The sequence below is a fragment of the Mauremys mutica genome, chromosome 23 (assembly GCF_020497125.1).
Source record: "Mauremys mutica isolate MM-2020 ecotype Southern chromosome 23, ASM2049712v1, whole genome shotgun sequence".
NCBI lineage: Eukaryota > Metazoa > Chordata > Testudines > Geoemydidae > Mauremys > Mauremys mutica.
Genome location: NC_059094.1, coordinates 4,462,236 through 4,532,128, shown reverse-complemented (window position 1 = coordinate 4,532,128; position 69,893 = coordinate 4,462,236). Strand labels below are relative to the sequence as shown.

The window sequence follows — 69,893 nt, the reverse complement described above, 5'->3', positions numbered from 1 at the left end:
AGAATGAGTTAACCGAAGACAGCTCATTCTTTTCTGGCCCCGGTCAAGGACACATTGCTCACAGCTAAGACTAATGAGAGCTGAAAAACCGCCCAAAAAAGCTAATGAGAGCTGAAAAACCCTGCCAGGCACTAATGGAATGTGTTAGCTGTCTCTTCTCACAGGTATGGAAGAGCTGCCCAAAGATCCTAGCAGCCCTACCACTTCTTGCAACCAGGAGACTGACTGCCTGGACCCATGATTTTTACTGCAAAAAGATCCCTTCACATCAGGAGAATTCTGCTACTGATGATTGGCCTATTTTTTTTTAGCTCCATTGTGCTTCTAAACAGCAGGAAAAAAGGACAAGGTGACGTGCTGGCTAACCTCTCCCTTGTCCGCTGCAGCCCCCATTGTGTTATTGGATTTTTTTTTTGAAAGAAGCAAGACCACTACAAAATAATGTCCTGGTAATTTCCCCCGTAGAAGCTGAACCACGACGGTGGTGGAAAAGAAGAAAAAACACTCACATCATTGACGTTGCCAAAGCCCAGAAATTCCTGACTAAAAGGACATTGAGAACTGACCCTGGTGAAGAAACAAAGAATTGTACACTGGCAGGAAGAAATTTGGGACTCCTGCTAAGAAATGTGGTATTAATTGGATTTTGGGGTTTATTTTACAGGCTGCGCCCTGTGTTCTGGAGAAATTTTTTTTTAGCATGTATTGCCCTCCCTAATTGGATTGTAATTGATATTACCCCCCCCCCCATTACTAACCCCAGCTTCCTAGAGTTTAATTGTTTTTTGTTCTTAAAGTTTGAGAAAACTCAGCCAAAAGGTTTGTTGAGTATTCTCAAAGGGGGGAGTTGTAGGTTACTAGGCATAAATTTAGGTAATTTGGAAGAATGGCTTTGAATTTGTGTGACCCAAAGTACCTTTATGTAAAGTGCTTTTGTTAGCCTTACCTGATTTTTGTAAATTTTGTGTTATGTGCTGATTATTGGCAGTTGTAGATTGCTTGATACTAGATGTAGCCTATATTAAAATAGATAGGTTGAAAGCAGATGTTGTAATTAAAGTTATCCTTGAGAATGTGGCCCCCACGGTGGGAAAGTACAGATAACTGTTCACAGAAGAATATCAGATGGGTGGGGGCTAGTTAAAAAGTACACCCTCCTAGCTAAATTGATGGTAGGATAAGCTAGTGTCCATGGACGGAACGTTTCTGCGAGGAAAAAAGGATCGGGCTCAGGCGGGCAGGCAATAGACAGAGAACTTGGAAAGGAAAAAAGGATCGGGCCCAGACGGGTAGGCAATAAATAAAGAGATTACAAAACTGGTTGGAAATTTGTGAGGGTGTAGTGGAACGAACAGGTAATTGAGCACAAGCTTGGGAATTTTAAATATTCAGGGGGATACTTGGAATGGTGATTTAAGTTGAGAAAGGTGGCTGTTGGAGTACAAGCGAGTAATTTAAGGCAAAGTGAAAAGTTAATTCTGTGGTTGCTAGAGGGAACAGCAGTTGAATTTTGTAAAGATGTTAAGAGAAATGTTTTTGGTGTTTTTAAAATGTTTGAAAATACATTTAGGCAAAGAAATTAGTTTGTAATTGTTTGGCTATGAATAATTTTGTTGTATTAGCTGAAGAATGTGTATAGTGCTATGTAATTGAGATTGTATTAGGTCCTAAGGGCATATAGTGTTGATGTTTTTCTTTAGTGTTTAAAAGTAGAAGTTAATGTAAGAAATTTTAAGCTGTGAATAGCTTTGAATTCACAAGCAAGCCAGAAGCAACTGTATTGATGTAAATGATTTAATTGATGAAGTGATTCCCCTGTTTTGTCTGAAATTAATAGGGTATTTGTATATTTTAAGTAATGATTGATTGCCTAGTAGGGGTAGATTTGTTTTGTTTTTTAGATATTAAAGAAAATTGATGTTAGCTGCATAGCATTTATGTACCATGCATTTACTGATAGATGTTAATTTATGTTTGTTTTGTTTTGATGTATGTTATGCTTTGTTTTGTTTAATTGGTTACTGTTATTATTTTTTTTTGCCTTTTTTGTGTGTTTTGGAATAGAGGGGAAGATGTGGATGTGGGGTTGCATTTTCCCTATGCTGCTTTGGTGGAAAGTTACAGTAGCGTGGTCACAAGAACAGAGGGATGAGATAAAGTTATGAGAAAGTAGGGAACAGCCAGAGCGAGGCAAATGCCAGGTGGCCTAACTGGGATCAGATAAGTTACATGGGAAATGGGAAATCAGTAAGCAAGGTGGATTCCGGAGAAGTGGGTCCGGCCTTGGCTGCGTCCTCGGGCGCGACAGTAGGCAGATGTTACCTTGTTTTTAGAACAGGAGGCAGCAGCCCTTACTTTTACCCTGGTGGGCCTCCCTGGTCTGGTGGTGCATAATTACCATGCCGTAGCACACCTTGTCTGTACTGTGGCGAAGGCTTTGAATTTAACCTCTACTGTTCTTGCCTTGTTAACTCAAGAGATGGGAGAAGTTCGCCGAGGAGTTTTGCAGAATTGCTTAACCATTGATTATTTATTGCTGCGAGATGGTCATCCTTGTTCTGATTTTGTGGGTATGTGCTGCTTTAATATTACAGATGCGAGTGTGGCTATTGAAGCTGATTTGGATCGTTTGCGCCACCTAGCGGAGGGCATCCGCCAGCAACAGGGAGATTTCTGGCTGTGGTCATGGATGTCGTCGCTACGTGGCTGGGCTGCACACTTATTGCAAGGTTTAATGCTAGGGATGCTGTGTATTTTTGCTGCTTGCCTTTTGTATTTTTGTTATTTGTGTGGCCGCCGTTGCTGTTGTGTGGCACGCACCTTGGCGGGACCCTCCTGGCCCCTTGGGCCACTTGCGTTATCGGAGGAGGGATGTATAGATGAGAGTAGGGCACTGCGGAAGATATTGTTACGGTTTAGTTAGGCAGCTGGTGTTTTTATTTGCCTTTTAGCTTTGGTTTGTGTAGATTGTAGTATTGATATTATGAGTTGGGAAGTTTTGCTAATGCCTTTACCTTTTTTCCTCCTTTTGATTTTGAATAGAGGGGGGAGATGTGGGAACGGTATGTGAGAAGCCTTTGTGTTCAGGCTTCTAGGACGTGCTAATTAGGCTGTGAGCTGTGCCTGAGATGCTGGCCTTGGGCTGGTTGTCATCTGCCAGTAGGCAGTAAACAGGATAATAAATCAGAAAGTTGTACAGGATGACAATTACCCTATGAAGTTACAGCTGTGCCTGTGTGTATCTTATTAACCAATTAGCAATTGCTTGATTGCCTGCCATAATTGTATATAAGAGCATGCTGGAGAGAAATAAATGATTTTGCTACCAATCACATTGATTGTTGGGCTCTGTCCGTGCCCGCCTGAGAGGCACCGAGACGCAACAGGCAGGGGTCTCTGTGTGCTGCCCATGCCCCAAGCGCTGATTCCACAGCTCCCATTGGCTGGGAACTGCAGCCAATGGGAGCTATGGGGGCGGTGCCTGCAGACAGGAGCAGTGCGCGGAGCTCCCTGACCCCCCCAGGGGCTGCAGGGACTCAAAGACTCATAGACTTTAAGGTCAGAAGGGACCATTATGATCATCTAGTCTGACCTCCTGCACAATGCAGGCCACAGAATCTCACCCACCCACTCCTGTATCAAACCTGTGTCTGAGCCATTGAAGTCGTCAAATCGTGGTTTAAAGACTTCATGGTGCAGAGAATCTTCCAGCAAGTGACCCGTGCCCCACGCTGCAGAGGAAGGCGAAAATCCTCCAGGGCCTCTGCCAATCTGCCCTGGAGGAAAATTCCTTCCAGACCCCACATATGGCGATCAGTTAAACCCTGAGCATGTGGGCAAGACTCACCAGCCAGCACCCAGGAAAGAATTCTCTGTAGTAACTCAGATCCCACCCCATCTAACATCCCATCATAGACCATTGGGTACACTTACCTGCTAATAATCAAAGATCAATTGCCAAATTAATTGCCAAAGTTAGGCTATCCCATCATACCATCCCCTCCATAAACTTATCAAGCTTAGTCTTGAAGCCAGATATTTTTTTTCCCCACTACTCCCCTTGGAAGGCTGGTCCAGAACTTCACTCCTCTAATGGTTAGAAACCTTCGTCTAATTTCAAGTCTAAACTTCCTAGCATCCAGTTTATATCCATTTGTTCTTGTGTCCACATTGGTACTAAGCTTAAATAATTCATCTCCCTCCCCGATATTTATCCCTCTGATATATTTATAGAGAGCAATCATATCTCCCCTCAGCCTTCTTTTGGTTAGGCCAAACAAGCCAAGCTCTTTCAGTCTCCTTTCATATGACAGGTTTTCCGTTCCTCGGATCATCCTAGTAGCCCTTCTCTGTATCTGTTCCAGTTTGAATTCATCCTTCTTAAACATGGGAGTCCAGAACTGCACACAATATTCCAGATGAGGTCTCACAGTTCCTTGTATAATGGTACTAACACCTCCTTATCTTTACCGGAAATACCTCACCTGATGCATCCTAAAACCGCATTCACTTTTTTAACAGCCATAACACATTGGCGGCTCATAGTCATCCTGTGATCAATCAATATTCCAAGGTCCTTCTCCTCCTCTGTTACTTCCAACTGATGCATCCCCAATTTATAACCAAAATTATTGTTATTAATGACCTTGCACTTTTCACTATTAGGGCATGGCTACACTTACAGATGTGCAGTGCTGGGAGTTAAAGCTGTCTTTGTACAGCTGTGTAGGGAAAGCGCTGGTGTGTGGCCACACTCACAGCTACCAGCGCTGGTGTGTGGCCACATTTGCAGCATTTGCAGCGCTGTTGTGAGTGGTGCATTATGGGCAGCTATCCCAGCGTTCAAGTGGCAGCAACGTGCTTTTCAAAAGAGGGGGGTGGGGTGGAATGTGACAGAGAGCGGGGGAGAGAGAGAGAGTGGATTTTTGGAGCCGACACTGTGTGTCAGCTCCCTGCCTTGCAAAATCTGAACATTTCCTCGACCCCTCATTCACTCTTAACTGCAAATAGCCTGCAGACCAGATAAGCAGCTGCTCCAACGGACTCCCTTTCTCCCCCTTCCCCCCCCTGTTTCTCTCCTCAAGCAAACAGCATTCATCCCCCTGCCTGCCTCATTCACAGCAAGGTAGTGGGTTATCTCAATTGATTGTTCACAGTCAGTTACAGATTGATCACAGCAAACAGGAGCTGTGTTTGTTTTTTAGATAAGCAGCTCCCGGAGCCCCGAGTTCACAACAAAACAAAGAGAGGCATCATAACAAAACAAAAAGAGTAATTTAGTTAAAAGCATTCTGGGATATCTCCTAATACCCTGGAGGCCAATAACAGTGCTGGTGTGTGGCCACACTTGACGAGCAGCGCTGCATCACCAGCGCTGCACTCGTTATACCCCAAGCAGACCAGGTGTACAGCCAGCGCTGCAGCCAGGGAGTTGCAGCGCTGGATGTGCCTTGCAGGTGTGGACAGTTACTAAGTTGCAGCGCTGTAAAGCCTCCACCAGCACTGCAACTCTCCAGTGTAGCCAAGCCCTTAATTTTCATCCTATTACTATTACTCCAGTTTACAAGGTCATCCAGATCTTCCTGTATGATATCCTGGTCCTTCTCTGTGTTAGCAATACCTCCCAGCTTTGTGTCATCTGCAAACTTTATTAGCACATTCCCACTTTTTGTGCCAAGGTCAGTAATAAAAAGATTAAATAAGATTGGTCCCAAAACCGATCCCTCAGGAACTCCACTAGTAACCTCCTTCCAGCCTGACAGTTCACCTTTCAGTATGACCCGTTGTAGTCTCCCCTTTAACCAGTTCCTTATCCATCTTTCAATTTTCATATTGATCCCCATCTTTTCCAATTTAACTAATAATTCCCCATGTGGAACCGTATCAAATGCCTTACTGAAATCGAGGTAAATTAGATCCACTGTGTTTCCTTTGTATAAAAAATCTGTTACCTTCTCAAAGAAGGAGATCAGGTTGGTTTGGCACGATCTACCTTTTGTAAAACCATGTTGTATTTTGTCCCAATTACCATTGACCTCAATGTCCTTAACTACTTTCTCCTTCAAAATTTTTTTCCAAGACCTTGCATACTACAGATGTCAAACTAACAGGCCTATAGTTACTCGGATCACCTTTTTCCCTTTCTTAAAAATAGGAACTATGTTAGCAATTCTCCAGTCATACGGTACAACCCCCGAGTTTACTGATTCATTAAAAAATCTTGCTAATGGGCCTGCAATTTCATGTGCCAGTTCCTTTAATATTCTTGGATGAAGATTATCTGGGCCCCCCGATTTTGTCCCATTAAGTTGTTTGAGTTTGGCTTCTACCTCGGATGTGGTAATATCTACCGCCATATCCTCATTCCCATTTGTCATCCTACCATTATCCCTAGCTCCTCATTAGCCTAATTAAAGATTGAGGCAAAGTATTTGTTTAGATATTGGGCCATGCCTAGATTATCCTTAACCTCCACTCCAGCCTCAGTGTTTAGCGGTCCCACTTCTTCTTTCTTTGTTTTCTTCTTATTTATATGGCTATAGAACCTTTTACTATTGGTTTTAATTCCCTTTGCAAGGTCCAACTCTACATGGCTTTTGGCCTTTCTCACTTTATCCCTACGTGTTCTGACCTCAATGAGGCAGCTTTCCTTTCTGATCTCTCCCATCTTCCACTCCTTGTAGGCTTTCTGCTTTTTCTTAATCACCTCTCTGAGATGCTTGCTCATCCAGCTTGGTCTACAATTCCTATGAATTTTTTCTCCTTTCTTGGGATGCAGGCTTCTGATAGTTTCTGCAACTTTGACTTGAAGTAATTCCAGGCCTCCTCCACCTTTAGATCCACAAGTTCTCCAGTCCAATCCGCTTCCCTAACTAATTTCCTTAATTCTTTAAAGTTAGCCCTTTTGAAATAAAAAAGCCTAGTCACAGATCTATTTTTGTTTATCCTTCCATCTAGTTTAAACTGAATTAGCTCATGATCGCTCGAACCAAGGTTGTCCCCTACAACCATTTCTTCTATGAGGTCCTCACTACTCACCAAAACCAAATCTAAAATGGCATCTCCTCTTGTTGGTTCTTCAACTACTTGGTGAAGGAATCCATCAGCTATCACATCCAGGAAAATCTGAGCCCTATTATTATTACGCCCATGATCACACAATTCCCATTAGTATTTACTTTGTTAAAAACATTAAAGAGGTCTCTATCCATATCCAGATCAGATCCCAGCGCTCTGTAGCACACCCCAAGTACTGTCTCAGGGGAGGCTCTAGCAGCTTTCTTCCCCAACGTGATTTTTGCCCAGACAGACTCTGTCTTATCCATTTCATCCCTTCTTATTTCTTTACAGTTTACCTCATCATTGATATACAATGCTACTCCACCACCTTTGCCTTTATTTCTGTCTTTCCTAAACAGCACATAGCCTTCAACACCTGTACTCCAGTCATGACTACTATTCCACCATGTTTCTGTTATCCCCAGGGCTGGCTCTAGGTTTTTTGCCGCCCCAAGCAAAAATTTTGTTGGCTGCCCCCAACCCCAGCCCTGGGCTCTCCCCCACCCACCCGCACCCCCTGCTGCCCCAGCCCTGGGCTCTCTTTTCGCCACCCCTGCACCCCCTGCCGCCCCAGCCCTGGGCTCTCCCCCCACACCAGTGCCCTCCTCGACCCGTACCCCCTGCTGCCTCAGCCCTTGGCTCTCTCTTCCCCCCCCACCCGCACTCCCTGCCACCCCAGCCCTGGGCTCTCCCCCCCCCAACCAGTGCCCTTCTCCCCTGCACCCCCTGCTGCCCCAGCCCTGGGCTCTCCCACCCCCACCAGTGCCCTCCCCTACCCGCACCCCCTGCTGCCCCAGCCCTGGGCTCCGCCCCCCCAAGTGACCTCCTTGTTCACCACAGCAATCCCCGTTTACACTTACAGTGTGGATCAAACTGTCTCTCCTATTTTTATTTCACTTTAGTATAAATCTTGCCCCCCCATCCCCTGCAACCCCGTCTTTAGTGCTCCAAATGCACATGGAAGGCCTAGGGACTAACCCTCAAACCTTGAAAGGGATGGGGATCTAGTAAAGAGGGTTCGGGCAGAGGAGCAGCTGTGGGGGTGCTTGGGGGCTCTACCCTGGCAGAGAAGCAGGGTGTGATGTGCTCGCGGGGGAGGGTGGAGGAGGAGAGGGGGTATCAGGAGGGTTGCAGGAGAAGAGGTGCGGGGGAAGGGGGAGGTGCGGGAGCAGAGGGCGGGGGGAGGGTACAAGGGGAGAGGTGCAGGGGAAGGGGGAGGTGCGGGAGCAGAGGGCGGGGGGAGGGTACAAGGGGAGAGGTGCAGGGGAAGGGGGAGGTGCGGGAGGAGAGGGCTGGGGGAGGGTACAAGGGGAGAGGTGCAGGGGAAGGGGGAGGTGTGGGGGGAGAGGGCTGGGGGAGGGTACGAGGGGAGAGGTGCGGGGGAAGGGGGAGGGGCCGGGGGATAGGGCTGGGGGAGGGTACGAGGGGAGAGGTGCGGGGGAAGGGGGAGGTGCGGGGGGAGAGGGCTGGGGGAGGGTACGAGGGGAGAGGTGCAGGGGAAGGGGGAGGTGCGGGAGCAGAGGGCTGGGGGAGGGTACGAGGGGAGAGGTGCAGGGGAAGGGGGAGGTGCGGGAGCAGAGGGCGGGGGGAGGGTACGAGGGGAGAGGTGCGGGGGGAGGGGGAGGGTACGAGGGGAGAGGGCGGGGGGAGGGTACGATGGGAGAGGTGCAGGGGAAGGGGGAGGTGCGGGAGCAGAGGGCGGGGGGAGGGTACGAGGGGAGAGGTGCGGGGGAAGGGAGGGTACAAGGGGAAGGGGTGCGGTGAAGGAGCGATGGGGGGAGGTACAAGTGGAGGGGCTGCGAGCGGGATGGGGGGTGCAGTGTCTGAGAGGGGCAGGTGCTGACAGCTGCTTCCCCAGCCCCGTGCAGGCAGAGCCGGGAGGACGGACACTGACCCCCAGGTGCCCGAGCCGCGGGGGTTCCCCGGCGGGGCAGTATCCCCAGCTGCCCTGCTCAGAGCCGGGCTCTGCCTCTCCCCACCCCTGGCACTGTGGGGGCCTGGGGCAAGCAGCGTGGGGCTGAGGTGGGGGAGGTGCGCAGCAGGCTGGGCCCGGAGGCAGGAGGGGGCAGCTCCCTGGCAGCTCGGGCTGCCCAGCCACTTGCCCTGTCAGTGCGCAAGCCGGGATCCGTGCCCCCTGCACAGCCCGGCAGCGCCCTGCACAGCCCGGCAGCGCCCTGCACAGCCCACTCGGGTGGGGAAACGCCGTGCCGCCCTGGGGAGACAGCAGTGGCGGCAGCAGGACCCCTCCTCCGTCCCTGCATCCCAGGTCCTGCTTCCCTCCCTCTCCGGCTCCTCACACACTCTGGGAGCCCCTCTTGCCGCCGCAGCCCGGGCTCGGCTCCAGGGGACGATGCTCTGGCTCTCCAGCGGCAGGGCTCTGGCCAGGGCCGGTTCCTGGCTTTCTCCAGCCCCAAGCAAAAAAAAAAAAGGAGGCCAGAGTGCTGCCCCTTGGAAAGTGCCGCCCCAAGCACATGCTTGGAGTGCTGGTGCCTAGAGCTGGCCCTGGTTATCCCTATAATACCTGGTTTCACTTCCTGCACCAGTAACTCTAGTTCCTCCATTTTGTTACCTAGGCTCCTTGCATTGGTATACAAACATCTTAATTTTTGCTGTTTGGCTTTGCTCACATTCTTTACTCGATTAGGCCCAGACATTCTACCGCCAGTATCACCTATGAGACTGGTATCTACACTACCCTTCCTCCTTATGTCCATTCTCCTACCCACGGCTGTATCCTTTCTTACTTCGTATTCTTCCCTCTCAATGTTAAAATCCGGTGTGGAGATTACCTGGACATCTCCCAACCATCTCCCCCCAATTCCTAGTTTAAAGCTCTCTTAACCAGTTGTGCCAGCCTCCATCCTAGAAGTCTATTTCATAGATCATAGAATCATAGATTATCAGGGTTGGAAGGGCCCTCAGGAGGTCATCTAGTCCAATCCCCTGCTCAAAGCAGGACCAATCCCTCAATTTCCCTCCCTACTCAGGCGAAGTCCATCCTAAGGGTACGTCTACACTACAAGACTATTTCGATTCATCTTAATTCGAATTTCTGGAATCGACCTAATGTAGTCGAAGTTGTGTATCCACAATAAATACAGTAATTCGACTGTGTGAGTCCACAGTAACGGGCGAAGCGTCGACTTTGGAAGCGGTGCACTGTGGGAAGCTATCCCACAGTTCCCGCACTCCCCGCCGCCCATCGGAATGCTGGGATTTCCCACCAATGCATGCTGGGGGGGAGGAAACTGTGTCGAGGGTGGTTTTGGGTAACTGTCATCATTCAACCGTCACTCCCGCCGGCGAGAAATCAGTTTGCGCACTTTTCCTGTTATAAGTGACAGCACGGATGCCACAGCACTCCACTGCGACCATGGAGCCCGCTGCGATCATCGCTGCACTTATGGTCGTTGTCAACTCCTCGCACCTTATCGAACACCTCTTCCACAGTGAGATGTTGAGAACTCGGTCGAGAAGGCAACGGCAGCGTGGTGAGGACATGAAGTCTCAGAGTGGCACAGACCTCTCAGAAAGCACGGTACGCCGCGCCGTGGAGATCATGGTGGCAATGGGTCATGTTCATGCTATGGGACGTCGATTCTGGGCCCGGGAAACAAGCACGGACTGGTGGGACCGCATAGTGCTGCAGGTCTGGGATGAATCACAGTGGCTGCGAAACTTCAGGATGCGTAAGGGCACTTTCCTTGAACTGTGTGACTTGCTGTCCCCTGCTCTGACGCGCAAGGACACCCGGATGCGAGCAGCCCTGACTGTGCAGAAGCGAGTGGCCATAGCCCTCTGGAAACTTGCAACGCCAGACAGCTACCGCTCAGTAGCGAACCACTTTGGTGTGGGCAAATCTACCGTGGGGCTTGCAGTGATGCAAGTAGCCAATGCAATCGTTGATCTCCTGCTCTCGAAGGTGGTGACCCTGGGAAACGTACAGGTTGTCATAGATGGCTTCGCCGCAATGGGATTCCCAAACTGCGGTGGGGCTATAGATGGGACTCACATTCCTATCCTGGGACCGGCCCACCAGGCCAGCCAGTATATAAACCGCAAGGGCTACTTTTCCATGGTGCTGCAAGCACTCGTGGACCATAGGGGACGGTTTACCAACATCAACGTCGGGTGGCCGGGCAAGGTTCATGACGCGCGTGTGTTCAAGAACTCTGGTCTGTTTAGACACCTGCAGGAAGGTAGTTTCTTCCCAGACTACAAAATAACTGTTGTGGATGTGCAGATGCCTACAGTGATCCTCGGGGACCCAGCCTACCCGCTAATGCCCTGGCTCATGAAGCCCTATACAGGCGCCTTGGACACTGACAAGGAACTCTTCAACTACCGGCTGAGCAAGTGCAGAATGGTGGTGGAGTGTGCTTTCGGACGTCTCAAGGGGAGATGGAGGAGCTTACTGACTCGCTCGGATCTCAGCGAAAACAATATCCCCGTTGTCATTGCAGCTTGCTGTGTGCTCCACAATCTGTGTGAGAGCAAGGGGGAGACCTTTATGGCGGGATGGGAGCTTGAGGCACATCGTCTGGCTGCTGATTACGCTCAGCCAGACACCCGTGCGATTAGAAGAGCACAGCGGGAAGCGCTGTGCATCCGGGAGGCTTTGAAAGCCAGGTTCCTCAGCAAGCAGGGTAACCTGTGACTATTAAATTTGTGTATAGAGAAGCGGAACCTGCCCCTGTTTCTTTACCCAGTTTCTGTTGACTCTCCTCTACAGTTTCATATCCCGTTCACCCCGTTTACCCCCTTCCAACACACGTGTACAAATAAAGTTAATAGAGCATTGTTCAGCAACAACCTTCTCTGGACTACTGACTTCGCGTGAAAGGGTTGACACAGGGACGGTGACTGTGCTGGGTTGGGTGTGCAGTGATGTAGAGACCGCTTCTAGACTATAGGACTGATAGGCTCCTGCTCGTACAGCGGTCTCTGTGGTGAGGACTGGTACAGGTGCATGTGCAGGAATGGGTGAGGGGTGCAGGCTTTGCGACGGAGTTTGGGTGCAGGCTCTGGGCTGAGGGTTGGGGGCGTAGGAAGGTGTGAGTGGTGTGTGATAATGGGGAGGAGGTGTAGGGGGTTGCGGGCTGGGGGCTGATGGTTTGATGCATTGTAGAGGCTCAGGGCTACGATAGAAGGGCAGGGTGAGGGCAACCTGCCTTGCCACTTGTGGATGGCATGCTCAATGACCCTGGGGCAGCAGACAGCATTTCTGCGGGTAGCCTCTCTACTGTGAGACAGGGACGCAGTGCGGCGGGGTGTGTGTGAGATGACACGCCGGGGGAGGGGTGGCAGGTGGGGGCTGGTACTTGCTCCAGGCAGGGAATTGACGGGGCTGGGGGAGACCCGCGTGGGACAGGGCACGATCCAGGCATGGCCGGTGGAGAGACCCACCTGCAAATATACCTGGCGCAGGGCACCTTCCGCCTATGAGCAGAACATGAAAATCACCCCACAGACTGACCAGGGTGACTAGAGGCTGCACTCTGTGAGTGACCAGCTGTTGATCTTGCCCCCATATCTGTACCACTATTAACGGTGAAAGTCCTATGCAATTCCCAAACCATTCTCCCCCCTTCACGGAAAGTATTCTGCAAAGAAACCTGATGGGAAAAGAAATTACCAAAAAATAAAAACTTTTAATAATGAACAGCACATTAAGGGAAGGACTTCTCAAAAGTAAGGTACTGAGAGCGTTTTGTAAGTTTAGCACTCTGCTGTGGTGCATTAACATTTTTCACGGCCCCTGGTGCCCCTTCCTCTAGTCATTTTGGGTGATGGTGGGATTGGACTTTGCGGCGGGGGGCGGCGGTCGCAGATGCAGTGAAGGGGAGCTCCGTCCTCCTTCCTGCGGTGCTGCAGAACATCGACAAGGCGCCTGGATCAGGTAGGGATACAGTTGCACCTGTGTGATGGGAAAAAGTGAGTGAATTCCATAGAGAGATATTTTTGGTCAAAAAAGAAACAAAGTCAAGTCTACTCAGTGTGTGTGAACAAGAGCAAGCACAGCACCTCTCTCATGAGCACTCACTCGGGGAAAGTTCGATTTCTCTGGGTTCGCTTTCATTGCCTGTGGTATTGCACTGCAGACCAGAGAAGCGGGGCAGGAAAGAAGAATCCATGGAGCGGCCAGGCATGGTAAGCCTAGTTTTTTTTGCAGCTTTAAGTTGCATCTACAGCACTGTCCTCCTGCTGCAGGCAAACATGAAAGCAGAATCGGTGCCCCTGTTGCAGCCCCTCGCGGCCGTTCCCTGTTAGAGATCCCTGTATTCTCCCACTCTGCAGCCTCCTACACGTGGCTGTACAGTGACGCTTCTTGTTATGCAAAGGAACAGTTAAGCACAACCATTAATAATGGTACACAAATTACTCTAATTACATGCAGGAGTCTGCGCACGACATCACACTGAGGAGAGTGTCACGGAGAGAGAGAGCGCGCATGCTGGAGGAAAGCCAACAGAACCCTGGGGCCTATGCTGCCATGTTCGTGAAGGCGCTGGTCCCCGAGTTCCAGCTGAGAGCGTTGCGTGGAAAAGTGTGCTTCCTCGGGGCACCCAATAAGCAAGCCCTGCCCAGGAACCTCATGCAGAGGCTTGGCGATTACCTCCTGGAGAGCTTCCTGGAGATGTCAGAGGAAGATGACAGTTCCATCCACCTGTACATAGACCTTGTGTTCGCCTAGTTGTTTTCCCAGTTTATTTAAAAAATAAATGTTAACATGTTTGAAGCAGTTACCGATTGATCCTTCTCCTGAATCAGGGTCCGTGGTAACGGGTGGGGAGTGTTGGTAGGGGATCTCATTGGCGGTGACGAAGAGATCCTGGATGTCGGGGAAATCTGTGTTGTAAGCGCTGTCGACTGCCTCGTCCTCTTAAACTTTCCCGTACGCGAACATCTCCGAGGAACAGTCCGTCGACAGTATCCCATCCTCTCAGTCCACGGTCACTGGTGGGGCAGTGGTGGCAGACCCACCAAGAATGGTATGCAGTGCCTCGTAGAAGCGGCATGTCTGGGGCTGGGCTCCGGAGCGTCCGTTTGCCGCTCTGAGTTTCTGGTAGCCTTCTCTCAGCTCCTTGACTTTCACGTAGCACTGCGTTGTATCCCGGCTGTATCCTCTGTCTGTCATGGCTTTGGAGACCTTCTCGAAGGTCTTTGCATTCCGTTTGCTGGAGCGCAGCTCCGAAAGCACAGACTCATCGCCCCACACAGCAATCAGATCCGAGACTTCCCGGTCAGTCCATGCTGGGGACCTCTTTGTAGTCTGAGATTGCCTGGACTCCTCTGGTGGAGAACTCTGCATCGTTGCCGGTGCTGCTGAGCTCGCCCCGATGAGCAACCAGGACATGGGATTCAAACTGTCCAGACAGGAAAAGGAATTCAAATTTTCCAGGGGCATTGACTGTGTGGCTGGTCAGAGCATCCAAGCTCGGACTGGAGTCCAGAGCGTCAGCAGAGTGTTGCACTCTGGGATAGCTCCCGGAGCTACTAAGATCGATTCGCATCCACACCTAGCCTAATTCGACATAGCCATGTCGAATTTAGCGCTACTCCCCTTGTCGAGGTGGAGTACCGAAGTCGAACTAAAGAGCCCTCTATGTCGAATTAAATGGCTTCCTGGTGTGGACGGGTGCACGCTTAATTCGATTTAACGCTGCTAAATTCGATTTAAAGTGCTAGTGTGGACCAGCCCTAAGAGAACAGTCCTCTGTCCATGAATGCCTCCCAGTGGCCATACATACCAAAGCCCTCCTTATAGCACCACTGCCTGAGCCATCTGTTGATTGTCATAATCTTGTCACACCTTTGTTGCCCTTCTCTAGGAAGAGGCAGAATCCCACTAAAGATCACCTGAGCCTCGATTTCCTTAAGCATCTTCCCCAGCCTGGCATAGTCTCCCTTGATAGGTTCCAGCGAGAGTCTAGCCGTATCATTTGTTCCCACATGAAGAACAATCAGCAGATTCCTTCCCTCTCTTGTTAGGATCTTCTTCAGTCTCAGGTCCACATCCTGTATCTTAGCACCTGGCAGACAGCACACCCTTCTGTTCTCTGGATCAGCTCTGGTTACAGGCCTGTCTATTCTTCTCAGTAAGGAGTCCCCAATCATGTAGACCTGCCTTTTCCTGGTGATGGTGCGATTCTCTGGTCTATCCTCTGTTCCCTCTGGCTGCAAGTCCTCTCGATTCCTATTCTCCCTTGCAATCCTCCACAACCCATCCTGTATCCTCCTGGGGCTCATATTTGGTGTTATCTCCATTGACTCTTCCTCTCTTCCTATAGGACAAGCTGATCTTCTCTTCTTCCTTGCCCTCTCACCTTAGCGACCACCTGCCGTGCCCCTTCTTCATTTTCCAACTCTGCAAACCTGTTCCTGAGCTCTATTTCTCCTTCACTGGCCTGTCTTTTCCTCTGCCTTGTTCTCTTAGGGCTAGTCTACACTTACCAGCCGGGTCGACGCGGTGAGTTCGACTTCTCGGAGTTCGAACTATCGCGTCTAATCAGGACGCGATAGTTCGAACTCCGGAAGCGCCGGGGTCGACTCCGGTACTCCACCACTGCAAAAGGCGGTGGCGGAGTCGACCTTGGAGCCGCGGACTTCGATTCCACGGCGTCTGGACAGGTGAGTAGTTCGAACTAGGGTACTTTGAATTCAGCTATGCTATTCACGTAGCTGAACTTGCGTACCCTAGTTCGACCCCCGCTCTTAGTGTAGACCTGCCCTTAGTCACATGCTCCCACTGTCCACTTTCCTCACCCAGCATTTTCCCCTCAGAATTCTTTGGTCCTGCTTCCATCTGCAAGTCTGAGCTTTTCCCTTCAGACTCCTCATGTCTTTGCTCCATCATCCACTCAAACCCCCTTCTAAACTCGACCAGAGTTTCCACCTGCATCTCCAATCCTCGGATCTTTTCTTCCATCAGCTCTATCAGGCAGCACTTCATGCAGATGAAACTCTTTTCAGGTACCCCCTCCAGGATCATGTACATGCCGCAGCTTCCACATTCAGTCATCCTCATTGTGTCTTCCACTGCTTGGGTCACTACCACTGCTGCCTCTGTATCTGTCATAGGCTTCCCACCTAAATCCTGTAAATCTGGGAAACACAAAGCAAACCACACCACCACCACCCACAGCAAAAGAAACCCCCAACAAGCACCAAAACACTGACAGAACACCACACACTCCCTTCAGTAGCCTGTCTGTTCCTCTGCCTGCCTCTTAGTCTTCCCCCCAAACTCCCCTTGCAAACTCCCTGTTTACAGCTCTGTTTGCTGGCTCCTGTGCCGCTGCAGCTGTCTGTGCCGCTGCCTGACTGGCTGGCTACCACAGGAGTCTGTAAATCACTTGTATTATGGGAAGCCAGTTGCACATTTAATTATGGAGCAGCTAATGATGTTCCATGATACTTTAAAACATGTCAGTACATTAGCACATTTGAGCAGAGCACTTTTGGTGCATTACATTGGCTTTGCAGGCCACAAACTCCATGCGGCTTTTCTTTGACAAGTTCCTGCAGCACTTCATAAGTAGGCTACAGGTTCATCTTGTGTCAGAACACATGTGCTCACATCTATGTATATGTGTGTGTGTCTGTGGGGGTGCTTTCATGCTCTATGGCAATGGTTCTCAACCTATTTACCATTGTGGGCAGCATACCTGTATGGCCCCGAGAATGTCACATGGGCCACAGCTGTGTGCTGATTGGGCCGCAAGCGCAGGTTGAGAACCACTGCTCTGTGGGATACTCTGCAATCTCTGTTTATGTGTCCAGTAGTAGAGAGAACTGGAGTCCCAGCAGTTTCATGGCTTCAGAGCTAAGCTAGTGACCCACTATTCTCAGGACACTCAGTCACTTCACAGTTTTATGGTTGAGAGGCTCATCTTTGACCAGCCGTGTGCTTTTGCTACATTTCTTCTCAAACAGAACTATCTCCGACCTCTCAGGAGAGAGCACTACACAGCAAGTCTGGCACATCCGTGATGGTGCCAGTTCAGTGCTTTCCACTCAACAGATGTGCTATTTGTACACGCGTGAAATCTGCTGACTTTTATGACAACATGAATTTGTACAGCTATTAGCCCTGCAGAGCCACCTCAGGTAAGAAGGAAGGATCTGGGTTCTATTGCTTCTTGTGCATCATCAGTACAGTTGTTTCCTAAATTCTAGTCACACGCTGGGGTTACACAGGTGTCACTGAGGGCATAATCTAAACGCTGGGGTTGCACAGGTGTCACTAAGAGCCTGATTTGACCAACTGAACTCTTATTCTTGGCTATGATGCATGGAGAGAAAGGGACCAAACTTGACTCTCAGATCTGAAGGGCAGTTGGCAGACCAGGCAGTTAGAGAAAATGAGTGATATCCTCACCCCATTTCCAGCCATTTTACACCACGTTATAGGCCAGAGATGCATAAAGGATCCTTAAAAGACCTATTCCAGTTGCGAGAGGATTCCCTTGCTACAGGAACTGCAGAGATAGACAGAGGTGGCCCCCACTGCAAGTCCTAGTCTAGGGGTTGTGTCAGGGACAGTTGATATGGGGCTGCAGCATGTAGCAGTGCTGAGATTTGGGATTGTGCTGGAACTGGACAATCTAGGTGGGCTACCATAACTTAGGGTGCAGAAGTGGTTTAAAGTCTCCCTAGCCATGGGCCGTAGTGTGGCCTCCACACTGAATCTCATCCAACATCATTTTAGCTCTGAACTCAGCACAGCTGATCTGGAGTAATTGCCAAATGATAGTCATGGGACTCCACAATGCCATGTTTGCAGATCCACCTTTAAACAACTATCAGTTATGTACTTTGGCTTTGTGGTGTTGCCTCTAATTTTGCTAGCAGGATACTCCCTTGGAGCCTTCTCCACCACTTCTTTAAACAAGAGCCAGTTTTTATCTATGGGCCAAATACAGGCCTGGAGTAAGCTGGTGCAACTCTGTTGATGTCCGTGGCTTTGTGCATTCTTACACCATTCTGAGTCTGGGTGTGTGTTTGCTATCTACACCTATCTGTTTTCCACCAGTGGGACAGAGGTTTGGCAAGTCTCTGGAGAAGGGTGTAGGCAAGCCTTGAAGCTGCAATAGAACTCAAGAGCAATTTGATGCTGTTAACCCAGTGTCAGATTATCCAGTTCAGTAATAACTCTGGTCCTAATCAAGCCATACGTGACTAAGGCAAAAATCCTGTGTCTCTTTTACCAGAACTGTCCACTAGATGGTAGCGTTGATCAGTAAAAGAGCAACGGGGAGTGGAAAAAGCTAAGGCAACAAGCAGGTCACCATGTGATAGTGCCATCTAGGCAGATCTTTCTGATCAATTTCCAGCAAGGAGAAGTGCCGTGACACCCCCCCTACAAATGTTAGATGGGATTTGCAGATAGTGCCCTTCTAAATGTGGATCTGATATTGCACAGTAGAGACGATCAGAGGTTTCCCTCTGTATTGTAGAGGCTGTGAAGCTGTGACCCTTCCTTGCAGGTCCTGTTCCTTTCAGTGGGGTCTCTTCATCTGCAAGGCTCCTCCTCCCTATGTTTTTTTTTCATTCTCCATGGAGAGAAAGAATCTGCTCTCTCCCGTTGCTGGTGCAGTCAAGAAGGAGGCAGGGAATGAGGCTGCCGGAGAGTGCCAGAGAGACCAAAAGTGGTAGCAGATAGGAGGTAGGAGAACATCTATAACCCGATGGGAGGGTAAGATGAGGGGGCTGGGAATAGAGCAGAGTAGTACAATACAAAGGGAGGGATAGGAGGAAAAATTGCTGTTATAGTTCTGAAGGCAGCATGGGCCAGTGACTAGTCCTCAGGAGGGTTGGGTTCTAGACGTAGGCAAATTAGAGGACTGGGCCAAAAGAAATCTGATGAAGTTCAAAAAGGACAAATGCAAAGTCTTGCACTTAGGACGGAAGAATCCCATGCACCACTACAGGCTGGGGACTGACTGGCTAAGCAGCAGTTCTGCAGAAAAGGACCTGGGGATTACAGTGGATGAGAACCTGGATATGAGTCAGCAGTGTGCCTTTGTTGCCAAGAAGGCTAACAGCATACTGGGCTACATTAGAGCATTGCCAGCAGATCGAGGGATGTGATGCAAAGGAAAGATAGGAACAATAGTAAAGGCCAATATGGCTCCATCAAGAGCGCTTTAATGATCTGCAAATAAAAAATGGAACCCTACAAAAAGTGGAGAAAAAGGATAGATTGTTAAAGATGAATAGCACAAGCAGGCAGGGACAAAATCAGAAAGGCTGAGGGATAAAATGAGTTACACCTAGCAAGGGATAGAAAAGGCAATATGAAGAGGCTTTATAAATGCATAAGGAGCAAGAGAAAGACAAAGGCAAGTGTAGGTCCACTGCTTAGTGGTCAAGGAGAGCTAATAATGGACCACATCTAGAAGGCTGAGGTGTTTAATGTCTATTTTGTGTACAACTTCACTCAAATGGTAAATGGTGAGCAGACATCTAACACAATTAATTTTAACAAAAAGGGGGGAAGGAGCACCAGCCAAAATAGGGTTAAAGAATATTTAGATAAATTAGAGAGATGAGGTGGGGGAAGGAATATCTTTTATTGGACCAATTTCTGTTGGTGAGAGAGGCAAGCTTTCAGCCACACACATCTCTTCATCAGGTCTGGGAAAGGAACTCCCAGCTTCAGAGCAAAATGCAATGTGGGACAGATTGTTTAGCAATCTCTCACCAACAGAAATTGGTCCAATAAAAGATATTACCTCACCCACCTTGTCTCTCTAATATCCTAGGACCAACACGGCTACAACTGCACTGCATGGATAACTTGGACATATTCAAGTCAATAAGGCTAGCGTATTTAAGGAACTAGCTGAAGCAATCTCAGAACCATTAGTGATTATCTTTGAGAATTCATGGAGGACGGTGAGGTCCCAAAGAACTGGAGAAGGGCAAACATAGTACCTATCATTAAAAGGGGGAACAAAGAGGACCCAGGAACTATAGACCAGTTAGCCTAACTTTGCTTTCTGGAAAGATACTGGAACAAATTATTAAACAATCAATTTGTAAGCACCTAGAGGATAACAGGCTTATTAGGAATAGCTGACATGGATTTTTCAAGAACAAATCATGCCAAATCAACCTAATTTCCTTTTTTGACAGGGTTACTGGCCTAATGGATAGGAGGGAAGCAATAGATGTGATAGATGTTGATTTTAGTAAGGCTTTTGACACTGTCCTACATGACATTCTTATAAGCAAACTAGGGAAATGTGATCTAAATGAAATTACAATAAAGTGGGTACAAAATTGGTTGAAAGACCGTACTGATAGAGTAGTTATCAATGGTTCACTGTCAGACTGGGAGGGCACATCTAATGGTTTCCCACAAGCATATGGCCTGGGTCTAGTACCATTCAATATTTTCATTAATGACTTGGATAATGGAGTGCTTATAAAAGCACATCAGTCTTCTTGATGTCGTCCATTATTAGCTTTCTTTCCCCACATATGCTTATAAAATGTGTGGGTGACACCAAGCTGGGAGGGGTTGCAGGCACTTTGCAGGACAGGATTACAATTGAAAATGCCCTTCACAAATTGGAGAAATGGTCTGAACTCAACAAGATGAAATTCAATAAAGACAAGCACAAAGTACTACACTTATGAAGGCAAAATCAAATGCACAATTACAAAATGGGAAATAACTGTCTAGGTGTTAGTAGTGCTGAAAAGGATCCAGGGGTTACAGTGGATCACAAATATGAGTCCAAAAAGTGAGGAGTTTCAAAAAGGCTGATATTCAGGGGTGTGTTAACAGGAGTGCCCTATGAAAGACACCGGAGGCAATTGTCCCACTCTACTTGACAACGCCAAGGCCTCATAGAATAATAGAATCTCAGGGTTGGAAGGGACCTCAGGAGGTCATCTAGTCCAACCCCCTGCTCAAAGCAGGACCAAACCCAACTAAATCATCCCAGCCAGGGCGTTGTCAAGCCTGACCTTAAAAACCTCTAAGGATGGAGATTTCACCACCTCCCTAGGTAACCCATTCCAGTGCTTCACCACCCTACTAGTGAAAAAGTTTTTCCTAATGTCCAAACTAAACTTCCCCCTCTGCAACTTGAGACCATTACTCCTATTTCTGTCATCTTCTACCACTGAGAACAGTCTAGATCCATCCTCTGCTTTCAACTAGCCTTTCAGGTAGTTGAAAGCAGCTATCAAATCCCCCCTCATTCTTCTCTTCTCTTCTTCAGGCTAAACAATCTCAGTTGTAGTATTGTGCCCAGTCAGGGTGACAGACTCTAAGGAAGATGCGAACAAATTGGAAAAAGTCCATAGATAATCTACAAAAATTAGAAAGGGTTTAGAAAAGCTGACTTCTGAGGAAAGTTTTAAAAAACTGGGCAGGTTTAGTCTTGAGAAAATTTGCCTGGGATGGACAGATAAGATGTCTCCAGATATGTTAAGGGCTGTTATAAAGAGAATGGTGATCAATTGTTCTCCATTTCCACTAAAGGGAGCACAAGAAGTAATGGGCTTAATCTGAAGCGAGGGAGATTTAGGTTAGAGATTAGAAAAGACTTTCTGATGTAAGGGTAGTCAAAATCTGGAACAGGCTTCCAAGGGGGGTTGTGGAATCCCCATCACTGGACATTTTTAAGAACAGGTTGGACAAACGCCTGCCAGGGATGGTCTAGGTTTACTAGAGCCTGCCTCAGTGCAGGGGGTTGGACTAGGTGACCTCTCGAGGTCCCTTCCAGCCCCACATTTCTATGACGTACAGACAAAAAGTGTTATAGAAGAGCTAGATATTGTTGTTATGATTAGTGGCTCTGCCACCATCTCGTGTGTAACCTCCAGCAAGTAACCTCATCTCTTTGTGCTCTTGTTTCCTCAGCAGTACAGTGAGGATAATAACACTTACCTTTCAGTGAACCACTTCGAGATCTACAGCTAGAATGCGCTCTGTAAGAGTCGGCCATTGCTATTGAGTGTGATTTCCTGACCACTGACTGTGCGGCATGGTGCAGGTCATTGAGGAGGATCTGGTCCTTTCCCCAAAGTGCTTACGGTCTGTGCAACACAGCTCAGGCACATCTAACAACCACGAGACGTGCCAAGGGCAGACAACATGCTGGTCTCTTCCCTCTTTTAACAAAATATCATTTCCTTCATTGGTGGGTCACTGCTGAGGGGCTTTGCAAGGGACGTGTTATTTGAGACACTGGAAAGAAGGTTGGATGTTTTAGGGGAGGCTACAGCCCACCCCTCCCTGTTCCCTTTCAGGCAATGTGTTTCTCATGGGAAGCGGGGAGTGAGCTGGCTCTGCACCCCAAAGGTGAAGCGACTGCTCTCGGGAGGCTCTAGCACAGTTGTGCAAGGGGAGGAAGAAGGCTTTGTGTGCCCCTCCCTATCTGGATGACTGTGTGAGATCCACCACAGTCTGACCCAACCAGGGTAGCATGGTCCAATTAGTGTTTGTATGAGATTTCATTTCCTATGAACATAGAGTTCCAGAGTGGATAAGCCCAGCGTCCCTCCACCCCAGGAAGCTGACTCTGACAGACAATAGCCAGTACCATCTGCTCCATGGGAAGGTGCAAGAATGCTGTAGTGAGCAATTCTGAAACAACCAACCTGTGGGGTAAGCACCTTCCTAAGCTCAGGTAATAAGTGGCTGGCTTTTGCCCTGAATTGTAAGTAGGGTGACCAGATGTCCGATTTTATAGGGACAGTCCCAATTTTTGGGTCTTTTTCTTATATAGGCTCCTATTACCACCCACCCCGTCCTGATTTTTCACACTTGCTGTCTCATCACCCTAATTGTAAGGTCCCTTATATTTTATCCTATCCTATTTAGGAATGCCATCATTTGGAACATTTATATTGGTCTCTTTAATGCTGTCTATTGATCATAGGCATTTCTCTGGTGCCTTGCAGTCAAGTGTCTAAGCACCGTTAAACTAGCATACGTTTTTGTGTTTTTATGTTTAACTTAAATTTTCCCTACTGTTGGGCAAAGTCCATTAACTTCTTCTCTTCTCATTGACCAATGAGAATAATTGCTCCCTGTCCTCTTTATTGTAATGAAAGGCAATCATTGTAAAAATATCTCATAGAACAGCTTAGCAGATACTATGGATGCCACCACTGATTTTTGAATGAGGCTTGGTTCACAGAGGACAAAGGGCAAGGTGAATAGCTGTGCAGGTGACATAGCATGAGGATTTCACCCTGGGCATATTAGCAGGTTCTGCCAGCAAACACCAACCATCTGTCATTATCTGTCTGTAATGTGTTGGTTGGTGTTACTATGTATTTGTATTGCAGTAGCACCCGGAGACCCAATCCAGATCAAGGCCCATTGAGCTAGTTGCCAGGTGTCTGGTTTTTGACCAGAAAATCCTGTTCAAAAGGGAATCTGGCAGCATCCGGTCAGATCTACTGACTGGACACTAAAAGTCTGGTTACTGTGGGCAGAGGGGGAAGTGGCAGCCTATTGCCCAGCCCTGATGCGGCGGCTCCCATGGAAGCATGCATGCACCGCTGTGGGCCACCCCTTTGAGAAGCACGGTTTGCAAGGCTGCAGTGGAGGACAGCGTGTGAGGGACCATGGCGAGTGGGGTAAGGGGCTCCCAGCGGGCATGGGATGTTCCCTGGGGAAGGAACGCACGCTGCCCTGCCAGCCAGCACTTCGCCCTGCTGCGCTCTCAGGCAGTGCCACTTCTGGGGCAGGGAGTTCTCAAGTGGACAGAGAAGGGGGCTGCCGGCAGACAGCTCAGAGGGAGATGGGAGGCTGCTGTGCAGGAGGGCTGCATCCTAGCTCACCAGCAGGGCTGCCTCACTGCTCCCGTGCAGCCGCAGCGCTCTTCTGACCTGCACTGCCAGGCAGCCTGCTGGAGCTGGGGTTTGCAAGTCCCTTAGGGCTGCTCGGGCTGGAGTTGAGTGGGGAGAGCAGCGAACGACAGAGGGTGAAGGGGAGAGGAGTGAGTTAGGGGCAGGGCCTTGAGGGATTTAGTTGGGTTTGGTCCTGCTTTGAGCAGGGGGTTGGACTAGATGCCTCCTGAGGTCCCTTCCAACCCTGAGATTCTATGATTCTATGATTCTATGGAAGAGGCAGGGCAGGAGGGGTCCATTTTACAGACATTAGAAAGTTCACCACCCTTTGGCCACAGGAGTAAGGACAGTCCCTGCCCCAACCAGCTTATGTTCTAAACAGACAAGACAGACAAAGGCTGGGAGAAACAGAGACTTCTTACCCCATTTAACGGATGGGGACTGAGTCACAGAGATACAAGTAATTTGCCAAAGGTTGTTGCACAAGAACTGTGGCAGAGGCAGAAAGTGAATTCAGATCTCCTGAGTCCTTGTGAGTGGCATAAACCACACACAAGAGCATCATTGCTCTGCCAAGAACAGGTGCCTCCATGTATCAGGCTCCCCAGAGGCCCCTGTCCCCAGGTGTCTTCTGATTTTTAAAAAATGTAACATTCCTTTCTGCACTGCAGAAACTAAGCATGTGCCTCAATCAGCCAGCAGCATGCACAGCAGTGAGAACCCTGGACAGCAGGTGCAATTGGCTAAGGAATGAAGGGCATAGCATGGCACTGGTAAGAGGAGCTTGGCACAGACATATACAGATCTCACTGACAGTGCAGAGTGGGTGAGTGTGACGGGTTGAATCACAGAAACCCCCTTGGGGCTGCCAACTGATGTGCCAAGACTACTTCTGCCCCTGCTTTCCCTGCCAACTTGCAACCCCTGCACCCTGTCTTGCTGAGCCAGACACGCCCATCTGCTCCAACAAAGACCCAGGACCTGAACCACGAGCCCCAAAGCTGCAGACTTAACTGAAAGCAGCTTAACAAGTGTTCCTGTCTTTAACACTCATATGCCCAACTCCCAATGGGGTCCAAACCCCAAATAAATCCGTTTTACCCTGTATAAAGCTCATGCAGGGTAAACTCATAAACTGTTCGCCCTCTATAACACTGATAGAGAGAGATGCACAGCTGTTTGCTCCCCCCAGGTATTAATACAGACTCTGGGTTAATTAATAAGTAAAAAGTGATTTTATTACATACAGAAAGTAGGATTTAAGTGGTTCCAAGAGGTAACAGACTGAACAAAGTGAATTACCAAGTAAAATAAAATAAAACATGCAAGTCTAAGGCTAATACAGTAATAAAACTGAATACAGATAAAATCTCACCCTCAGAGATGTTTCAATAAGCTTCTATCACAGACTGGACGCCTTCCTAGTCTGGGCACAATCCTCTCCCCTGGTCCAGCCCTTGTTCCAGCTCAGGTGGTAGCTCGGGGATTTCTCATGACTGCAGCCCCCTTTGTTCTGTTCCACCCCCTTATATAGCTCTGGCACAAGGCGGGAATCTTTTTTCTCTCTGGGTCCCCTCCCCCTTTCTCAATGGAAAGACACCAGGTTAAAGATGGATTCCAGTTCAGGTGACATGATCACATGTCACTGCAGGGCTTCATTGCCCACTTGCCAGCACACACGTATACAGGAAGACTTACAAGTAAAACAGAGCTAACTGCAGACAATTGTCCTGGTTAATGGGAGCCATCAAGATTCCAAACCACCATTAATGGCCCACACTTTGCACAATTACAATAGGCCCTCAGAGTTATATTTCATATTTCTAGTTTCAGATACAAGAATGATACATTCATACAAATAGGGTGAATACACTCAGTAGATTATACGTTTTGTAATGATCCCTTACAAGAGACCTTTTGCATGAAGCATATTCCAGTCATTAGCTTATTTTCATAAAATCGTATAGAGTGCAACGTCACAGTGACAAGCTGATAGAAGGAGCAGAGAAGACAGAGAAAAAATAGAAGAGGACAGTGGCATGAGCAGAGGGTGAGGGAAACTGAGGGAGAGAAAGTGAAAGTGCTCAGAGAAGAGCCGTCTGGTCATGTGGGGTCAGATCTCACTACCCATTGGTAATACCTGCCACATGCAGCACCCTGCCGGTCAGCCAGGCAGCATGCAGAGTGGCACACAGCAGCCAAGAGCAGGCAGGGAAGAGAACCGAGGGGGTTTCTCTTTCCCTACTGTGGGTGTGTTGTGTGCACATCATGAAGCTGCAGAGGGACTCAGCCCTGGCTGGGTGGGGCCCAGTTTTGGAGTAAATGAATGAGCAGCAATGCAATTAATACTGAAGACCCCAAAGAGGGAGAGTGTTTGTGAGAGGGACTCGCAGATGGACCTGCTCAGAGACCAGCCTGTGACAGAGAGGAGCAGTGATGAGCTTCCAAAATCTTAACAACCGGTTCCCTACCGGGTCTTCGGCAGCACTTCAGCGGCGGGTCCTTCACTCTCTCCGGGTCTTTGGCGGCACTTCGGCAACAGGTCCTTCAGAGCCAGTGAAGACCCGGAGCAAGTGAAGGACCCACCGCCGAAGTGCTGCCGAAGACTCAGAGCGCCGCCCGGGGAGTACAAGCCCCATGTGGTTTTTTACGTGTTTTTTTTTTAGTCATCCCTGCCAGGGCCCCGTCGAAACTGTTCGAATTGGGCCCCGCACTTCCGAAAGCCGGCCCTGCCTGTACCATCACTCCCTGCAGCTCCACTGGTGCTGTATCTGGCCGTGGCAAGCAGTACAGCTCACTGGACATGTATCCCACGATTCGTAGCGCCACCACTCGCTGCGTTGCTCAATGCTTGGTAGCAGACATTGTTCTGCTGCTTCAAACCCTGCAGGTGGGTGAAGTGGGCGAAACTGCCAACGGGACACTGAGCAGACTCCTTAGTGGGCCATCAAACAGGCTAGGCAGAACTGACACCAACTTGTCTGGGGTGTTCCCCAGTAGCATAACACAAGTTTGAAATACGGACAGTATAAAGCCAGTATTCATAACATCAATGACAAAAATGATACACATAAACAGATAGCATAATTATAATCAGCCAATCATAACCTCTCCATAGACCCCTTCCACAACAACCTTTCTACAATATTGGCTGCAAATATAGAATAGTGGTCGCAACGGTGATCTATACAGTTACAGATTATGTCAATAACGTCACAGGAGGTAACACGGCATCAGTGAGACTGATATTGGAATACAGCCTCCAGTTTTAGTGTCCTCGTTTGAAAAAGATGTTGTGAAATTGGAGCTGGGGCAGCAAAGAGCCACCAAATGTTCTGAGGGCTGGAGAAAAATGCCTTCTAGTGAGTTATTGAAAGAGCTCAACTTGTTTAACTTATCAAAAGAAGATTGAAAGGTGACTTCATTGAAGTGTTGAAGTGCTTTAATAGAGAGAAAATATTGGATATTAAAGGGCTCTTTAATCTAGCAGAGAAAGGCATAACAAGACTCAATGGCTGGAAGGTGAAAAGAGAAAAATTCATATTACAACTAAGGCACAAATATTCAACAGTGAGGATGATTCACCACAGGAACAAGCTACCAAGGAAAGTGGTGGATTCGCCATCTCCTGATGTCATTTCATGAAGACTAGATGCCTTTCTGGAATGTGTTTGCCCCAAAAGAAGCTATTGTGTCATACAGGAGGCCTGTGATATGCAGGGGGTCAGATTAGATGCTCTAATGGTCTCTTCTGGCCATAAAGTTGACTAATTTCTGAAAAACTGAGTGGAGCATTGGGAGCAGCGTCTGATGTTTTACTGTCTAGCCGGCTTGCTTCCTAGAACGAACGCTCCTTGAGTGGGGTGATCCACAGGGAGTAGCTCAAACCTCCAAAGTGCCTGGCCAGGGGCAGGACATTAGCACAGCAAGGGAGGGGTGTGGCAGTGACATCACAAAGGCCTTTTGCAGGACCTCAGGCTATTGGTCAAAGGTGGTGGGGAGGTGGTGACCTCACAGAGAGATGCTGACATCAGCCAGGCAGGACAGGGGTGAGGGGCCAGGGAAACCTCAGAGACTCCCGTGGCTTTGCTTCAGCGAGTCTCCTTCTCCAGGTCTCTCTTTGAGGACTGAGGGAGTATTCGGGTTCACGTACAGGAGCGCCAGGAGGAACCTCTTTCCAGTTTTCTCCTTCCCTGTAGTGATTTTACTAGAAAACAGACGTCCCTGTTTAGAAGGTAGGAGCCTCCTTGAGGTCTGAAACCTGTTCAGTCTGATCCATCTGGTGACAGTTGAATTCTAGGCAAGGAAAACACAAGCTTAAGGAGGCAGAATTTTATTCTGCACCTGGGATTTTGTCCCTATGAATCACTGGGGACATTAGAGTTTGTCCTTTTTGTTTCACCTTTTCCTCTGTCCATCCCTCCCTCCCTCCTTTCTCTTCGTCTCTTGCTTCGTTTGTCCTTTCTCCTGTTCCCCTCCCAACACCAGGAGAGTGGTGTGTGTGTGCGTGTGTGTGTGTGTGTGTGTGTGTGTGTTGCGGGGGAGTACCCTGCAGCTCCCACTGTGGGAGGTCCACACAAAAATGTGGGGCTGAAATTGTGCTCGGGCAATGATCCCACCAGTGACCATCCTTTGGGGCTCTCTGGGGAGAACCCTCAGCCCCCCGTCCTCAGTCTCTACCCTGATTGGCTGAGCAGGGGGTTATTGACAGGGAGGAGACTCAGGTCCTTGTTGTTCTCTTTTAAGACCAAGGAAATAAGTCATAACCAGTCATATGTTTGACAAATTTTGCTGCTTTGCTGCATTAATGGTCTCTGAGCAGTTCATGATTCTCTTTAACGTTGCAATTCTCCTAAAATACTTGCTGAATAATTACTGTGCACTGTTGTTGGTCTGGAGCTCATCCGAGAGCACTTTATTCAGGTCATTCAATGTATGAAATTCAAGATCCAATGATTAGTTTGAAAATCAGGACTCTTGGGTCCTCTTCCCAACTCTGCCACTGACTGGCAGTGTGACCTAAGACAAGTCAATTCTCCTTTCTCAGCCTTAGCTTCTCCCTCTTTCAAGTAGAGATAATAATGATCCGCTCCTACCTACCTCACGGTGGGTGGAGGATGGGAATCCATTGGAGAGTGTCACTAGGAGCAGTGCATAATATGAGGTGTCCTATCACGTTTACTCAGAGCAGATTATGACATAATAGAATAGCTGAAATAGTCTATTTTCTTTGTATTTTTTTATTTTGAAATTAAGAGCAGCAACTACTTAGCTCAGACTGAAGCATCTTATCTAATTTTTGAGATCTAAGTGTCTCCTCTTTGTGTGCGACGAGACAATTTAACACAATGTGACAAACAGGAGATGCTTTTGTTTTGCAACAAAATCTTTTTGCAAAGAACCTTCATCCCACTTGTTATGATTTCGAGAAACAAACTGGTTTAGTCTGAATGGGATTTTCTGACAGACATGGTTTCAATGAAATTTCCCCACCATCTCGATTCCTGGGCTCTATCCCTGCCTCTGAGGGTTTGTTATCTGTTAGAACAGGAGGAGGCAGGACTGGTGGCTTCTCTTTCTGGCTCTGCCACCGCCTTGCTGTGTAGGCCCTTGGGGAGGTCACTTCCCTTCTCTGTATCTCAGGCTCCTCCCCATCTGTCCAATGCAAACAGGGACAGTTCTTGAAATCTGGGCAGTCGTGAGCCTGAGTGAGATAAGGGGCGTTAAAGCCCTCTGTGAAGGAGAAAGGGGAGTTTCACAGTGTTTAGCACCAAGGAATTCTAAAGTTTGCTCAAATGTCTAGTCTGTGGAAACAAGAAATGGTCGGGGCCAAACCTTTTAACCACTGCCTTTTTTAAAGCCCATTCAGGGATGTGAGTCCCTGTCTTTTAGGTACCTGGGGTTCTTTGCCAGCAGGAGAGAAGAGGTTCCTGCCTCCATTTTTGTGGCCTTAACAAACCAGGCGTTGTGCCCCAGTTCTCGTCTGAGATCCCTGAAAAAGAACATCTTCCCATCCATGAACAAGACAGGACCTATCTTTCAAAGGGGAACAAAGAGAACCCTGGGACTTGCAGACTAGCTAGCCTCACTTCCATAGCTGGAGAGATCCTGGAATACATTCTTAAACCAGCAGTTTGTCAGCAGCACCTACAGGATAATTTGGTTCTTAGGACTAGTGAGCATGGATTTGTCAAGAACAAATCATTCCAAACCAATCCTCTTTCCTTCTTTGGCAGGGTTCCGGGCCTAGTGCAGGTGGGTAAACAGTAGATGGGATCTATCTTGGGGTTACTAAGGCTTTTGACACAGCCCCATAGGACATTCTCACAAGCAAACGAGGGAAATGCGGGCTAGATGCAATCAGTGTAATGTGGGTGCAGAGCTGGTTTGAAAGCCCAGACTCCAAGAGCCCTTCTCCATGTCTGGCTGTCCAACGGAGAAGGTGCACCTGGTGGGTCCGGCAGGGATCAGTCTGGGGTCTGGTACTATTCAATATTTTCATGAATGATTTGGAAGATGGAGTGGAGAGCATGCTGCTAAAATGTGCAAATGACACCAAGCACTTTGGAGCACAGGATTGGAATTCAAAATGCCCGTAACAAATTGGAGAATTGGTCTTCTTGAGCCACACTCCATGGCTGGGCCCCTCTCTCTAGACTGGGCTGAAGTGAAACCCCAGAGCCAAACACTCCTCCTGGGCAGTGCCCTCCGACCTGGAGTGCTCAGATGCTGCTTAGCTCTGTCAGAGCAGCTTTTGCTGGGGGATTCTCCCAGCACTTTCCAATAGCAGGAAAGTATTAAATCCCCCTTTGACTGCTGAGTACAGAGCCCTAGAGCGGGGAGCAACTTGCCCAAATTCCCCCAGGAAAAGGAAAACAACCAGCTGTGGAACCAATAGGAAACCCAGCAATGGAACCCAGGAGTCCTGACTCCCAGTCCCCTGGCCCGGTCACTCCAGCGGAGCTCACTCCCTCTCAAAGGCAGGGGGAGCGGCCATGAGGGCTGCTTGTAACTGCCAGCTGTGGGAGGGAGTGTGCAGCAGTGGTTAGCGAAGGGGCCTGGAGAGAAGGACTGCTGGGTCCCATCCCTACTTCTGACCCTTGCTGTGACCCTGAGCCAGTAGCTTCCCCTCCCCAGGCCTGTTTCTCATCAGTAGGGTTGGGGGCGCAGTCCCGACAGCCCAGGGGGGTTGGGAGGCTCCAGGAAGGTGTGTAAAGTGCTGGGATGTCAGGATCCGGAGGCGCTGTCACCCCTGCACTAGGGTGATGTTCTGCACCCCCTGCTGCTGGCCGAGTTTCTCCATCCCTTGGCAATAAGACAGACTCTTGTTTTCACAGCCAGCCGATCGCCCAGTGCCATCACCCTGCCTGCTGGCTGGGCAGGGTAACTCCTCAGGTCACCACCCCCCGTCCAGCCTGCCTTGGGCTTGGGGAGTGAGGAGAAGGGCGAGGGACGACCCTGAACATCCTCCATCCATCGCTCCATCACCAGAGCAAGTGAGTGGCATGAGGGTTCCCCGGTGGTGTCCCCTGTCTGTCCGGGGAGAGGCAGAAAGAGCGGGAGAGAATCTCTCCCAAAGGAGATTGGATTTGCAAACAGCCCCCAGGAGCCCCTCACTCTCAGACTGGGGAGGGGCTTCTCCAGAGCCGTCTCCACTGTGCTTGGAAAGGTCCCAGCAATGGGGCTCCCAGCCCTTCCCTTGTGGGAGACTGTTCCCCAGGCTGAGAGTCTCTGAGCTGGGCCAGACCCGGGGAGCTGCTGAGCATGGAAATCAATGGGAACCGAGGGGGCCCTGGCCTTGCTATGCCGAAGGACTTTGAAGGGGGGATGGTTTCCCAGGAGAAGTCCGGACTCCTGGCTTCTCTTCCTTCTCTAGCCTGGGTGGGGGGTGGGGGTGGGGGAGTGTGGCCTGGGCTGGGAGGAGGGAGCTGCTTGTCCAAAGTGACTGATGGTCTTTGTGACTGACCCCAGTGCTCGAAAAGGACGAGACTCCCCGGTTCTTGCAGCCCCAGGGATGACGAGGGGGAGCGCTGAGGGGGAGCAGGTCATGCAATGAACTCCTGCCAGTGTGTGTAGCCTGCACTCCCTGCACCCCTGTGGGGGGAGGAGGAGCTGCTCTGGCTGGGGCAGGGATGGGGAGGGACCAAACAGGCTGGTTAGTGAGAGGCTGCCTTGACCCCAGACTCACGCCTGCTCCCCGCTCGGTTCCAGGATGGCCGGGCTCCTGAGGATGTTCAGGAAGAAGGCTCTGAAGGTGGCCCCAGAGCCTGAGGGGAGCAGCTGCCATCTTCCCCAGGAGCAGAGCGGCCCCTCTGTCCCCGCTGGCGGGGAAGGAGCTCCCGGCCGGACCAGGAGGTGGAAGTTCCCAGCCTTCTGGAAGAGGAAACCTGCTCCCGGCGCAGGCGCCGAGGTGGGAGAGGCACTGGCCAGGCCAAAATGGAGCTGGTCCAGGATGCGGCTGGGCAGGCAGGACCCAGCCCTGGAGCAGAACCGGGCAGGGTGGCTCCGGGGCTTGTTATGTGGGCAGCAGCGGCCCCAGGAGCCCAGCCCCGATTTCCATCAGGAGGCATCGCCCAGCCCGGTCAGTGGGGACCTTCCAGCCTTCCCAGGGCAGGAGGTGGAGGATCCCTCTCCCAGCCCCAGCAGCTCGGCCCGCTCCCCATGGGACAGCAGCAGCGCCTGCGACTTGGACAGCAGCTCGGCCCGCTCCCGATGGGACAGCAGCAGCGCCTGCGACTCGGACAGCAGCTCGGCCGACGGACGCTTCTGCTTCGTTCAAGGTGAGGAGCCAGGCTGGGCTCAGGGAGGGGTGAGGAGGGGGCTGTGAACACCCTGGGCCCAGGCCCTCGAGCAGTGCTCTGGGGGCGGGTCCCCAGCCCAGGGGTCTGGCCTGAGCCACGTGAACCCCACTGACACTAGATGCTGCCACATTGGTCCTTGGTGCCATTGGGCGGGGGGAGGCACCTCCCAGGGAGTCCAGGACTGAGGGGGGGTCTCTTTGCTATGGGCTCCTGAAGGAGTTGGGGGCTGATGACATCACTGAGGGAGGGAGGGGGGGCCCGAGCTGCCCTATGTCCCGGAGGTGGGAAGGGGGCACATTGTCCCACCATGCCCCTGTCCTTCCCCCGAGTGGCAGCAGGAGTCACCCTGTCCCCTTCTCTCCCTGGTGCAGGGTCCGCCAGGGCCTCTGAGGACGAGAAGGAGCAGGAGGAGGAGGAGGAGGAGGAATGGGTCGACGTGGTAACAGAGGAGGCTGCTCTCAAAAACATCCGAGAGCAGCTCCAGGGCCGAGAAAAGGTACAAACATTCCCCAGCTGTGCTGGAACCGAGATTGTCCTGCTCCTTCCCAGCATCCCGACCCGCTGCAGAGGGTCTTGGCCCTCATGAGCTACCACCCCTAATGGGGACCTTTCTCCTCCATGATCTGGGACCCCCAAGCTGGGGGTGTTTGTCACACACCGGCCGGGGTCTCCTCTCCCCACAGGCACTGTCCCAGTTCCTGACCCTGCTTGTGTAGGAGTCGTGGGTGATTTGGACACTAGGCGGGTCCCCACTATCCCCCATTCAGGCCTAAGTCCTGCAGCTGGTGTGGCTGGGGCAGGGAGGTCCCTGGCTAACTGGCTCTCTCTCCCCTAACCCCACTCCTGGTGGGCACAGGACGAGGCGCAGCAGCTCGTGTTCCTGCACGCCATCCACCCCGCGTGTCTCGCTGCACAGCAGAGAGGGCAGGACACATTGGAGCCGCGCTGCTGCAAGGCAGCTGTGGTGGAGAGGATTGTGGTGAGCGAGACACGGTGCCCGGCAGCTGGAGGGTGGACAGAGACACGGGAGGGGCAGGGGTCTCCCTGGGCCGATGGTTGGGGGATGGCTGGTGGTGGAGGGGCAGCTGAGGGCAGGGATTGCTGGGGCTGCAGACTGGGGAGAAGAGACGGGAGAACGAGTGGGCAGGAATCGGAGGAGCGGGAGGCAGCTGGGGGGACACTGCTGGTTGTGTGGGGCCCTGGCTGTGTAATCTCCTCCATGGGAAGTGTCAGTGAGGCCCAAATCTCACATGCTCCTTTGTCTCCTTTGTCTCTCCCAGGAGCTCATTGAGGAGCTTCCTGATGACTCTCCACCCGGCGCCGTCCTGGCCAACTGCCTGATCGCTGTGGCCAACCTCAGGTACCGAGACCCTCTTGCCCGGTTCCCCTAACCCCGGTGCTGCTCAGGCCCATGGCTGGGAGTCACTGCCCCTCCCACTCCCAGGTCACCTCCCATGGGTGGCTCCTCTGGCAGAGGTGGCAGGAAGGATCACTCCCTCTCCTGGCTGCTCTGTTCTTTTCACTCCAGTAACATTGCAATGGCTTTGGGGAGAGGCTGACTCCCAGGATCAGATACAGGAGAGGCAGCAGGGTTCAGGGAACAGGCACCATTCCTGCCCTGCCATTGCCTGTGTGGGAAACCTTGGCCTTATCGTTCCCTGGTTCGGTGCCTCAGTTTCCGTTCTCGCCCGCCTCTGCCTATTTCCCTGCAGTTTCACGTCCGTGTCGGTGCCAATCCCACCTCCGCACTGCACAGTCTAATACCGGCTCCTCTCTCTTGCCAGCACCATGACACCTGCCTTGGAGCCGGAGCTGGAGACCCACCTCCTCCGAGCTGCCCTACATGCCGTTTTCACCCTGGACACGCGGACGGACACCACCCAAGTCCAGGTAGATCAGCTAAATCATGGATTGAGGAGCCAGCTCTCATCCTGCCACGAATCCTTGCTAATTGCCTGCAGTGGGATGAGAATGAGAGAGGCCAGGATATGTGTTTGGGGGTCTCACCAGTGCTTCCCAGAGACCCCTCTTCCCATCCTGTGGCAGGTGTAGCCTCAGTTTCCCTAAGTCTGACCCATGGCTCTCCCTTGCTTTGCAGGATCTGCATAGGGTCATGCCAGACCTCCTGGACGCCATGCTGGGGAATCTGCTGGCAAAGTCCCCAGATACCAACAAGCTCCACTACATCTTGGAGGTGAGCCCGATGAGAGGGGTGGGGGCAATTTTACCTTAACTCTTCCATCCATTTTCCAGTCTGTCCTCCTAGCTGCGCCCCCAGTGGGGTGTCCTTGCTCAGGGCAGTCAGTGCAATGCAGTGTCAGGCCCTTCCTCCTTGAAGGACAGAGGAAGGAGCTGGGACTTCAAGCCAGAGCTCTGCCTGGTTCTGTTGAGCACTAACCAGGGGGCCCCTGGCTGGCTTGGGGAGTGAGAGTCTGAACCCCTCCTGTGAGATCCAGAAGATGGTCCTCAGAGAAGAGTCACAGGCTCGTTCCTAGGGAAACAGGAGGGCCCCAGAGAATCAGCCCTTGTCTCTGACGGGCCCCGAGATTCCTGGGGGGATTGTGCTCCCGCTCAGTCCCTTCACCCAACCAAGGACTTGAGAGCCAGGGAGGGCTGAGGTCTGTCTCCTTCCTGGTGAGCTGTTCAGGAATCAGGAGTTCAGGGAGGATGGGACCAGCCCTGCCACTGAGCATTGTCCCAATCTAGAGAGACAATGACAAGTTGTGACCTGCAGGATACAAGCGTTGTCCTGGGGGAAACAATCCCCTTCTAAAGCTCTGCGATCAATGAATCAGATATTCCACCCGCATACAGTGTCTCAGCCCCCGGGGATGGGGAGGGGCTCATTAGCACAACACATGCACCCGCCCATTCATCCTGAGCTGCCTCCTTTCCCCACAGCACATTAACTACTGGATGGTGTCCAGGGTGTCGCGCGAGAGAGCCAGGGCCATTAGGAGCAGCGCGACCCTGCTCACCTCCATCATCATCCTCCCTGACTTTGACGTAAGTGGCCTCTGACCCCAGCTTCCTGACTCCAGGCGGGGGTGGGCTGGCTCCAAGGGGCTGTAGGATCTGCTGCTGCAGGGGCTGTGGGTTAGGAGTGTTCCTCTTGGGGAGGCAGAGTCAGAGCAGAGAATGAGCCTGGCTTGAGTCAAGTTCTTCTTGTCCTGGTGAAGCAGGGTGACCAGGCAGCAAGTGTGAAAAATTGGGACAGGGGGTGGGGGGTAATAGGAGCCTATATAAGAAAAAGACCCAAAAATCGGGACTGTCCCTATAAAATCGGGACATCTGGTCACCCTATGGTGAAGTGGCGACTCTCGCTTTTAAGGGAAGCCTGCTCCAGGTTCATGCCTTCCTGTCATCCTGGAGCAGCTGGGGAAGCAAATCCTCATGGAGGGCCCTGCCCGCATCCCTGTGCTCCAGGCTTGCTTGCGGGCAGAGAAAATTAAGAGTCTAGCTCTAGCTCCTGTGCTCTAGCATCTCCTGCCGAGGGGCTGAGGGGAATGAGTCCTGGCCCAGGCGGGGACTGGGAGCTGACAGGAAAATGCTGATGGAGTCCCCTCTCCCTCTTCTGTCCATTAGAACTCAGCCGAATTCCCCGAGATGGGTCACCATGTGGCACAGCTGGCTCTGTCCATCGGTGACCCAGACAAGGACATCAGCCGGCAGGCCAGGGAGGGGGTTTTCCGGCTCTACCAACTGTTGCTGCACCAGAGGGGTAAGGAACCCAGCTGGGAAATGGCCCCCGCTAGACAAGTGAGACTGGGACCCCCGCAGCCAATTTGTCTCCAAGTGACCCCGGCTGGAGGACGAGTCTCTCTCTCTCTTTCTGTGTTCTACCCCAGCCCCTGCAATTCTGTTGGGCCGGGCACACAGCGAGGACTCTGCCCACTGTGCAGCCACCAATGGGATTGGAAGGACACAAGCCCTGCAACCAGAATGACCAATGTGTGTGTGTCTCTCTCTTTCCCAGACCTGACCATCCACGAGGCCGAAGAGCTGTGGCTCCGGGACTGGCACCAGGACAGCAGGCTCCTCGGCTATAAAAACACAGCCAGGGTCGGGGAGGTAAGGCCGCTGTGCCAGGGCATGGCACAGCTCGGGCAGTGCGGGTGGCTGCCTCCTGGAGCCACTGGACCGAGTTGCCGTTCTAGTGCAGGATTTGGAGCCGGCTTCTGGGCAATTTGCTGAAGCCTCACGTCCGTTTGGTTTCAGGTCTTTGGAAAGTTATTCTCGGAGGGGCAGAGACGCTTCTTCCTGCGGACGGCAGTGCTGGCCATGCACAACCCCCGGCTGCGTGTCAGCCAGGCTGGGCTGCTCCTCACTTACTCCCTCCTGGGGCAAGCCCAGCAGCTGCTGGGGGACAAGGTGAGCAGCTGCATTAGACTCCGGAGATTGGGGCGGGGCCCAGGCCTCATTCCCATCCTCCGGCCATTGGCCGGCCTGGCAGCAAGGCGACTGGTGGGGAATGAGAGCGAGAGCAGGTGCTACTGGGAAGGGAGATGAATTCACCTCCATGAGCAGGAGGGAGCCAGCTTGTCCCCGGAGCAGCTCCAGCCCAGCTCGTTAGCAAGGCTAATGAATGACAAGTATTGCCTCATCACGGACGTATGTTCTTGGGAAGGGCAGCAGCCCTCTGCCAGCCTCTCCTGTCACCCGAGCCACCCCCAGGGCTGCCATCCTGCGGCTTCAGCATTAGTGGCTGGGATGACTTGGGGAAAGATCTCAACCTCCCCACATCCCACTTCACTGCTGCCAGAATCCCTCCCCCCCCTCCCCCGCCCGCCACTAGAGCCCCCTCCCTGCCCAACCTGGGTGGGAGTGGAGGAGAGGGGTCTGAGAACTTGAGCCGTGGATTGGAGGTGGAACAGCTGTCAGGGGCACTGGGGGGAAGGTGGCAGGAGCTCACCCTACAAGCAGGGGAGTTGGCACTGGAGGTCACTAGAAAGGACAACAAGACTCCATTCTGGGGGTCAGGAGGGGGACTCCATCCCTCAGAGGTGGGCGGGTGCTGGGTGGAAATGCTGCTGGTCCCAGGTGCCCTTAATCCCCCGATTCCGCAGGGGTGTCTGAGTCTCTGACGGGTCCTCGTTCCCTTGCAGCAGGAGGAGGTCACCTATAAGGTGACGCAACAACTGCACATCATCCACAACTTGCACCAAGTGCCTGAGGCGGTGCAGGAGCTCTGCCTCCGAGGCCACCAGCTACTCCCGCTCCCTGTAAACGAGGAGTGTAGTCAGACTGAGTGGTCTCCCGCCGAGTGGGAGAGCGAGAGACCCCCTACACGCCCCTTGGAGGGTGGAGCCTATATTGCCCCGCCCCCCTCACCGTCAGGACCGGGGCGTGGCCGGAAGTATAAAAGACCGGCCGTGCTGCACAGTGGGGGGAGAGCCTGCAAGACAGGAGGACGCTCAGCCTGTTCTCCAGAGGCCCTGAGAGGATCCCCAGGCGTGGACGAGGACTGGCCCGGAGTCCTCGCTGCGGTTTACTCCAAGGAGCTGGAAGAGGCCTGGAGGCCGCGGGTACCAAACCCTGGGGAGGCAGGAAGTAGCCCAGGGGCAGCCCCGGAGCAGCCGGCTGCAGAGCCCAGCGCGGCTCAGTCGGCGTGTTGCGGCAGGATCCCCGCCGATGCAGAGGCAGCCAATCCTGCCCCTGCCAGGACCTTGGGCTGGGACACGGTGGAGTAGGGTGGGCCGAGTGGCTGACCCCCTACACGGTGCAAGGAGGCTCTAGCCCCGCCAAGGCTAGAGCCAGCCCTGTCAAGTCTGTTTGCTCGCTGGCTGCCTGGTTCCACCCAGGCCAGAGCCCGTCCTTGAAGACTGGTTGTTTGTGGGCTGCTTGGGCTCTGCCCAGGCCGGAGCCACTCTGGTAGACTGTGCTGGGGGGCTGACCACTTGAGCGACCCCAGCCCAGCAGGGCCGGCTCTACCATTTTTACCACCAGAAGGAAAAACATAAAGGCGGCTCGGACTGCCGCCGCCCGAACTGCTGAAGCTGCCCGGACTCTGCTGCCCCAGGAATGGCCGGTTTGCCGCCCCTTAGCATGTGCCTCCCCAGCCACGTGCTGGCTCCGCTGGTGCCTGGAGCCGGCCCTGCAGCCCAGGCCGCAGCCTGGTAACGACAGTTGACTACTGTGGTGGGATGACTGCCCCATGCCCATGCAAGAGGGCGCTTGAGTAGGCCAGAGCGGCTGTGCAGGCCGGCAATCAGAGAAGGGCCTACTGAGAGCTAATCAGGGCCGAGATTAGAGCCAGCCAATCAGGGCTAGGCTAGGCCCTATATAAAGGCTGCCCAGGAGCACAGTAGGCAGTCTGTCCCAGACCTTCATGGGGGAAGGTTTGTCTCCAGAGCAGGAGTCCTTGGACAGAGCAGTGCTGGGCAGGCTCAGGGGAAGCATAGTAGGGCTCCGGCCCAAGACCTGCCAGACTGCGGGCCCTGATAGAAAGGGCCTAGAGAGTGCGAGGGGCCGGAGGGGAAGTGGCCCAGGGACAGTTGGACAAGGGGAGAGAAGGAGAGCAAGGAGGCTCCCACTAGAGGGTCCCTGGGTTGGGACCCAGAGTACTGGGCAGGCGTGGGTCCCCCCCTTCCCTCTTGTACTGCACCTGGCCACGCGGTGGCCTAGACAACTTCCAACCAGCCCTTGAGACAATGGGTTAGACTTTGGGGGCTGTGGTTGGCCACTGAGGCAGGTGCAAGGACTGTTGGTAATCCCTCCGGAAGGGGGTGAGCATGGACTAAGGGGCACTGCCAGAGAGCAGTGGCCTGAAGAAGGACACCGTCAAGTGGGGAGCAACGCGGGTCCAGACGCCAAGGGAGGACAAGAGACGGACAGGACACCGCCAGCAGAGCGCGCTTCCCATAGACTGAGCTAATTACCAGAGCGCCCAGCGGGAGGCGCCGTGGTGATGAGCTCCAACCCCGTCACATGTGGTGGAGAATGCAGGCACAGGCGGTCCGCCCTGATACTAGGGGCAAGAGCGAGGACTAGACAGATTGTGCCACATTGAGAGACTGAGACAAAATGGTGGAGAAAAGAGCCTTCTATTGGAGGGCCTGGGTGGCTCAGCTCGCCGAGCAGCAGAGGGAGTTGTTCTGGCTGCTGCGGGGGTCGGCACCCAGACCAAACGAGATCCGGCCTCAAGGGCGAGAGGCCAGGGCTGGGAACTCTGAATTGCTTCGGTGATGGGGACACTACAGGAGGGAGTGTCCCTACTGGGAGGGGGCAGAGAGGCCCCACCCAGAAAAGGCTCCCTCTGCTTGTTGGCTCTGAGGGGAGCCGGGGCACCTGAAGAGAGAGTGCCCCTACAGGACTCCCAAGGCCCGGGCCAGCCCAGAAGGAAGGGCCAGAGCCCAAACAAGCAGGAGTAGGGACATGGCAGGGGGAAGACCCAGAAAGTGCTTCCACTGCCACAAAGGGGGACATTTAAAGAGGCACTGCCCCCTGAGGCAGAAAGGGGGAGTGTCTGAGACAAGGGCTCGGTCTGAGACCCCACCCAGGGAAGGGGTGGTGAAGACCGAGGCCCCTAGAGAGAAAGGGGCTGGGCAGAGAGGCCCCACCGAAATGAGGGAACCCACATAGGAGCCAGGAGGGCCAATGTGGGAACCCAAACAGAAGTAGGAACCCCGTAGGACCAGGGCGGTCCACAATGGGAACCCAGACCCTAGAGGTGTGGAGCAGGTTGCTCAAGACTGTGGAGGGTCTGCGAGAGGAAAGGGAGGCCCTGTGGGCCCAGCTGTGAGGGAAGCTGGGGCGATAGGGACCCCCTTCCTTCCCCCCCGTGAGCATTCTTAAGGGGGAGGGGGTGGTGGGGTGGCTGCCCCACCCCCATGTGAGAGGGGGCTAGAGTAGGCCAGAACGGCTGCATAGGCCGGCAGCCAATCAAGGAAGGGCCTACTGAGAGCCAATCAGGGCCGAGATTAGAGCCAGCCAATCAGGGCTAGGCTAGGTACTATATAATGGCTGCCCAGGAGCACAGCAGTCAGTCTGCCCCAGAACTTCATGGAGGAAGGTCTGTTCTCCAGAGCAGGAGACCAGCACCTCAGACTGAGCAGTACTGCACCTGGCCATGTGGTGGCCGAGACAAATTGCAACCAGCTCTTGAGACAAGGGGCTAGACTTTGGGGGTTGTGGTTGGCCACTGAGGCAGGTGCAAGGACTGTTGCTAACCTCCCCCCCCCGCCGCCCTTCACCCTCAAAAGGGGATGAGGATGAAGGACACTATCAAGCAGGGAGCAACACGGGTCCAGCCATCAACGGAGGACAAGAGATGGACAGGACACTGCCAGCAGAGGGCGCTCCCCATGGACTGAGCTAATTTCCGGAGCGACCAGCGGGAGGTGCTGTGGTGGTGAGTCCCAACCTGGTCACAACCGCCCAGCCCTATTGTGGGCCCCTGGCTACCCTGCAGACTCTAGTCTGGACCGGAGTGGCCTCCCTCTGAGCGGGAGAGCGAGGGACCCCTACAGGGAACTAGTGGAAGGGGAAATGGAGCCCCCTGGCACTTACAGAAACTCGCTCCCCTCTCTGTGGAGCCGGGTCCTTCCCTCTGCTCCCCAAATTCCTTCATCTGAGGCTGGAGCTCTTTCCCTCACACCCACTCCCCACCCCCCTTTCCTTGGTCTACACCCCCTCCCATTCCCCCTGTGCCCAGGCAGAGCTCTCCCAGCCCCATATGATGCAGAAAGGCCCCTGTGTCAGGGCCACAGCCCCAGCCCCACTGGAGCCTGGAAAGCTCCACTTTTGAGGAGGTGGGAGTGGGACAGAGGCTCAGGGCTAGCTTCACCTCCTGCCCTTTATTGTCCCCTTGGCCCTTCTATGGGGTCTCTGGGTGTGAAAGGAATAGGAACCTCCTTACCAACTATCTTCCAGGCCCTGGGATCTGGCACAGCTTCCCAGATGGGCGCATCCTGTACCGGAGCCATGTCAGGGGGCAGTGGGGACAGGTCACCTCGTCCCAGCAAAGCAAGCAATGCTGGCTCTCAAAGAGGCTTAGATGGAAGACCCCATTCCCTCATGGAGGTAAGAGCCATTTACTCCTTGGAGCCTGTGGGTCTCTTGGGGGAGAAATGGCATCCCCAGTGCATAGCCTGGCTGGGAGCTTCCCCCTTTTCTGGCTCCCAGCTCTGGGACAGAGACTTCTCCATCATCGTACCACCCTGGTTTTGTTCCTAGGAAGGGGCTCCCCAGAGACGTCCTCGAACCTGGACTCCTGAGAGCATTTCTGGCAGGAGACTCCAGCCCCTCGGGCATGAAGAGAGCATCGGGTAGTCTCGGTCGCCAGTTCCACTTCCCACAGCAGGGAAAATGAGCCCATCAGCTCCCAGAATCCCAACTCTTTGACTTCCTTCCGCTCAGCAGTGAGGTTTCTCGAGCCCCCTCACCACACCTGTCAGCCTCTGAATGTCAGAGTCACCAGAAGGAGCAAACTCCAGTTCCAGGCAGTGGGGCCTGTGTGTATTCAGCCCCTCTGGAAACCAGGTCTGAAATGAGGAGCAAGGACCCCAGGCCAATAACAGTAGGAGTGGGCAGAGCAGGCCTGTAAGAGGGTGCTTTCCCCTGGGCTGCACAGCCTGGGACCTAGCCAAGTTGAGGATAGAACGAGCCCTAACTGAGAGGCAAAAGAGAGGCCAGGCCCTCCCCCTCGAGCGTCGCTTATTATAAATTTTCAAAAATGAATACAGTGGAGTCACATCTTACGCAGGGGTTAGGTTATAAGGTCAGCGGGTGTCAGGGTTGAATAGTTCTCCCATGGTCTCTAAGGAAGGGGACATACAAGGCCATAGAAAAGGCTACCAAGGCCAGCAAGGGCAAGGCCGCGCCAAAGTCAGGCTGAGGAACAGCCCCGAAGGGACGGAGGAGCTTGTTTCGGTTAAAGACATTTTTGGACTTTTCGTTTGGGGTGATCGCGACCCAGGAAGGAGTGGAATAAAAGACGGTCACCTGGCTGAAGGGCTGAGTTCCCAGGCAAAAAGCTGCCAGAGTGCCCTAGCGACTCTCAGCGGGGGCGCTAGCCCAGCAAGAAAGCTGTGAGACCAGCCTTGCCAGGAAGGGGCGCCTCTCGGTGAGTGAACTCTGTTACAAGCCTGTTTCCATTATGGAAACAGCCTGGTATTGGAGAGTGCTGGGGATGGCCTATGGGAGAGGATGGCTGGAGGGGTCATACAGAAGGGGCAGCAGGGTGCAGTGATGAGAGCAGGGAACAGGTTATACAGCAGCACTGCCACTGAGTGGTAACGTGATCCTGGCCAGGTCACTCTCCCATCTGGTGCCTCACTTTCTCTATCTTTGAAATGAGGATCATCCTGTCCCACATGGAGAAAGTGTTTGATCCTCTGCTCTTGATTCCCAAATCCCTGCCCTCCTTGCCCCACACAGGCCTCTGCCCATGTTAGTGCCTGGGTCACCCTGCAACTGCAAGGTCTCATGTACAGTCTCCTGCCAGCAAACTGAAACCGCCCCTAGATCCAGAATAGGAATTGCAGTTCCTGTGCGCTGCCCTGAATGGAGTCTAGACCATGGGCATGGGGAAGGCCAACGCTCACCTCCAGGTAGATCATCAACCTGCTCCTCTGTCCCAGGAGCAGGAAGGCCTCTGGTTCTTGCTCTCTTGGTAGCTGGAGCTGCTAAGTTAGGGGTGCGGTGGGCCATTGGGCCACCAGTGATCAGGGCAGAGCAGTGTTTAACCAGTTACCAATCCATGAGAGGACCTTATGATGGACCTTATGATTGTACAGTTGATTCAATTGCTTATTCTTTGGGATTCAGAACCTCTGTTCTCCCTCAGAGGTGACAGAACCCTGACTGTCAAATCTGTCTTTCAGGCTCTGTCCCAGCCTCTCACACAGATCCTGCAGCCAGCCCAGCTCATCCTGTCAAACCAAGCAACATGGGTCCCATTGAAGCTCAGGTAGAAGATCCCAGGCACCTCCTGGAGGTCAGAACCGTTCATTCGTCCTGCCACTTGGGGCTCTTGCAACAAACAGGGGATTCCTGCTACATATCCTGGTTGTAACCTCCCTGGCCACACAATAGCAGATCTTAAGGTGGCCATCCTGCAGCAAAAAAACTTCAGGACCAGACTTCAAAGAGAAACTGCTGAGCTCCAGTTCATCTGCAAATTTGACACCATCAGCTCAGGATTAAACAAAGACTGTGAATGGCTTGCCAACTACAGAACCAGTTTCTCCTCTCTTGGTTTTCACTCAACTGCTAGAACAGGGCCTCATCCTCCCTGATTGAACTAACCTCGTTATCTCTAGCTTGCTTCTTGCTTGCATATATAAACCTGCCCCTGGAAATTTCCACTACTTGCATCCGAAGAAGTGGGTATTCACCCACGAAAGCTCATGCTGCAAAACGTCTGTTAGTCTATGAGGTGCCACAGGATTCTTTGCTGCTTCTACAGAACCAGACTAACACGGCTACCCCTCTGACACTTAATATCCTGGTTGGGAGCTTTCCCTGTCCCCAGATCCCAGCCCTGGTACAGAGACCTATTTCTCACCATGAAATCCTCATTTTATTCTCAGAGGAGGTGTCCAGGATCCTAGAGACTGTTTTCCGCTGCAGGAGGTTTGAGCGGGGAGAGATCACTCACTGTCAAGACCCAGGGGTCTTCAGCCCGGGTCTGCAGGGTTCATGGGAGCAGCCACACTCCTACCCTCCACCTGGAAACCTGTTGAAAATTGCTTACTTAGGACCCATGAGGTTCAGCCCCAGTTTGAGGCTCCACTCCTGAGGTCCTATTGGAGGAGTCCCAGGAAAGCTCATTGGCCCCCTGGCCCTGCTTAAGACAGCAGCAGGAACTGGAAGCTGACTGAACGCCAGGGCTGCTCCCTGTTCTGGACCATGTGCTGCCTGGTTCTGCTGCTGCTCCCCTGGCTTGATTTCCTGGCATCTGATTTGTGGTTGTGATAGCAAGTTTCTTTTGCTGCTGATCTTCCAGTATCCTGACTCAGCTGACTCTCGACTCCTGTCATGTGAGTGTGGACTCTGGCTCTGACCAGTAGGTCTGGCTGCCCTTGACCCAGCCATGACATTGACTTTTTTGTACAATTTCTCCAATGCCCTTTTCTGCTCTCCAGCAAGATGCACCAGTCCCTTGGCTCCCAAAGTCCTAGTTGCTGCTCAAGGGCTGAGGGGTAGTGCTTGTATTGCCCCCGCCCCCACCCCAGCTGCTTTTCCGATGGGAATCTCCCTAGAGCAGAGGAGAAATCTGCTCTCCTCTTAGGATCAGTCTCAGCAGTAATTCCACCCACCCTGGCCGCAGCTCAGCTACTTTGTTCACCTAGGGTCAGGGACCACTTGGAAGCCCTTAGCGTGTGGGTGGAGGTGGGAGCAGAGGCTGAAGCTGTAGCATTTTCCACCAAAGAACACCACCGCGTCTTTCTATGGTCCGGCTAGGGCTCGCCATCCGTCTTGGAGCTGAACCCCAGATGGGAGCTGATTGTCCTTGGTGAGCCGTGTTCTTGTGTGGGATGGAGCTGAGGGCCAGAGAGGGCCAGGAGCAGATGCATCACGCCTGGCCAGGACCGGGCTAAACAGCCTGTAACACTAGGTGAGTCAAACTATGGCCACAATACAGGCACCCTGGGTATCCATGGGGACTTAATTTGGGCCCTTCACTACCAAGAGCACAACTCATTCCAACTTGAGTCATGATGGTGGTTACCCCTGCCAACCCTACTGAGGTGGGTCAGTTTTATCCCTGTTAGCTGGGGCATAGCGATAGAAAGCAACTGGCTGTGAGGTCACACACAATGTCACTGACAGAGGCAGGAAGGAAGCGTGGTACTGATCCCAGTCCAGCTCCAACCACTAGACTCCACCCACTTCCAAAGTCAGAGAACCCAGGAGCCCTGACTCTGACAGCTCGGCCTTAAATGACATGACCAACCTCCCTCCCACTCAGGAAGCCATAGAAGGGACCATCTGCTGAGCTCCCCTTTGCAATGCCGCTGTCAGAGACCATTGCTGGTGGGTGCCAAGTGACTGAGCAGGGAACTCCTTGAGAGCCTCCTAGAGACTCACAGGTGTTTGACTGTGACCCTCAGGGAGCCGTGGGAAGAGACTCTCCTGCTCTAACAAAGGGTTTCTGTTCTCCTAGACAGGCAGCCCGTGAGTCCAGTTTGCAGAATGTGGAAGAGCCCTTTGGTGATGTTTTGGAGGATTCCCCACGTAGGTGGCAGCAGCTGCAGTGCCTGGGGTCCCCATGGGCCAAGCCTCCACTCCTGACACTCCAGGCTAATCTCCCCTGCTCTCAGCGGGGCTTGGCTTTAGCTGCTGGGCCTGCGTGCCTAGACAGAGGACTCAGGTATTTCCATCAGGCTGCTCAATGGCAAATGCAGCCACCCAAAGAGGTGAAGAAGAATGGAAGCGAAAGCACAAAGCTGGACCATCCGCTGAGCTGTTGCAATCAAGTGAGCAGAGCCGGGGAGAGAAGAGGGAGAACTCGAAGGTGGCTGGCGGCAGTAGGGAGGAGAAGCAGTTTGGGAGCCAAGAGAGTAGAAATAAATAGCTCATGACAAATACTGTGGCTTTGTCTTGTGTGGTGAAGGGTTGGAAAGGGGTCTCTTTACTGTCACGCTAAACTTTACAATAGCTGGATTCAGAGTAGCAGCCGTGTTAGTCTGTATCCACAAAAAGAACAGGAATCCTTGTGGCACCTTAGAGACTAACACATTTATTTGAGCATAAGTGCATTAGGGTTCACATACGTGAGCATAAGGAGGAACCTTTTGAATTTTCTCCTTTCCTTACACTGATTTTACTAGAAAACAGACATCCTCACACCTTGTCAAACTGTCTATATAGGGCTATCTTGAGTATCACTACAAACATTTTTTCTCCTAATGAATTAGCCTCTTAGAGTTGGGGGTGTGTGTGTACAAAAGCTTATGCTCAAATAAATGTTAGTCTCTCTAAGGTGCCGCAAGTTCGCCTGTTCTTTTTACTTCTTGTCCCCTTCACTTAAGGAGTCAGCATAAGTGCCTTAGTTGGTCAACTCCTGAACTCAAGTCTCTGCTTCTTCCCAGGGGTGGCTCTAGGCACCAGCAAAGCAAGCAGCTGCTTGGGGCAGCCCATTTGCAGGGGCGGCAGCTAGCAGGGATCGAGCCTGGGAGCTGAGAACCAACAGGGGGCCCTGGGAGCTGTAGTTCCTTAGTTAGCTCCCTGCCTATAGAACCAGCCCTGGAGCAGGGAAAGAACTACATTTCCCAGCATTCCCTTAGCCACTACCAACGGGAAAGCAGGGGAGGGAGTATGGTAGCTGAAACCTCATGCTGCAGCTTGAGCTCACTGCTAGAGCGGGGTGGCACTGTGAATGGGGAACAAGTGTGCCCAAGAGGTAGAAGCCTTTGGCCCAGATATCCCCTTCAGAAGACATCCCCAGACTGGCTTAGGGATACTGGTGTGACCCCACCTTGCAGCCCCCAAAGAAGGAATTGGGGGGATTAAATGGACAGTGCCCCCCTCTATCTGAAGCCTAGCAAGGGAGGTACGTGGATCCCACTAGAATTTAAAATGAAAAGTAAGGGAGGGGAGGCTCTACTGGACCTGGGCAGCTTCAGATACAGTACCAGGCACGTAGGAGGATTTCCACTTCTGAGCCTTGGAAGCAGAAATTGACTTTTCCTTTCCAGGTTTAGCTAATAGCACCTGCCTTCCAGATTTGAACACCTCAAAAGTCAGGAGTGCTCAAGCTCAGTTTGGGCAGCTGTTACTTCATTTCTCCCAAATCAAATATACTGATCCATTGTAACTTGCTGTAGATAAAATTGAGCAAGAAATGCTTCCCAGTGGTTTTTAGGACTGGAATTGCTATTTTCAACAGCCATTGCTTTTTTTTTTTTTAGTTGTTTAAAAGGAAGACAGTGATATTCAATTGGCAAATTCCCCATAGAAACAAAGAGTGGAACAAAAGAATAATAAAGGCACCTTGACTATTCCTCATTTATGGAGGACAGTCTTATAATATGCATCCAGATATCCTCCAATCACACAAGCTGAAAATTGTTGCACTTTACTGCAGTTCTGTAACCATATGGTAACCAATCCTGTCTGTGTTCTGTGCACATCCAAAATTCCTGCTGAATGACCCACCCTGGGAGCAAGTCACCAGTGACCCAGGGCTGGGGCAGAAGGAGGGTGCAGGTGGGGGAGAGGGAGGAAGAGCCCAGGGCTGGTGTGGCAGGGGGTGCGGGTAGAGGGGGCAGAGCCCAGGGCTCGGGTGGCAGGGGGTGGGGGGGCACTGGTGGGTGGGAAGGGGGGTGCCCAGAGCTGGTGCAGCACAGGGTGTGTGTGAGCCCAGGGCTGGGGTGACAGGGGGGTGCGGAAAGGGGGAGGCCCAGAGCTGGGGCAGCAGGGGGTGCAGGTGTGTGGGGGGCAGAGCCCAGGGCTGGGGCAGCAAGGGCGTGCAGGGGGGGAGCCCAGGGCTGGGGTGAGGGCAGCCAAATTTTATTTTGCTTGGGGCGGCAAAAAACCTAGAGCCGGCCCTGCTTCTTCCAGTATGTTTCAATGGATCTCTCTCCGATTGATCCAAGTGATAATCAGGTCTATGTTCTTAGACCTGCTACAGGACAGCATTTCTGTGGAAGACGCTGCTGGCCCAGCCTGCACTCAGTGTGAGGTTCCCCCACTGAGAGCTGAAATCACTGAGAGCTGGTGAAACCTCAGGAGACCAACTGAGAGGTCACAGGGGCTGGTGGCAGCAGAAGGTGATGGCACAAGGCCATCGGCCATGGAGTGGTGGAGTGAATGGTGGCACGACAAACAGCGGCCAGAGTGAGCAGCCGGAGAGCAGCCGCCAGTGGTGAGCAGCTGGAGGAATGAGCGAGGTGCCTTCTCCCCCACAGGCTGGGAGGTCATTTCAGCTCCAGTGGTCACTTAACAAACCAAAAGACTCTCTCTGGAGCTAATCAGCTCTATCTGTAAACAGGAGAGAGGGGCAGGTCAAATAGTGCCTGTGACTTTTAGGCAGAGCCCACAGCACCAAGCAAACCCCCTGTCTCCCCCCTCCCTCTCCACCGGGATCTGCCATTCAAACCTCTTGCTTAGCCAGCGCAGTCCAGTTGAGGGTGACCAGTGCTTAATTCTAATGAAAAAGGTGCCGGGGCTCAAGGAAGTTTTTTACTTTCTTAACTAATGGGGCAAACCCGGAGGTCCTGAGGCTATGAACTGCCAAGCCTAGATGTGCCAGGGCTCAGGCCTGGCAAAAAATTAAGCCCTGAGGGTGACCCCCTCACTCAGGACAGGCTCAGGACAGTTCTTCTGCCCTTTACTCATACAACAGGAATAACAACATTTCATTCCCCCTCATTCAAACCTCTGGGCATCTCTGCCCTCGGCTTTGCACCTCCTTTCACGCCACTTCCCATGGGCTAAGCCTTCCCTCCCCTTCAAAGCCAGGCCAGGTCTACCCAGCTAGACAGACACAGGGTTATACGGCAACAGCTCTGCCTGCGGTGCCTCCTAGTGGGGATGCAGCGTGTAGGGGCAAGAGAGTGCTTTGGCCAGTGTAACTGTCTACACTAGGCTTTTGCCGGAATAGAAGTGTCATGAGAACTCCACCCCTAGGCAACATTATTATACCGACCCGAGGTTTTAGTGGTGGCCAGGCACAGCTGTTCTCGGAAGCCGCCTCTGCCCATCTGCTCACACTGCCTCGCTCCACATGTTGGAGGTCCCTGGCAATGCTGCGGGGCAGGGCTCTTTCCTCAGCCCAAGCCTGGGAAAGCATTGCTCTGTAGTTAAATGCAGACTCAGCAGAGAGGCCCATGTAGGGTTGGCAACTTTCTAATCACACAAAACCAAACACCCTTGCCAGTGATGAGCTGCTAAAATCTTAACAACCGGTTCTCTATAAAGTTCTGATTTAAGGGATGTGCCAGAGCATGTATTTTTTGTACCAATAGGGTTACCATACGTCCGTATTTTCCTGGGAGGAATTTTTAAATTTTAAAAATTCCACCCAGACAGCGATTTAAGAACTGAAAAGCCTGACATGTCCAGGAAAATACAGATGTATGTTAACCCTACCTAAAGTTCTTTTTTAAAAAGATGGGCCTGAACTAGAAATGAGCTCCGTTTCACATGTGTGGGTCCCTGCCACTCCCTTTGGGTCTGCTAGGGTGACCAGATGTCCCTATTTTATAGGCACAGTCTCAATTTTGGGGTCTTTTTCTTATATAGGCTCCTATTACTCCTCACCCCCTGTCCCGATTTTTCACACTTGCTGCCTGCTCACCCTAGGGTGTGCACATGTGTGGGTCCCAGCTGCTCCCTGCCCCCCTCATTGAAGCAGGTGTGCAGGGTTAGTGCCCTGGGAACTGCAGGGCACCAGTGGACACGGGGCTGGCTGCAGACAGGGGCGTGGGGCAGGGCTAGCTGGAGGCAGGGAGTGTGACACGGGCTGGCTGCAACAGGGGCTGGCTGTGGGTAGGGGATGCAGACAGGGGCTAGCAGGGGGTGGCTGTGGGCAGGGGGTGGCTGCGGACTGGGGGTGGCTGTGGCAGGGGCTGTGGCTGGCTGGTGGCTGTGGCAGGGGCTGTGGCAGGGACTGGGGGCAGGAGACGCAGACACTCACAGGCGGGGACCGGCTGGGAGCAGCCCCCCGGGGACCCACCAGGCATCAGCAGCAGGAGCCCCAGGGCCAGAGGTCCGAGGAGCAGCAGCAGCAACCGGGTTAGGAGGCAGCCCACATGGCTCCCGTAGCGCAGCGCAGCGCCCCCTGGCGGCCGGGAGGAGGAATTACACCCTTCCCGGCCAGAGCCCATCAAAGCTTCCCTCGCAGGGAAGCCAGTTAACAAGCGGTTCTAAAACCGCTTCTAAATTTAACAACCGGTTCGTGCGAACCGGCTCCAGCTCACCCCTGGAGAGGAGACACCCCGTCCCCAGCACCCTCCCGTTTCAGCCCTGCTCACGTCAGTCAGCATTAGGGGCTGTTTGGAGTCAGAGACACCATGTCCAAAGAAACCCCCATAAAGGGAATGGGCCAGGGCTACCACAGCTGCCTCATCCCTGGCCCGCTGGTTGTAGGGGTTACAGGGAGGTCTGAAAAGAGCTCGCTTCCATATTAAACCCATCTCCAGCTGTTAGCAGCACTGACACCTCTGCCTCATCAACTAGGGCAGTGTGAGCGCACCAGACTGGTGTTACCGTCTCGGAGAATCCTGTCCCCCTCAGGAGCTGTCCAAATTAACGGCTAGCGAGCAGGCCCTAGTACTGAACTGAAACAGGTTTCCAGGTACACAACCCCACGGGCAGTGTGTATTCGGAACCACCATTGCTAGACCATTGCAGGGAGGAATATGAGGAGGAGCAGTGAAGAAGCACTAAACCACCACTTGTATGAGTGCTAGTTCCTCCTGAATGCAGCACAGGGACAATGAACCGTAACTGAGCAAAGTCACACATCCAGCTCACTTAGGTGTAACCCCTTTGGGGTCTAGAGAGCATGGCCCCTTTAAATCTTTTTCCCAAGGGGGAGGGGGAGAGTAAGAAAAAGGAGGGAAACTCCAGGGGGCAGGGCTGGAGCTGGAGGGAGAGAGAGGATAAGCACCACGATGAGAAGAACAAGCAGAATGCCGATCACACACCACTGGCGCCGGTCGCTGGTCATGTGGGAGACCTTGGCCATCTTCTTCAGCACGCCGTCCATGTGGGACTGGGTGTGATCCATCTCCTGGCCGAACTCCTCCAGCATCAAGCTCTGCTCGTCCAGCTCGTCCCCAACCCGGCCCGACATGTGCTTCAAGACCCGGATGCTGCCCGACACCAGCTCCAGCTGCTCGTCCTGCTGGTCTATGATCAGCTGCTGATGCAATTGCTGCTCCTCAATATAGCGGGAATTGGCTGACACCAGCTCCTCCCGCAGCTGCCCGTACTGCTCCGGGGGGGGGGGGGAGGCTTCTGGCTGGCCCCACCGCCAATCAGCATCTCTCTGTTTTTCCGCTCGGTGAAGGCCAGGGCTGACGGGCTGGATATATGATCCCGCATCTCCTTGACGGAGTCCCGCATCTGCCTCACGAAGGCCCGTCTCTCCGTCAGCTCGCTGGCTTCGATCCTGAACTTGCGAAGGTTCGACTCCACAATGCCAATGGTCTCCAGATCCTCCAGGTCCCACTCGATGCTCCGCAGGCTGTTGCGCAGCTCGTTCGTGGTCCAGTCGAACTCCTCTGTGCTGACGACATGAGTCTCCTGCAGCAGCTCACACCAGCGCTCGTACAGCCCCCGGGCCGTGTTCACAGCCTTCTGCACCTCCCCCCACACGGCGGAGAACGGGTCCTCCAGGGCCATGCTGCCGCCCCGGCCCCCTGCTCCGCCGGCTGCTGCCGCCGCCACTCCCCGCCATGTGACCGGCGCTGGCCCTGCCCCCAGCAAAGGGCTGGCTGCAGAGCAGACTCCATCTTGGCCACGAGGGCGTTAAAGTTACACTTGGTGGCCCGTACGGGGATTTGCAGTACACACACACACATACCCACACCCCTACGTTGCGCACCCTGGGTTTTTTCTTCACAGAGAAAAGAAACTCCTGAGTGACTTTCATCTCAGTAAAAAAAAAAAAAATGGAGAGAGGATTATTAGAAGACCTGTGCCGAGGGGCACGAATCCCAGTAACCAAAGCTGTGCTGGTGGCGGGGTTCCCAGAAGAGATGGAACCAAATGAAATTGAGGAAAGCCTAGATGCAGCTGAAATACTGGGGTGGGTAAAGGTCCACACCCGTATTTACAACTGCAAAGTGAAGGGCATGGTAGCACTATGTACTCACTCCAAGGAAGCAGATCTTGACAAAATGCCCAAAGAGGTGAAAGTAGAAGGTATCCCCTGGACAATTCTCGGGGCAGAGCAGTCCCCTCCTAGTGTGCCTGAGTCACTTGAGGTGGATTCTTTAGCACAGAAATTGCAAGCTCTGATGGTAGATGAGAAGCGGACAAGAGAAGAATTAATTTTAGCATTAGGAGGGACTCCAACACCTGCAGCACCCAGCCTGGTGGGATGGGCCAAAGAGCTGGGAAATGCTCTCAAAGATGCATTGAAGCCGGTACATGAAAATGCTCCATACAAGCGGTTACGTTCATTCTCGGGGGTGTCACCTGTACCCTCAGGGGAGGATGATTATGAAACCTGGAGGGAGAGAGAGGGGAAGCAGCATGGCTGGCCCTGGAGAAGGAAGCAGAGAGAACCTGCCGGAGGCCTGAGGAGGACAAGCCCGATCGGGGACAGCCCAGGACAGGAGCCAGGAGGAGTCCTGTGCCGGGGGGAATCACCCGAGAAGGACAGGCCGGAGCTGGACCCAGTATCACGGCTGCCCGGAGCTGCCTGGGGCTGTGAGTACTGGGGCTTGTGACTCTGCACTGGGAATAAGGAAGGAGGCTGCTAGATAGTTAAGTGGGGAGGTGGTCGCTCTGTGTGGCTTTGCAGAGAGTGGCAGAAGAGGGCACCGGAGGGGTTTGCTGGGGAGAGTTCACTGGCGCCGAAGACGACCAGGAGTACCAAAGACTCACCACCATACTGGAACTTTGCTCAGGCCTCCTGAACTCTGTGCGCAGACACATTGCTTAGTGTCTGCCCTTTCAGACTGTGCTACCACTGGGTCCATGGGGCCTTGGTTTGGATGCAGCCCTGTTTTACTGCTCCCCCTATATTTCTCCTTGTTGTTTTTCTCCTCCCAGCCCTCTGTAAATAAATATCTCCCTTTGTTATGTCCATTGTACTTTTCCTGTGGGTGTGTGTGTTCACTCTGGGGGGTTTGGAACAGGTGCCCCTGGGGTGGAAGGGATTTCTCCTGCTGCATTCCTGCGCGTGCTGTCTCTTGGCCAGAGCTGCCTGCAGAGCAGACTCCATCTTGGCCACGAGGGCGTTAAAGTTACATAGGGTAGCTGGCAAAGAATGTTCTTCTTCGAGTGCTTGATCATATCCATTCCAGTTAGGTGTGCGCGCGCCGCGTGCCCGTTCATCGGAAGATTTTTACCCTAGCAACACTCGGTGGGTCGGCTGGGCGCCCCCTGGAGTGGCGCCGCTATGGCACCGGATATATACCCCTGCCGACCCATCCGCCCCTCAGTTCCTTCTTACCGCCCGTGTCGGTCGTTGGAACAGTGGAGCGCGGCTTAGCTGACCTCCACTTCCCTAGCTACTCGTAGTTCTCTCGTTCCTTGTTGTGTATATAGTTAAAAACTTTTTTTATATTTCACTTTAGTTTATTACTTTATAGTATATTTAGTATAATAATAGTTGAGAGGGGCTTGGGGAATAGCCCCTTCCCCGCACCCGGTGCCGGGGCCCATGCCCGGTTCACCGGGTTTCAAACCGTGCTCGGCCTGCTGCAGGCCGATGCCGACAGGAGACCCGCACGATTCCTGTCTGAAGTGCCTCGGGGAGTCGCACAGAAGCACCTCCTCGGCACCGGACCAAGCCGGTACGGCCAAGGCTCCTCGGCACCACCCGTCGCCGGCACCAAGGCCGGCTCGACGCCACTCCCTCTCCCCAAGGTCGAGAAAGACTAAGACTCCTGCTGCTTCCGTGCCACCTGCACCGCAGCCAGAGAGCTCGTCCAAGTTGGACCGCCCGGCGCCGACACCCGCCGCGGCACCGACGACATCTGCACCGTCGATTCCAGACCCACAAGGGCCATCGAGTCTGGTGCCTGTCAGCTCCCCGGCTAGACCTGTGGTAGAGCTTAATATCCCATCCACGCCGGAGATGTTTTCAACAGCGAGGGATCTGATTTTGATGACAGAGTCGACGCTGCCTCCGCCCCTGGCACCGCCGGTGCGGGCGACACAGTCTATAGGCAAGCCGGTCTTCATTCGGCCACCCTCTGTCGGCACAGCAGACTGGCACCGTTCTAGATCACGGTCCTGCAGACGTTCCAGGTCCCGACGGCGCTCCCACTCCTGTCGCCGCTTGCAGTCCTGGCACCGTTCTCCTCTGCGGTACCTGTCGCACTCGCGGCTCCGGTCGGCATCCCGGTCGCCGGCCCGATATTCTCGGCACTGCTCCAGCTCCCGGCACCGCTCCAGGCACCGTGACTCCCGTAGCCGCTCCCGACGCTGAGCCTCGAGATCGCGGTCGACCTACCGGCACCGTTCTGGTCGCAGGTCCCGATCTCGTTCCCGGTACCGGTATGCCTCCCGGTACCGGTATCCGGTGCCGAGTAGAGCTAGGCCTGCTAGAGACATGGACTCTGCTCAGGGCCTCTCCACTCCTCCATGGCCTTCCAGGCATGCTTCAGAGTCGTCCTGCGCGGACAGCTATTATGCGCAGGACCGCGAGTCTGATGTGCCCACCGGGGTCTTCCAAGAGGTACAGGCCCAGGACCTAGGCCCACGCCAGTGGTCCTTCTGGACGCCTTGGGCATACCACCAGGCCCAAGGGGCACCAGTAGTCCCGTCCCGCTCGGCCCCATCAGAGCACCGGGTGCCAGAGGCGACAATCAGCCGTCCACCTCCCGCTGGTATGGAGGAAGCTCCAGTCCACCCACCGGACTCCCCAGTCCCACTGGAGCAGGAGGTTGCTCAGGAGCAAGAGGCCACGCAGGACCCTCTCATCCCAGGTGTCTCCTCTTCCTCTTCTCCAGACGAGGCGGTGGCAGGGACATCTTCCTTGGGCCCTCCTCCAATCGACCTGAGGGCCCACCAGGACCTCCTCAGGAGGGTAGCACTCAACATGAAACTCCAGGTAGAGGAGGTCCCAGAGGTGGAGGACCCAGTGGTGAGCATTCTGTCGGCTGATGCTCCCACCAGAGTGGCCCTACCGTTTATTCGTACCATCCAAGCCAATGCAGACACTCTATGGCAATCGCCGGCCTCCATACCACCTTCAGCCAGGGGAGTCGAGCGTAAATATATGGTGCCCTCTAAGGGGTACGAGTATTTATATGTCCATCCTCCTCCCTGCTCACTGGTCGTTCAATCAGTTAATGAGAGGGAACGCCATGGCCAGCAGGCAGCAGCCCCAAAATCTAAGGAGGCTAGGCGAATGGACCTGCTCGGCCGAAAGGTGTACTCGGCGGGCGCCTTACAGCTCCGGGTGGCGAATCAACAAGCCCTCCTCAGCCGCTTTAATTACAACACATGGGCGGAGGTGGGGAGATTTACGGAACTACTCCCTCAGGATTCCCGCCAGGAGTTCGCGGCCTTCTTGGAGGAAGGAAAAAAGGTGGCCAGAACTTCCCTCCAAGCCTCGCTCGATGCAGCTGACTCAGCAGCCAGGACTCTGGCCTCAGGTGTTGCCATGAGGCGTATCTCATGGCTTCAGGTTTCCTGAGTTGCAGTACACCATCCAGGACTTGCCGTTTGATGGTAAAGGCCTCTTCTCGGAGAAGACTGACTCTAGGCTGCAAAGCCTGAAAGACAATAGGGTCATAATGCGTTCGCTAGGCATGCACACACCAGTGACCCAACGCAGACCCTTCCGCCCCCAACCTCCCCGTCCGTATTTTGTGCCTAGAAACAGGCAGGACTTTGACAGGCGGCGTGGCCGAGGTGGGCGTAGATGCCAATCAAGACCCCAAAGGGGCCAAAATCAAAGTCCCTCGAAACCACCAGTGGGACCAAAATCTAACTTTTGAAGGTGCCCCTGAGGACGGCGTACCAAGTACAGGCCAGGGTCTTTCTCCTCCCTTCTCCAACCGACTCTTCTACTTCCTCCTGGCGTGGTCCCAGTTAACCTCGGATCTCTGGGTCCTACGCACGGTGGAATATGGATACCACCTCCAATTTGTTTCAACCCTGCCCTCCCACCCCGTCCCTCTTCAGGGACCCCTCTCACGAGCAATTCCTCTTGCAAGAGGTGCAGTCGCTCATTGCCATGGGGGCTATAGAGGAGGTGCCAAAGAACGAAAAGGGCAAGGGGTTTTACTCCCGTTATTTCCTAATCCCCAAGTAAAAGAGTGGTCTCAGACCCATCCTAGACCTGCGAGGACTCAACCAGTTTATGGAAAAGTTGAAGTTCCGTATGGTATCCCTGGGGACCATTATCCCGTCCGTGGATCCTGGAGATTGGTATGCCGCCCTCGATATGAAGGACGCATATTTTCATATCGCCATTTTTCCTCCGCACAGGAGGTACCTCCGCTTCGTAGCCGACCATCAGCACTTCCAGTTCACAGTCCTGGCCTTTGGCCTTTCCACAGCCCCAAGGGTATTCACGAAGTGCATGGCCGTGGTCGCTGCGTATCTCCGCCGACGTCGGATACACGTGTTTCCGTATCTGGACGATTGGCTCCTCTGGGGGACCTCTGAGACACAAGTCGCCCAGCATGTGGGCGTCGTCAGGGACCTATTCACTCGTCTAGGCCTGGTGATCAATATAGAGACGTCCTCTCTAGTTCCCACACAGAGGTTAGACTTCATAGGAGCGACCCTAGACTCCAATCTCGCCAGGGCCTGCTTACCACAGCCGCGGTTTCAAGCAATGGCAATTATCATCCGCGGTCTGCAGAATTTCCCGACGACCTCGGTTCACACTTGTCTCGGTCTCTTGGGCCACATGGCGGCATGGACGTTCGTAACCAAGCACGCCAGGCTCCGCCTGGGTCCGTTACAAACTTGGCTCAACTCGGTGTACCGCCCGAGCAGGGACTCAATAGACACAATAGTCACCATTCCCCCGAGCACTCTAGGCTCTTTAGACTGGTGGCTGACTCCCTCCCTGGTGTGTGCAGGGCTACCGTTCCATCCGCCTCAGCCCTCAGTGTCCCTGACGACGGACACGTCTTCTCTCGGCTGGGGCGCGCACCTCGGGATCCTTCGTACACAAGGCCTCTGGTCATCTCAGGAGCTGACACTTCACATAAATGTCTGAAAACTGAGAGCAGTCCGCCTAGCGTGCCAGGCGTTCCTGCAACATTTACAAGGCTGCAGTGTCTCAGTGTTTACGGACAACACAACGGCCATGTACTATATAAAACAAACAGGGAGGGACTCGATCTTCCCCTCTTTGTCAGGAGACCATCAGACTCTGGGACTTTTGCATAGCCCACTTGATAGACCTGGTAGCTTCCTTTCTCCCGGGGGTTCGGAACATTCTGGCGGATCGACTGAGCAGGTCATTCCTCTGCCACGAGTGGTCGATACGCCCGGATGTTATTCATTCAGTTTTCCAGAGGTGGGGATTTCCCCACATAGACCTGTTTGCTTCCCGCGAGAACAGGAAATGCCAGATGTTCTGCTCCTTCCAAGGCCTCTCACCGGGGTCGATCTCGGACGCATTCCTGATGCCGTGGACAAACCGGCTGCTTTATGCCTTCCCGCCGTTCCCGCTGGTTCACAAGGTCCTGCTGAAACTCCGCAGGGACAGAGCGCACCTAATCTTGATCGCTCCAGCGTGGCCCAGGCAGCACTGGTACACCATGCTACTCGATCTATCACTAGCCAACCCAATTACCCTGCCACTCCACCCAGACCTCATAATGCAGGACCATGGCAGACTTCGCCACCCAGACCTGCAGGCCTTCCACCTCAAGGCGTGGCTGCTGCATGGCTGAACCAGTCAGAGTTGCGTACAGCAAGTACTCCTGGGTAGCAGGAAGCCTTCCACCCGGTCAATGTATCTGGCCAAATGGAAGCGTTTCTCCTGCTGGTGCAGGTCACACAGTGTTACCCCCACTGAGGCCTCGATCCCAATCATCTTGGATTACCTCTGGTCTATCAAACAGGAGGGCCTGGCGGTATCTTCATTGCGGGTACACTTGGCGGCCATCTCTACCTTCCATCCAGGGGGGAGTGGCCTCTCCGTGTTCTCACACCCTATGGTCTCTAGATTTCTTAAGGGCCTGGAGCGCCTATACCCACAAGTACGACGCCCCGCCCCAACATGGGACCTCAACCTGGTTCTAACCAGACTTATGTCTCCCCCATTTGAGCCGTTGGCAACATGCTCGTTGCTATACCTGTCCTGGAAGACAGCTTTTCTCGTAGCCATTACATCGGCCAGGCGAGTCTCCGAGCTTCGAGCTCTCACGGTGGACCCACCGTATACTGTGTTCCACAAGGACAAGGTGCAGTTACGTCCACACCCAGCATTCCTCCCTAAAGTGGTATCGGCATTCCATGTCAACCAGGATATCTTCCTTCCGAAGCCGCACTCATCACGACGGGAGCAACAATTGCACTCCCTGGACGTCCATAGAACGCTTGCATTTTATATTGAGCGGATAAAATCATTTTTGTGTTCTATGATTCTATGATTTTGTAAAATGCCCCAGCTCTTCGTCGCAGTGACAGACCGAATGAAGGGTCTACCTGTCTCATCCCAGAGGATCTCATCGTGGGTAACGGCATGTATCCGTACTTGTTACGACTTGGCTCATGTACCCTCGAGTCACCTCACCGCACATTCTACCAGGGCTCAGGCTTCATCTGCCGCCTTCCTGGCTCGTGTACCTATCCAGGAGATATGTCGTGCGGCTACCTGGTCTTCGGTCCACACCTTTGCTTCACATTATGCTCTGGTCCAACAGTCCAGAGATGATGCAGCCTTTGGCTCAGCAGTTTTGCATTTTGTGACATCTCACTCCAACCCCACCGCCTAGGTAAGGCTTGGGAATCACCTAACTGGAATGCATATGAGCAAGCACTCGAAGAAGAAAAGACGGTTACTCACCTTTGTAACTGTTGTTCTTCGAGATGTGTTGCTCATATCCATTCCAAACTCGCCCTCCTTCCCCACTGTCGGAGTAACCGGCAAGAAGGAACTGAGGGGCGGATGGGTCGGCAGGGGTATATATCCGATGCCATAGCGGTGCCACTCCAGGGGGCGCCCAGCCGACCCACCGAGTGTTGCTAGGGTAAAAATCTTCCGACGAACGTGTACGCGGCACGCGCACACCTAATTGGAATGGATATGAGCAACACATCTCGAAGAACAACAGTTACAAAGGTGAGTAACAGTCTTATCCCTTCTTTCTTCCTTTGGGATGCAGAGTTCAGCTGCATAATGCAAACTTGTTTAAACAACACAAGAAGCTAAACAGTCTTTTTATATATTTATATCTGAATTGATTTTCAATCAGTTTCCTGGTTAGGAGGCTCGGTTATTAACTGGTTAGAGCAGATGGACTGGGACTTAGGACTCTTGGGGTTCTATTGCTGACTCACTGGGTGACCTTAAGTGACTCTTGTCATTCCTCTGTGCCTCAGTTTCCCTATTTTGAAGATTCAGAAAATCAAGGGATTTCAGTGGCTTTCTGAATATATGGCAGCTAAATATTTTCCAGTACCTGTTGGTAATTAAGAAGATCAGATAAACTGATATATTCACAAACATGGAATTCAAAGAACCAAATGCATATAAAAGTACATATCACATATAGTTCACATACACTTGTCTGCTGCAAAAATGCTTCTCAAGGGACACTTTGAAATCTTAACTGATTGGATTATTCATCTTTATGAAATGTATGAAAAATACAGGGCCTTCCAGTTAATTCAATCACTGGCTAATTTGATCTTCTGCTTAATTTGATCAAAACTCTTGGAACTAAACTACTTGCATTTACAATCTCATACATTTAGGTGAGTATTATTAATGGATAATTCACTCACTGGCCATTTAGGCCTGTGGGCAACTGCATGTGAAAAAATGTGCTACTAATTTGTGCATGAATTTGCCACACTTGCCTGTACAAATTGGGTAATTATGGGCAAGATTTTCAGGAATACCTAAGGGATTTAGGAGCACCAGTTCCATTGACTTGCAATTGGATTGCTTCTCGTAACTCACTCCCTCAGGCATTTTTGAAAGTCCCACCCAACATGTGCCATTAGGCAGACAGTTGCATATGGGCAGGTTAGAAAAATCAATCCCTTAATAAACTGTGCAGGAGACAGAAGAATAAAGGGCTCAAAGTAGACCTAGGATATGAAAACGTGGACAATACCTACATCCTATGTTACTGAGACTCCTTATTGATACTAGAAGAACTATCATGCGCCATACAAGCTGTGATGTACACCCTGAGTTCACAGGGATAGCTAGATCAGCTGCTTATTTCAATTAAGGTGCTAGGAAGAGACTTGAGCAGGATAGGTGGCATGTCTTGCATCAGCACACATGGGTTGTACTCCACTCTAATGAGCTCCATTCATGTTGTGCTGGTACTTGTTTTAGCAAGAATAGGGTGCTGACTAGTTCTGCAAATCACAGGTGCTCAGGTGCGGTGATCCATGTGTTTTCTGTAAACAAATTTCTGGCCCTGTTATCTCTGCAGTGAAGCAGTTTGAATTTTTGACTTGATCTCACTCTCTTGAACTCTCCAGCACAAGCCTAAGCATGGTTGTAAGAGACAAGTTCGAGAGCTACCACTGTAGCAGACCTTAAAGAGACGCTTTTCTCTCTGCCATCACCCCAGGGCTACAAACCTGACTGTGTTTACACAAGAACAATTCAAATTGACCAAAGAAATTTTAATCCTGAATAATCTCCACATTCCTTCAAAAACAGCAAAGGATTCTGTTGTGGCATCAACTGCCCTTGTCCAGTAGATCGTATCCTACATCTGCTAAGGCAAGGCAGTCAAAATAATAGGCCAGAAGGACTTAATTGGGACACTCTGTTGGTTACCATAACATAATCAGAGAGACAAGGTGGGTGAAGTAATATCTTTTATTGGACCAACTTCAGTTGGTGAGAGAGAGACAAGCTTTTGATCTTACTAAGAACTTTTCTTCAGGTCTGGGAACCACCTTTGTATTTAGATGAATAGACTCATAGACATTAAGGCTGGAAGGGACCATCATGATCATCTAGTCTGACCTCTTGCACATTGCAGGCCACAGAACCTCACCCACCCACTCCTGTAATACACCCATAACCTCTGGCTGAGTTCAATTAATGCTTTAAAGACTTCAAGTTACAGAGAATCCACCATTTACACTTGTTTAAACTTGCAAGTGACTTGTGCCCCATGCTGCAAAGGAAGGCGACCCCCACCCCCAGGGTCTCTGTCGCAATCTAAATCGGGAGGGAATTCCTTCCCAACCCCAAATATGGCAATCAGTTGAACCCTGAGCATGTCAGCAAGACCCACCAGCCGGACACTTGAGAAAGAATTCTCTGTAGTAACTCAGAGCCCTCCCAATTTACTTCCCCATCTCTAGCAATTGGGGATATCTGCTGCTAGTAGTCACAGATGGGCCACATGCCATTGTAGGCAGTTTCATCATATTATCGCCTCCATAAACGTATCAAGATCAGTCTTGAAGCCAGTTAGGTTTTTTTGCCTCCATTACTCCCCCTGGAAGGCTGTTCCAGCACTTCACTCCTCTGATGGTTAGAAACCTTCGTCTAATATCAAGCTAAACTTGTTGATGGACAATTTATGTCCATTTGTTCTCGTGTCAACATTGGCCCTTAACTAAAATAACTCCTCTGCCTCCCTTGTCTTTATCTCTCTGATGTATTTATAGAGAGCAATCATATCTCCCCTCAGCCTTTTTTTGGTTAGGCTAAACAAGCCAAGCTTGTTAAGTCTCCTCTCATAAGGTAGGTTTTCCATTCTTCTGATCATCCTGATTGCCCTTCTCTGCACCTGTTCCAGTCTGAATTCATCTTTCTTAAACATGGGAGACGAGAATTGCACACAGTATTCCAGATGAGGTCACACCAGTGCCTGGTATAATGGCAAAAACATTTCCCTGTCTCTACTGGAAATACCTCACCTGATGCATCCTAGGACTGCATTAGCCTTTTTCACGGCCATATAACATCGGCGACTCAGAGTCATCTTGTGATCAATACACCCAGGTCTTTCTCCTCCTCTGTCACTACCAACTGATACGTCCCAGGGAATAGCAAAAATTCTTCTTGTTTGTTCCTAAGTGCATGACCTTGCACTTTGCACTGCTAAATTTCATCCTGTTTTTATTACTCCAGTTTTCAAGGTCATCTGGATTTTCACTAAAATATTCCAGTCCTCCTCCGTATCAACAATAAATACCAATTTTGTGTCATCCACAAATTGTATTAGCACACTCCCACTTTTTGTGCCAAGGTCATTAATGAAAATGTTAAATAAGATTGATCCCAAGACTGATCCCTGAGGAACTCCACTAGTAACCTCCCTCCAGCCTGATGCTTCACCTTTCAGTATGACCTGTTGTAGTCTCCCCATTAACCAGTTCCTTGCCCATCTTTCAGTTCCCATATTAATCCCCATTTTTTCCAGTTTAACCAGTGGTGAGCTGGAGCTGGTTCGCACTGGTTCACGTGAACCGGTTGTTAAATTTAGAAGCCGGTTTAGAACCGGTTGTTGAAGGGGTGGGCAAACTCTGGCCCGCGGGACCGTCCTGTCCGGCCCGCCTGAGCTCCCAGCTGGGGAGGCTCTCCCGGCCCCTCCCTCACCTTCCTCCCTCTCGCAGAGCCTCAGCGTGTCATGCCACCGGCGCCAGTGCTCTGGACCACTCCTGGGCAGCTCGGCAGCTCCTGCCACTTTGAGCGGCATGGTAAGGGGGTGGGGCTGCGAGCTCCAGCGGGCCGCGTGTCGTCCATATGCGCTGCCCTGAGCAGCATGGTAAGGGGTCCAGGCCGGGGCTGGGAGGAGGGGTTGGATAAGGGGCAGAGAGCGGTTGGAGGGGGCGGAGGTTCTGGGGGGGCGGTCAGGGGATGGGGAACAGAGGGGGTTGGGTAGGCTTGGGAGTTCCGGGGGTCTGTCAGGGTGGTGGTGGATGGGGTCAGGGCAGTCAGGGGACAGGGAGCAGGGTGAGTTGGGTAGGGGGTGGGGTTCTTGGGGGCCTTTAGGGTGAGGAGTCTTGGGAGGGGTGGTCAGGGGACAAGGAGCAGGGGGGGTTGATGGGTTGTGGGTTCTGAGGGGAGCAGTTGGGGGCAGGACATGGGTGGGGGTCGGATGGGGGGGACAGGCTGTTTTGAGAGGCACAGCCTTCCCTACGCAGCCCCTGATACAATTTTGCAACCCCGATGTCTGGGGCCCAGTCCCCTTGGAGGGAGGCTCCGGGATCTGGGCCCTGCCGTGTGTGCTGGGTTCCTTGGGCACCCCACAGGGCTGTGAGAATCTGCAGGTCACAAGGGCAACAAACCCACAGAGGCTGGGAGCCAGGTCCAGGAACTTCCAGAGGCAAGGAGCCACTGCTGAGAGCAGCCCCCTTCCATTAAACCAGACCCCTGCCACCTCTGCCTCTGCTCTCCTCTGCGGGGCACGTAGGCCCCATCCTCCAAGGTATTTAGGCACCTAACTCCTATTGGTTTAACGGGGAGTTAGGCACCTAACTACCTCTGAGGCTCTGTCCAAAAGCCCCTTGCCTAGAACAGAGTCCACCTCTGCCTAATCTGACTGCGGCAGAGCCTATTACAGTCGCTGAAGGGACTGAGGCCCCCAGGTGCCTCATGATCAGGTCTGTGTCCAACACAGGAGTCGAGTCCTCTCGCCCCCCTGTGCATTGCTGGCCCAGCTTGGAGCTCAGCCCCCCCTGCAATCCTGCCGCTCCCCGCGCCTGCGGCTCTGGGAGAGGCGACTGTCAGCTCGCAGGGGCTCTGCTTCCCAGCAAGGGCTGGGGCTAAGGAGCGGAAGGTAGAGCCTGCAGCTGCAGTGAACCAGGCTGCAGAGCGGAGAGGTCCCTGGGGCAGGTGCTGGGGGAGCAGAGAGCAGGCGTTATCATTCTTCTCCACCCACTGTGGATGCTTCAGCAGGATGTGTGAGTGCAGAAGAATAAACCCCACAGAGAAGGCTGGGCCACCCAGGGCCGCAGCGAGCCAGGGACGAGGGGAGACGTCTGCCTCCCTCGCAGAGCCCCACCGCTGCAGTTGCATTCTATTATCCTGGCAATGAATCGCCCCTCTCAGTGTGCACCCACCTCGGATTGAATATGGGGCTGCTGCTATCACATCTGTCTAGGGGGTAGGAGCTGGCACACTCATCTCCTGTTCCCAGCTCTGCCAGGGGAATTAAAGTCTCCCTGCCTCCATTTCACCATTTGTAGGTGGGGAAACTAGTAATCTTTCCTCGAGTAATTTCATGGATTTTTGCTATATGCCACGAGCTCCTTGTTGGGAGGGACTGTGTATTTGCAATTATTCTATAGCCTCTGGTCCTTCCCTTGATTCTGGGCTTTTAAAACTAGGGAAAGCTTTGCGTGCGGGGGTCAGGGGGAATGGGAGGGATTCACTGGCCGTGTCTAGGGTGGATCTGTCCTGGTTGATGGGAGCGGTACCTGCGCTGCAGACATCTGCCGCACCCCAGCTGGGTGTCAGAGGGAACGGCGAGCCCTGCTGCGAGAGAGGAATGCCGGGAGAAGTTTAGCAGCAGCGACGGCCTCTGCTAGATGTGTCCAAATGCTGCATCTCTGCTGGGGGAGCAGGCGGTGCCATGGGGAGGGAATTGGGGTGACAGGGGCACCCAGCTGCATGAGCTGCTGTGCTGTTCTCACTGCCCTTGCCCCCTTGAGAACTGCCACAGGGCAAACGGGGGCTTCCACCTCAAGGATCCAGGTTCAAACCCTGTCCTGGTCCGTCACTGGCAGAGGTAGAGAGTCTCATGCCAGCCCCTAGCAGTCAGGTGCCCGCCTCCAAGCTGTGAGTGCACAGCCAGCTCCCCACCATCCACAGGCTAGCAGTGGTTTCGTGCACCAGTGAAACATTCATGAGTGGACAAAGCCAGGCCTCCACTTGTGAATGATGGACACAAGTTGTAGCTATCACCAATCTCAAGCCTCCTTATTCTGTGCCTTGCAGGGTACAAGTAACCTCTGGGGGTGGGGAGGAGACAGGCCCCTGTGCTATCTTCACTCCGATGTGCTAGGTGCTGGACGGACCGTGAGAGACAGTCCCTGCCCCCAAGAGCTTAAAGTCTGGCTGGCCAAGCCAGCCAAAGGCGGCTGTATTATCGCCATAGGGCGGCTGGTACACAGAGGGACTGCACAGGCGCTCCCCACCCCCGCACTAGCCCAGGCTCAGCCCTATGCTGCTCTCAGGGCAGGGTTTGTTTCTGGAGTTGCTCTGTGATCATTGGGGCGGGGAGGCAGGGGGAAGAGAGGCCATTTTCTAGAGCAAATGTATCCTTAGGAATGGTCACGCTGCGCCCCCCCTTTACACACTCCTGGGTGGGAATTTAATCCTGGTGAAATCTAAGGGCGGGTTGCAGCACCATGGAGTTTTATTAGCCTGGGAACGGGGAGAAGCCCACAGCAGCTCCCCAGTAAATGTGAACAATGCGCCTCTTCCTCATGAAATCACACAGCCGGGGACAGCCCAGCGGCAGCGGCAGCTCAGCTGCAGGAGCCCTGTGCCAGTCTCTGAAAGGCTGGCGGTCAGGGGAGCGCTGGAGCGGAGCTCGCGGAGGCAGGGTCAGCCAGACATTGCCCAGGTGAAAGCAGCATTCGCAACAAGTCACGAGCCAGAGGGGCACCCAGTGGAGCAGATGCAGCTCTGCGGACACCGGAGCTCCTGGTGTGTGAGGCCTCGTCCTGGGCCAAGCTGCTTTTCTGGGGACCTGGGCGCTGTGCTTCTGGGCTAGTTTTTCATCTGAGTGAATTCAGTGCTGGTGAAAGGTGCCGGATCAACAGCCCCGAGGGTGCACGAAGCAGGTACAGCACACGCTGTGTCCATGCCTCACACCGGACCCATAGGGATTCCTGCTAGGGTGACAGGCTAGGGAACACCCGGTCGAAAAGGGACCCTGGTGGCTTCGGTCAGCACCACTGACTGGGCCGTTAAAATTCCAGCTGACGGCGTAGTGGGACTACGGCAGGCTCAGTGCCAGCCCGGATTCTGCGCAGCTCCTGGATGCGGAGACACGTCCCCTCGATCCTAGGCGGAGGCACGGCCAGGGGCTCCCATGTGCTGCTCCACCCCAAGTGCCAACTCCGCAGCTCCCATTGCCCAGGAACAGCAGCCAATCATAGACTCTCAGGGTTGGGAGGGACCTCAGGAGGTCATCAGTCCACAGTAGCGTAGCTAGAGTGGGACCGGGGCAGCGGCCACTCTCTCGCCAAGCACAAGCGGCGCCTTTTCAATTTCTTGGCGCCTTTTTAATTTTTACTCACCCAGCAGTGCTTTTACTGACGGGGTGGCGCTCCGGGTCTTCGGCGGCAGTTCGGCAGCGGGTCCTTCGCTCGCTCCAGGTGTGTTTGGTGGCACCATAGGAGCTGCCGCTGAAATGCCACCGAAGACCCGGCGCGCTGCCCCGTTAGTAAAAGCACCGCAGTGAGTGGCGCCTTTTTTTGTGATCACTCCCCCTGTTTGCTAAACCTGGCTATGCCACTGCTAGTCCAACCCCCTGCTCAAAGCAGGACCAACCCCAACTGAATCATCCCAGCCAGGGCTTTGTCAAGCTGGGCCTTAAAAACCTCTAAGGAAGGAGATTCCAACACCTCCCTAGGTAACCCATCCCAGTGCTTCATCACCCTCCTAGTGAAATAGTGTTTCCTAATATCCAACCTACATCTCCCCCACTGCAACTTGAGACCATTACTCCTTGTTCTGTCATCTTCTACCACTGAGAACAGTCTAGAGCCATCCTCTTTGGAACCCCCTTTCAGGTAGTTGAAAGCAGCTATCAAATCCCCCCTCATTCTTCTCTTCTGCAGACTAAACAATCCCAGTTCCCTCAGCCTCTCCTCATAAGTCATGTGCTCCAGCCCCCTAACCATTTTTGTTGCCCTCCGCTGGACTCTTTCCAATTTTTCCACATCCTTCTTGTAGTGTGGAGCCCAAAACTGGACACAGTACTCCAGATGAGGCCTCATCAATGCTGAATAGATCACTTCCCTTGATCTCAGAGCCGTAACTAGGTGTTTTTGCACCCGTGGCAAGAATATAAAATTGCACCCTCTCCCAGGGCCGGCTCTTTGGTGGCAATTCGGTGGTGGCCATTCGGTTCCTCTTGGAGGGAAGGGCCTGCCGCCAAATTGCCGCTGAAGAATGAATGAAGAGGTGGCGGTAGAGCCTGTGATTTTGCGGGGGGGGGTCTAACTCATGATTTTTGACTGCTTGGGCTGGTAATGTTGCTTCCAAGATGGTCTTTGGTTCCAGTCCAGTTCCAGCCCAGAGAGGGACTCACAGGTTAAGAGAGGAGGAAGGTGCTGGATATCAGCAGTGGCCACTAGGGATCCGCATGTGTCCTGAGAATGCTGGGAGTTCAGGTTTGCAGGGCAGGATCAGGGATAGCAGGTTTGTAGAAATTTTGGTTGTGCCCAGAACCCGCCCCTGCCCAAACTCTGCCCCCCCCCCACCTTCCCAAGGCTCTGGGAGGGAGTTTGGGTGAGGGAGGAGGTCTGGGGTGCAGGCCCTAGGCTGGGGCAGGGGATTGGGGTGCAGGCTCTGGGAGGGAGTTTGGGGATGGGAGGGGTGCAGAGGGATGGGATGCAGGAGTGAGGGCCGTGGGTTGTGGCTGCAGATGAGGGGTTTGGAGTGTGGGAGAGGCTCAGGGCGAGAATAGGGGTGAGGGCTCTGTCTGGGGCTGGGAATGGGAGGTTTGGGGTGTGGGAGGGGCTCAGGGCGAGAGTAGGAGTGTGGGGGGTGAGGGCTCTGGCTGGGGCTGGGGATGGGAGGTTTGGGGTGTGGGAGGGGCTCAGGACTCGGGGCAGAGGGTCAGGGTGTGGGGGTGAGGGCTCTGGCTGGGACTGGGGATGAGGTGTTTGGGGTGCTGGAGGGGCTCAGGGCTTGGGCAGAGGTTTGAAGGTGCGGTGTGGGGGGGTGAAAGCTCTGATTGGGGGTGCGGGCTCGGGGGTGGGGCAGGGCTGGGGATGAGTTTGGGGTGCAGGCAGGCTGCTCCGGGACAGGGGCCAGAGAGGAGGACTCCCCCCAGCCCTTTCCCTGCCGGCAGCAGCAAGCTCTGGGGGAGGACCCCCCCTTTCCTGCCCCCCCAGCAGCACACTCACCCCCACCACTGTCACTGCATGTGCTCCTAGGGCCCCTCTCAGGCCCAGGAATCTCCCTCGCCTCCCCCGTGGTGGGTGCCGGGGGGTGCTGCATGCGCCGCCTCCCCTGCTGTTGCCCCTGACTGTAGCTTCACTGGGAGTGAGGGATGGGGCTGCCTCCTTGCCCAGCGTGGGGCAGGAGCGGTGACTGCAGGTGGGGGGGGAGGGGTTGTGCTGCTGGAGGGTCCCATTGGAAAATGAAAGGGTCTGAAGGGGAAGGACAGGCTCAGAGTCAGTCTGCCCTGGCAGTCGCATAGGGAGCACTAGGACCCTGCGGCAGCAGTTGCTGCAGGGGAAAGAGACTCTGCTCCGGGGCCAGGGAAGGGGGCTGCGGGGAGCAAGTCGGGGCCGGGAGACACTCGGGGAGGCATGGGGGGGGCAGTAGGTGGGGCCGGGGGGGAGATCACCTGGGTTATAAATAGCTCTGTGTTAGCAGCTTTTTTTCCCCTTTTCTCTCCACCGCTTTGTGCACCCCCTGGCTTTGTGTGCCCGAGGCAAGTGCCTCACTCTCCTCGCCCTTGTTACGGTGCTGCTCGATCTGCTGGCAATGCTCCTACTTATACAGCCCCAAATGCCGTTAGCCGTCTTGGCAACAAGGGCACAGTGCTGACTCATATCCAGCTTCTCGTCCACTGTAACCCCTAGGTCCTTGTCTACAGAACTTGCATGGTGTCAAATATCAGAGGGGTAGCCGTGTTAGTCTGGATCTGTAAAAGCAGCAAAGAGTCCTGTGGCACCTTATAGACTAACAGACGTATTGGAGCATGAGCTTTCGTGGGTGAAAGCCCTTGGTTTTCACACCTCAACTGCTAGAAGAGGGCCTCATCCTCACTGATTGAACTAACCTCGTTATCTCTAGCCTGATTCTTGCCTGCATATTTATACCTGCCTCTGGAAATTTCCACTACATGCATCTGACAAAGTGGGTATTCACCCACAAAAGCTCATGCTCCAATACGTCTGTTAGTCTATAAGGTGCCAAGATAGCCCTATATAGACAGTTTGACAAGGTGTGAGGACGTCTGTTTTCTAGTAAAATCAGTGTAAGGAAAGGAGAAAACTCAAAAGGTTCCTCCTCGTGCTCACGTATGTGAACCCTAATGCACTTATGCTCAAATAAATGTGTTAGTCTCTAAGGTGCCACAAGGATTCCTGTTCTTTTTGTGGATACAGACTAACACGGCTGCTACTCTGAATCCAGCTATTGTAAAGTTTAGCGTGACAGTAAAGAGACCCCTTTCCAACCCTTCACCACACAAGACAAAGCCACAGTATTTGTCATGAGCTATTTATTTCTACTCTCTTGGCTCCCAAACTGCTTCTCCTCCCTACTGCCGC

General features: G+C 52.9%; 1 protein-coding gene, 1 long non-coding RNA gene and 1 pseudogene across 5 annotated transcripts; 2 read left to right on the top strand and 1 right to left on the bottom strand.

The window, feature by feature from the left end:
• Positions 1 to 28,099: 28,099 nt before the first annotated feature.
• Positions 28,100 to 38,405, top strand: LOC123355585. Its single transcript, XM_044998204.1, has 13 exons — positions 28,100 to 28,115; positions 31,218 to 31,376; positions 32,092 to 32,660; positions 33,053 to 33,177; positions 33,538 to 33,660; positions 33,962 to 34,041; positions 34,466 to 34,571; positions 34,780 to 34,875; positions 35,583 to 35,687; positions 36,267 to 36,402; positions 36,658 to 36,752; positions 36,900 to 37,052; positions 37,787 to 38,405. The coding sequence occupies exons 3-13, from the start codon at positions 32,093 to 32,095 to the stop codon at positions 38,369 to 38,371; spliced, it is 2,172 nt and encodes a 723-aa protein (XP_044854139.1). The 5' UTR covers positions 28,100 to 28,115; positions 31,218 to 31,376; position 32,092; the 3' UTR covers positions 38,372 to 38,405.
• Positions 38,406 to 40,712: 2,307 nt separating this feature from the next.
• Positions 40,713 to 46,191, top strand: LOC123355231. Of its 4 annotated transcripts, none has more exons than XR_006575020.1 (5): positions 40,713 to 41,031; positions 41,553 to 41,702; positions 41,856 to 43,617; positions 45,087 to 45,240; positions 45,790 to 46,191. It is a non-coding gene; the product is annotated as an uncharacterized LOC123355231 (long non-coding RNA). The 4 variants fall into 4 exon arrangements; XR_006575021.1 differs by having other exon boundaries at positions 41,553 to 42,744; positions 43,505 to 43,617; XR_006575022.1 differs by having other exon boundaries at positions 41,553 to 42,744.
• Positions 46,192 to 51,013: 4,822 nt separating this feature from the next.
• Positions 51,014 to 51,979, bottom strand: LOC123355583 (annotated as a pseudogene).
• Positions 51,980 to 69,893: the final 17,914 nt, after the last annotated feature.

Bases quoted from the DNA above. Each gene is read 5' to 3' on its own strand.
- LOC123355585 (XM_044998204.1), top strand. From the start codon at position 32,093: ATGGCCGGGCTCCTGAGGATGTTCAGGAAGAAGGCTCTGAAGGTGGCC. The intron at 33,661-33,961 runs GTGAGCGAGACA...TGTCTCTCCCAG, and splicing joins CTGTGGTGGAGAGGATTGTG to GAGCTCATTGAGGAGCTTCC. The intron at 36,753-36,899 runs GTAAGGCCGCTG...GTTTGGTTTCAG, and splicing joins ACACAGCCAGGGTCGGGGAG to GTCTTTGGAAAGTTATTCTC.